The 72,089-nt window shown below is 38.8% G+C and overlaps 1 protein-coding gene, 1 long non-coding RNA gene and 2 other non-coding genes across 5 annotated transcripts; 1 reads left to right on the top strand and 3 right to left on the bottom strand.

The window, feature by feature from the left end:
- Positions 1-26,113: 26,113 nt before the first annotated feature.
- TRNAV-CAC (transfer RNA valine (anticodon CAC)) lies at positions 26,114-26,186 on the bottom strand. Its single transcript has one exon. It is a non-coding gene; the product is annotated as a tRNA-Val (tRNA).
- A 65-nt stretch (positions 26,187-26,251) lies between these two features.
- On the bottom strand, positions 26,252-26,324 carry TRNAV-CAC (transfer RNA valine (anticodon CAC)). The gene has a single exon. It is a non-coding gene; the product is annotated as a tRNA-Val (tRNA).
- Positions 26,325-36,101: 9,777 nt separating this feature from the next.
- LOC149668519 (uncharacterized) lies at positions 36,102-36,665 on the top strand. Of its 2 annotated transcripts, none has more exons than XM_089840820.1 (2): positions 36,102-36,392; positions 36,482-36,665. In XM_089840820.1, the coding sequence occupies exons 1-2, from the start codon at positions 36,102-36,104 to the stop codon at positions 36,521-36,523; spliced, it is 333 nt and encodes a 110-aa protein (XP_089696946.1). In that variant the 3' UTR covers positions 36,524-36,665. The 2 variants fall into 2 exon arrangements, with proteins under 2 accessions (XP_089696946.1, XP_089696947.1); XM_089840821.1 differs by lacking the exon at positions 36,482-36,665 and having other exon boundaries at positions 36,102-36,323; positions 36,386-36,468.
- Positions 36,666-55,113: 18,448 nt separating this feature from the next.
- Positions 55,114-57,256, bottom strand: LOC149668520 (uncharacterized). The gene is made up of 2 exons (XR_016367852.1): positions 56,285-57,256; positions 55,114-56,206 (listed from the first exon to the last, which is right to left on the bottom strand). It is a non-coding gene; the product is annotated as an uncharacterized LOC149668520 (long non-coding RNA).
- Between the last annotated feature and the right edge of the window lie 14,833 nt (positions 57,257-72,089).

Below are 72,089 nucleotides of genomic sequence, written 5' to 3' on the forward strand. Positions count from 1 at the left end.
ACTACGAGATAAACTATATCAAATTTCATCTGAACCAAAAAGAAATGATTACAAAATCGATACTGGAAACAACTTTAAAATTGCCTAATACTCCTAAGGGAAACTCAATTCATCAAAAGGCTGCAAATTGTGAAAAGAAGAAACAGAAAACCACTAAGTCTGTCTCGACAACACCCGAGAAAACAATGACCGTAAAACCTGGATCAGTCAGATTGAAACCTGCCCGGATTGCAAGTGAAAGTGATAAACACCCAGTAAAATTTACCTTAAAGAATAGAAAATGTTTTCATTATTTTCATGGCGGTATCAACTTCAGAGAGAGTAAAGGTACCCTGTAAACAAACAGGTTCATTAGTATCAAACTCTAGTCAACGAGTTACCGAATCATAAGTAAAACACTGTGATGGAAATAAAACTAGTTCAAAGAAGCATACTGCTGAGAAACCTGCAACAACTGTGGCAAACGTCATCGACGTAGCTAAGGAAGGGTAAGGAAAAAAAACAAAAAATATTTTGTATATTAGTTCCTAGCTTAAGTTCCTAAACCAAATGTTTATAATTGCTCAGAGTTATTGAATGTTCTTTCAGTTTCTTTTCCATCTTCACAACTCTCTTATTTAACCGATATCTTTGGTTACGTATGTTCTTCATCCTAATGTTCCTGCTTTTTGGCGTTAAGTCTTGGACGGGAATTTTGAACTGATTTGCTTTCTTCTTAACTTCGTTCTTGGTGTTGAGTCTAAGTCCATTCTCTGGCGTGAAATGTATCTAAAATTATTTTAAATTTCAGTTTTGTTAGAAATGAATTTCAAGATTATTTATGCAGAGCACTTACTTCTCTAATAATGAGCATTTAGGGCAACTAAACACTTTCTAATTGCTAGAGTTGGTAATGAAGATTTTATTTTGGTCATTTAAATAAAATTGGATAATGTTTCGATTGTTGTCTTTTGCAAGGGTAGTGGAGAGTTTCCAATGTTTTGCATTTCACAATATTCCTGAAAAACGCTTAGGCAATTTGAAATTTAATATCAGTCATCCTTATTATACTTGAAGAAAGTCTGATATTAAAGGTCACAAATTAAATAAGTAACTTGCATCCATCAGAACTTACATTTGTAATGCCTACACAGAAGGTGTTCGTTTCGCTGAGACAGCTTAGTGCTCGAAATACTGGAAATGGAAAAATGTCTAATTTTTCAGAATCCCAAAATGTCTCTTGAAAATTCTGCTTAAAAACTAGAACAATGGAAACAATTCCGTCTGAAGAGAACTTTATTCTCACAGGAATTTCGTATAGACCACCAATATCTTGAAGACAGTTTTTTCTGTGAACTTCCAAAATAGATACTAAGCCAAATTGGTCATGTTGCAAAACATACTCAAGATCTGAATCTATTTTAATAAAAAAGGAAAGTATATATTATGAAACCATGTTTGTTGAAAAGATCGTCAAAACATACCTTTCTTGTCATTTATTAGCAAAAGAACCTTCTGAAGAGCCTCATTAGCAATTTCAAGGTTATTTCAACGAATGATTTTGGGTCCAGCATTAAGTTCTTCCAATGAATTCGAAGCTTGCCGTTTCGTTGACTGATCCGAAGGTTTTATTAAGCCTGAACCACAAATATCTGACAGTTGAGCTATATTTCTGGTTAAGCTTTCACAAGAATCAAGGTTTAATGGTTTATGTGAAACATCAAGTCCTTGTTAACCACTGGCCTGATGCAACTTTCCAATCATGTTATGCTGTTGCAAAGCACCAATCCTCCCAATTGTTAATATTGTCCCAGTCTGAGAGTTAAGTTCATTTTCTTCCATTTGTTTTTTAGTTTCAAATTTTCCCAGCTTTGTTTGGCAAGACCTAACGGTTCGCTTGCGGATATATCAACTTGAATACCTTTACTTTTTCCGGACGATTTGAATTAAAAACTTGTTTCACTTTTTTATCAATAGTTTCCCTATATGTTAAATTGCACTGTGCAGAGGCATTCATCATTAACTAATTAAATTCACAACAAGACAGAACAGAAACTAAACTTGGCTATCTTCTCGAAAACCCGATTCCGGGTTTCCGGTTGAAAGATTTTAGTTAGCTTTATGACCGAGTGGTGGCGCGTGAAAGAAAATTTTCCTGGATAAGTTACCTCTCTCTGATTGGATCCATTCTAATTTTGGGGCGCAAAGCGTGATTTTTCAATAAAGAGACGCCTTACACTAGCAAAAGCTGGAGAAACGTATTTCCTCCTATTTACTTCTGGTATAAGTCCATTATTTCGTCTTTGGAACATAACTAGGTGGCACCACTTTCAGAGGTACTATTTGTCAATAGCGGGGGGATTTTTGTTTAAACACGGCTTCTAATTACGGTATTTAGCGCATAAAAGTTTAATTACAAGTTGGGAAAACCAAAATATTACCTCACCGTGTCGAGAAGATTATATAAACAAAATTATCCAATGAAAACACTTTTGCCCTCATCCTTTATATATATAGGAGGCAATGAATGAAATATATCACAATTCACGGGCCTTGATAGATATAGGAGGCAATGAAGGAAATATATCGCATGTACGGGCCTTGGTAGATATAGGAGGCAATGAAGGAAATATATCGCATGCACGGGCCTTGGTTGATACAGGAGGCAGTGATAATCTCTCTTTGTACGAGTGGTTTATCTTTAATATTTAAATAAATATAATTATTTTTAATTATTTTAATCTTCAATAATTAACATTAATAATAGTTAAATCGTTTAAAATAAAGTTGTACCTATTAGCATCTCAAACTTTACTAATATTGACGTTTAAAGTGAAGGGTACCCCTCTTGCCGCTTTCTTCAAATTTTGGGGTATATATATGATTAGATTCCATTATAATAGTAAGGAAAAAGCGCAATTGCGAAAACCTTTGGTGGCGATCCCAACTTAGGGAGGCTAGACGTTTCTCGTAACCCTAGCTGATCGCCGCGTATATCCTAAAACCAAACGATGATAATGGAGTAGAAGCCAATGATACAGATTGGTGTCTATGTGGAATAGACGGCAGACCAGTGGATGGTGGTGTTAGAAGCCAGTGTAAGTGCAGACTGGTGTCAATGTGGGATTGACAAAGAACAGAAGATGGTGTTGGAAGCCAGAAAAGTACCAGACTGGTGTTCGTGTGGGATGGACAAAGATCAGAAGATGGTGGTGTGAGAACTCAAGTAGAGGAGCTATTTCCGTGACTGTGAAAGCAGTTCGGAAATGGCGAACACGTTTGCTCCGATACGCAAACTGCGAACGCGGTCACGTGGGTGTAACAACAGACAGACACACACACACACACAGACAGACAGACAGACATGGCCGTTACAGAACCTCTCCTGGACTACGTCACACGGAGAGGTAAAAAGGCGAGGAATCCGAAAATAAAATGGTTTTAGAACCGTACACCCGGTTTTTTGGCCACCTTTCTCATTGTACGCTAAATCGCCTATCAACAATCGATTCCGTGTTTAAAACTACCCAGAAGTCAATATCGGGTTAATTAATGTAGGCCTAATTAAAGCCATTAAACGTGAAAAACCATATAAGCTAGGGTTGGTTAAATAGGCAAAATTAACTCTCTATTCTCTTTTCTTGCCTCGAATAGATTAACCATTGTTTTCTTTTGGAACAAGGAATAAGGATTTATTGACAAATATGTAAAAAATACAACTCCTATGAAACGGGGCGGCTCACCAGAGGGAGCACTGCCAGAATATAATAAAAAGTAAAAAATAAAAAATTGAAGCCACCCGATGTCGAGACTTCCAGATGGTATCATGCAGTTGTGATTGTTAGTCACTCATGGTCAGTTTTATTACCTTCCAAATATGTGGAAATGTCTCTAAAATTAGAATTTGAAAAGTAATATACGAGGAAAATTATGAAAGGCAGACGGTATCTAGAGGAACACGAATATTTTTGGAGCGTGAAGCTTTTTGATGCTGCAGACTTTAACTCTTAGGTATGTTTTACGGCCAAGAAGAGGAGGATTTACTAAGTTTGACAACCTTTGATGGTAATGAGTGGTTCGTGCTGCATTAGGTTAGCGTCTCTGGGAATAATTTACAGGGTTCTTACAAACCTGGAAATGTAACATTAATCTACGAGCTCACTCGCTCTACGGTAGAAGCAATGCGCTCAAAGGCCACCTTTATCTGATAGACTATTCTAAAAATGTTCGATTAATTATTTCTATGCCGGACTTTCACAACTTCGCAGATTTGTTTCGCTAAAATTTAAGTGCTCGTATTAGGCGAGGTGGTTTGATTTCGCCCAGTACAAAGTTCTGTTTCGTTTCAATGTGCGCGAGACCGTAGCGAGGTGTTCAGTATTTTTTGAAAATCAATTTAGATATTAACGAAGATTCGGTGATTGAAAGTTTAGTCCATTACGCGTTTGATTTCGTCGCCAATGGTCAAACCTTACTTTGGAGTCTCAAAGGCTTATGAAAAGCCACGGAAAATTATCCGACCTCGTGTTACTCGACTGGGGCTATCAAAGGTTTCGGTACTTGATTTTAAGAGATAAACGTTTGCAGAGTCGCGTTCCATGGACTCGTAAAATTGCGGCTGAAGGACAATTTTTGAGGGATTCTGGCCGTGTATTCATCGAGTAATATTATTTATATATTACAATTCTTGTCCCTTTTATCTCGTTAAATTAGTGGTTCTAACTGGGTGTTGTTTAAAATTTTAGAGCGCTTAAAACGTACAAATCTGAGTAGGCTACTCTTGAATGGAACAGCTCTTCCGAACAATGTCGTCGACTTGTTGTCAATCCTGGAATTACTGATGTCAAATATTTTTGACAATCTCCACGTATAAGTTCTACAGATTGAGGGGAATTTTGCCCGAGATAAATGACGGACAATGTTTGAAAAGATCCGAAAATTTTCGAGAGGTCTTCGTTAACGTTTAAAAAATTTCATTGAATGTCTGTTGGACGCGGCTGCCTCCGTGGAGAGAGCCGAGAACGCGGAAATCGCGTAATGATTGTAATATCAACTCTGCAGCAAACTCTCACGCAGTTTTTAACGCGTTGAACTAAAGCCGATATAATTTACCCGCACCCACGAAAGAAGTTATCGTTTACTCTCGAATGAGCCCTTTGCAGAAAAAATATTACCAAGCCACTCTGGACAATAGCATTAAAAAATTCTAAAAGTCTGATGTCTATCTTCAGGAATTTGAAAGACCATGCCATACAGAGATTGACTATAAAACATTCTGTGTAATTGACGATTTTGATGAAGAGGGAAAATTGGAAAGCGTGTTCGTAGAAACTATGAAAAATGAATGATTTTTTAAACTTTTTATGGTCAAAAAATCAAATTATAGGCCGAAACTTGATGCATCTAAGCAGGCAATACTCTAACTTGTTAGTTTCGTCGAACTTTTCGAACTAATTTTTCGATCACCAATTCTAATTTTGTTACATTTCGAACTTGGTTCGTTGTTTCCGAGAAATGTTATCATTACGGTCCTTTTGATCTTTTCAAATTTTTTTGGAAGGCGAACAAAAACTTATTCAGTCTAATATTCCATAACTATTAAATAATAAAAATTGTTAAGCCTAGTTTGACCCCAATTGGCTTTGTCTCTCGATCACCTGACTCGGTCATCTTAATTGTTAATTTTTTATCTTTGGTTTTTGAATCTTTTCGATCGAGCTCGTCTTGAAATCGAACTGGTATGAGCTTAGCTTAGGGAATTGACTTGAACGAAAACAACCGATTTCGAAATCATAGTTTCGTAATTTTGAATGTTTGAAATGTAGCCTATATGAAGTTTACGAATGTCTTAGAGAATTTCCTCCTTTACGAACGATACTAAAGTTTCGCGCGGGTAGGCCAAGGGGGTACAAGGCAGCTAGCGGATGACTTAGAAATTGAGGCAAACTTTCTTTTTCTCTCGGCGCGCGTGCTCTGAATTTGCTTCAAATTGTACGTCACAAACGCGCGTGCCACTCAATTCCAAGAAGACTTTAAAAGGGTTTTGCCACAGAATAATGGCAGCCCTCTGCCTTTGACTGTATTAGACTATATATGGCAATACAACATAGGTGCCTCTACCGCTGTTCATCTCACTTAGTTTCTTGTAACCTAGTTACTAACTGGCTAAGTTAACAGTACCGTCTTCTAGCTCATCCTCATGTTACTCTAGCACGCGAGATTCACGGCTATTATAGCTGTCAATCAGTCCATTGTAAGTTTTCGCGCAAAATTCTCGGAATAAATATTTTGGCGACGGGCGAGCGAGAGACCCTCAGTCCAGTCAGATTTTTCTACAGTTGTTCAGCCCCCATATTTTTTTAACAATATTCCCGATGAGGAACCGGTATTGCAGTGGTAATTTTGGGCATCCAAACCAAGACGCTCAAGGGTTACATTCATTCGAACACTATGGTATGGAAATGGTTTTCTGCTATTGTTTATTTCGGTAATGGTTGGAAATGCAATAACGTTTCTTAATCGGGAATGGAGGGTATTTGCAAACAACGAATGGGGAGATTGATTAAAGGTCGACTTCCAGAGAAAAGAGTTCTAGCGAACTGAAGACCGAGCATCGAGAGATTCGAGACTAACAATGGAGCGACCGTGCCGATTTTCGAATCCCCGCTGGTTCAAAAGATGGAAGGGTTCTGGCTGACTGAAAGCCGTGCAATGTGGTTCTAGCGAACTGGAAATACACAGTAGAGAACTTCCTTCAGAGGAAAGCAAAAATTCGGGAGGAAATAAATTTAAAAGGATTTATATTGTGCATCTTCAGTTCGCTAGAACCACATTGCACGGCTTTTAGTTAGCTAGAACACCTGCAACTTTTACCCCAGCGGGGCTTCGAAAATCGGCATGGTCGCTTCATTGTTAGTCTCATTGCTCGTTTTCAGTTCGCTGGAAGTTGGCCTTTAAATCTATGGGTGGGATGGGTAAACAGAAATGGTTTGGGAATGCCGGGCCGTCGAGAGGGTGGGGTAATTCGGTCACTTTCCCCGGGCTCGCACCTTCTAAGGGCCCGGGACGAGTATAGAGCGGTCTTGGGGGGGGGGCGATTTAGTCAATTTCCCGGGGCCCACAAACTCTCTTGACGGCCCTGGTTCCGCCGGAATGGTAACGTTTTAAACTGAAATGCACCTTTCTAGGTCTTACTAATAACAGCATTTCATCCATTGCAACGTAGAAATGAAAACAAGGTTTTGGTGAGTAGTCAAATAAATCTAAAGTTAGGAAGCCTCATGATGCTATTAAAAAAGATTGTGACGCATCCGTATCTACTCGAATACCCCTTAACTCGTGATGAGCAATAATTTATTAGTGAAAACATTGTAAACCGTAGTGGAAAATTAAGGGTTGTTTATTGCCTACTTAAAAAATTGAAGAAGAGAGGGCACAAAGTAAGGTCGAGTGACCAGTGGTGCGCGAGTCCGGTTTTTTTACGGTTTCGAGCCTAGTCCATGTATCAAAACTAATTTCATATCGAGTATCAAGTATCTATAACGAAGCCATTCAATTATCTAATACTAGCTGTTACCCGCGGCGTCGCTCGCGTGTAATTAGAACTTCCATCAAAATGTTATAAAGGAGTGAAAGCAATCGTCGTTGCCCGTCAGCCCGTCGGGACATTTTTTATTACTTTTCACGCCGACAAAATTCCATAAAGAAGGGTTTTTAATTTTCTGGCCACCATTTAAAAAGATGGCAACAAATCGAACCCAAAAGACCAATCAGCCCGTCTATAGGTTAAAGGAAACCAGTGTACTAAATATTTGCGAAATCGGTTGAAACGCGCGGATTTTGTTGCATAGAGAAGATTTTTTACATTTCTTGGCGCCATTTATTAAGATGGTGGCGGTTTGGAAAAATCTTTCTTATTACGTTCCCACAAATTTTCAGCCTTCTAGGGCAAGCGGTTTGGGCTGGCCGTTGATTATCAATCAGTCTGTCAGTCAGGACTTTGATTTATGTAGATATAGATCTTAGTAGTTCAAAAATATCGTTGGTGATTAATTAAACATTAAACTGGTTATTTTCAAAATAAATGCTAATGAGCTTATGGTCGAGTATTTAAGAAGTTAAAAAGCTACTCGAATCGATAAAAATCACTTGATTTTCTACTTCACCATCCCTTTTAGTTTACATTGTGGACATTTTATTGGCAGCTAAATGTGCGCCTGTTTTTGTTATTATCAATATTTACCAAATGAATAAATTTTCCCTATTTTGACAAATGAGCCCACCGGTCCTATAATTCCTATAAATTCCTATGTTTTTGAACCAGTCCTATATTATCCTATAATTTCATGAAAGGTCCAATAATATCCTATATTTTTGACTTAGTCGAAGTTTTCGTATAGTTTAGCATCAAATTTATCAAAATTTTGCTTTTTTTATTGAGATCACATTTGAATAGACACCGAAATTGCGGAGCTTGCTTAGGATTTTTTATATATTATATTATATTTTAATTATGTTCTTCTGAGTTTTCAAAGTAAATTCCAATTTGTTGTTTTTTATTTTTGAGATTTTTCTACATAGTTTAAGCCCCAAAATTGTATTATATATGAGCATTTTTAGTCCTATATTTTCCTATAAAGACACATTTTTTCTCCTATAAATTCTTATAATTCCGGAAAAAAATTCCTATTTTTCCTATAAGGAATTTAAATTTAAAAGTGGGCTCCCTGCAAATTGGATATGTTTTTAGCCCAAATATTACTACCTATTCTTATTATTGCTAAATAGCTTGTTTATTGCCACCTTTACCACAACATTCCTACTTGATATTTTTCCTACCCTAAAAGTCGATCCACTCTCTCTGCACGAGTTGCTTGTGTCCTTGAGCACGCAATCGAGTTGGTTATGTCTAAAAAGAAGCGCACTTTCAGATACTCCGACCACTCGTGCCATTTTCAGACTGTCAATGGAAACGAAAGGTAGTCTGCCATTTAAGCTCATTCTAGTTTGAAACAGAACTCTGTTGAAAAAGCCTTATTTGTTTCTAATTTTTAATCTTTCCTTATTTTTGAAGTAAAAAGCGTCTGCGACCTTTGACTAAATTGAGTTTTTATCTTGAAATTTAAAGTTCCACGTGAAGTGAAATACTTGGCATGTGTGGTAAGTTGGGTAATTTTTCTATAAACAATGAAGCTATCGCTAAATTTGAGTAGCAAGCAACTTAAAAATGACCCATTTTGCGTAAGCCCCATTTAAGAACTGTTCTAAGTTGTGACTAACATACTTTGAAGTAACACTCGCGTGTTAGCCTCTTGTTAGAAGCATTCTAAGCCTTGGTTAAGAACCAATGCACGAGTACTAACGCCCTAGACGCATCTTATTTTTGTTTCTAAGTGATGTCTTACATGTGTAGATTGAGTTAGAAGTTCACACTTTTGTAGTCATTTTCAGACTGTCAGTGGTAATGAAACTTTTGTTTTCTGATTCGGAATCCATTTTCGAAATACTCTGCAACGCAAGGTCCAATAACTTAATAATTTGAATAGAGAGCCCGTGACGTGGTGCCACGGACCAACTTCCAACGTTAACGCCCTCAAAACGTCGCTCGACGTCATGCCACGCACGTCGACAAAACGTCCTAGGCTTAAGATATAGTTCAACATGTCACTTTCGTAAGACTTACAATAATCCGTAAACACTTTAAATGAAATTACTAAAATCATAATCATCGTCATCACTTTTGCAAAGGTCATTTTTGTCGACATTTGATGTTGGCTCCGCACCTTTTCCGGGGTCATTTCGGAGTTCCATTTTTTTGTTGTGAAGTTTCTTTAACAAACTTTGGTTCAACAAAATCCGTAATATTATTTTCTCGTCTAATTGTTTTTGAAAGGTGTTTTTAGTAATGTTTGACATATATTTTTTGGTTTCTTCGTATTTTGGATTGTCAGGGTTTTTTTACTCTTTTAATTTTCCCTCCTGTATTTTCCGTCATTATTTTTAAATTTCTTCAATGATTGAAGCGTACACTGGGATTCCTCTTCTAAAACACATTTGAAAAGTTAAAGTTAATTTTGATATCCTTCATTATAATTCATCCACAAACAATTTCAATTTCAAACTTACTCGTTTACTAATTGATCCTTAAGTTCAATCACATGGAATTCTATAAAAATGTTGCATTACATGTGAATAACATAAAACAATATATAAGATAAAAAGATTTCCTTTAAAATAACACACTTTTTTCGCTAGCCATGATATGTTTCACGAATTTGACGAATTATCTACTCCAAAAGAGTCTTTTTGAAGTGGGGTTAGCAACAAGAGCTCTTTCCCTTTTATTATTTGAAGTAGTTTGACAATGTGAATTGTCAGTCTCGTGAAATGCTCAATGTTATTTATTATAGCATACTATAATAAATATGAAGCGTTTGAGACAGTTTCAATGTAAAAGTGAGATTATCCGAAAGTCATATTATCTCCATATTCTATGAATGAAATAATGAATTTACGATACCATAACAATGTGCAATACTTACAATGTATACCGCGCATTTAGCTTTTGTACTATCAGAAGAATCAGCTTTAAGCCAAGGTGCAAATTAAGCTTTCGATTCCCGTTCTTTTCGGAACTTTCGTACCCTTTTTTCTTAGTTACATACAGTGGCGGCGCCAGCATATAATTAGGTGTGGACTAAATGTTTTTCACAATTATGCGCCTCTAATTATTGTTAAAAAAATTAAAGTACTCTATTTTTAAATTGTTTTATTCGAAAAATGAAAGTCGTCCATTCGAAGACTTGCCAAACTCATCAGTAATGGTTGCCGTTTCTTCCATCAACTTATTGCTAAAATCTCGGTTGTTTGATAGAGTTGTTATATTCAATAGCCTTGACTGTTTCATGGTTGTGCGAAGATATGATTTTATTCTTTTCATAGAACTAAAACTTCTTTCGCTGCTGGCACTACTCACCGGAATACAAAGCACTAGTTCGAGATCCGGAAAGCAAAAGTCTCCCAGTGATAGAGGACGTTGATAGCAATTTATGATAAATTCATCTTTAGGATTCGGTGGCATTGACAACAAATTTTTGGAAACTGGTACCTGACCAGTTAAGGCATTGACCGGAATATTGAGTCAACTAAATATTTCTACAAAACCATCTTCCACGTTCACATCTAAAACAAATGGCTCTTGTAATCGGACTAAAAACCTTTGTTTCTCTTCTGAAAAGAACATATATAACTTCAAAATAATTTGACCTAATCTTTAGAGTTAAACTCATTGGTTTAGCGTGTTCGTCAACAGAGTCTCTATTTCCCGTACTACTTCATACGCTTTGGTCCCATTGAACCGAATTCCCATTCGACAGAAGGGGGATTTTTTTGGGGTCCCATTCGACCGAACGTAGCCAAAGGTGCGATTTTATTATAGTCCCATTGGGCCGAAATTCTATTGAACTGGAAGAAGACATACTGTGTGGTTTTGGATTAAATATATTTTTAATTTCACAACTTATTACTGTTAATATAAATGTGAGTTGAAAATGTATTACTGCACTTATTTTAACTACGTTTTAATTACGGCGAACCTCACCTCACCTCACCTCACCTACCCTAGCCTAACCTAACCTAACCTAACCTAACCTAACCCAACGTAACCTAACCTAAACTAACCCAACCCAACAAACCTTGTTTGGAGGTAAAAAGATTATTTATATGAGTATTAAAAGCCCGCCTCTTACCACGAACAATTTATTAGCAATAATAGAAATATTTTGGAAAAGATGTGAGATAATTAATTGGAGAATATTTTGGAAAAGGTTGCAGCTAATTAATAGGAGAATATTTTGGAAAAGGTGGCAGCTAATTAATAGGAAAATCTTTTGGAAAAGGTGGCAGCTAATTAAAAGGAGAATATTTTGGAAAATGCGGCAGCTAATTAGTAGGAGAATGTTTTGGAAAAGGTTGCAGCTAATTAATAGGAGAATATTTTGGAAAAGGTGGCAGCTAATTAATAGGAGAATGTTTTGGAAAAGGTGGTAGCTAATTAGTAGGAGAATGTTTTGGAAAAGGTTGCAGCTAATTAATAGGAGAATATTTTTAAAAAGGTGGCAGCTAATTAATAGGAAAATCTTTTGGAAAAGGTGGCAGATAATTAATAGGAAAATCTTTTGGAAAAGGTGGCAGCTAATTAATAGGAAAATCTTTTGGAAAAGGTGGCAGCTAATTAATAGGAAAATCTTTTGGAAAAGGTGGCAGCTAATTAATAGGAAAATCTTTTGGAAAAGGTGGCAGCTAATTAAAAGGAGCATATTTTGGAAAAGGTGTCAACGAATTATTGGAACCAAACCAAACCAAACCTAAAATAACCTAACCTAACCTGACCTGACCTAACCTAACCTAACCTGACCTAACCTAACCTGTCCTGACCTAGCCTGTCCTGACCTAACCTAACCTAACCTAACCTAACCTAACCTAACCCTAACCTAACCCTAACCTAACCCACCCGGAACCAAAATATTAAAATTTTAATTTAAAGACATTGATGGAACTACCATTAAGACTGTACTTCATTTTAAGCACAATTTGATTATTAATTCTATATATCTCTTGCCTTGAAAGGAATGAAAGTGAGCGTTTTAATTAGTATCTCGAAACATTTACTTTTAATATTATTAATATACCTTTCGGAGATTCGAACCAACAACCTATCGCTTCGCAGTCAAACATCGTATCCACTACACCACCGAATAGCTGACGGCTACAGTGTTTCAAGTTATATTCATGTATTTTTTAGGGGCATATTCGGACGATTGGGATTTCGGTCCATCGGGAATATAGCCATTGGGCTGGAAATCTAAAATCATTGCGGGATATTCGGTCGAATGGGATTTCGGTCCATTGGGAATTCGGTTGAAAGGAACGATACCCTTCATACTATATATCTTCTAAATTTTTTATGGTTCTCTGCGCCTTTTACTCTTATCTTTGTCACATGTGTTGTGGTATATGGATCAGGAACTGTAAAGTCAATTTTATTGGTCAAGATAACAGCATTCTTCCAAAATCTTTCGAAGGTTTCATCATTTCTCAATGTTTCTAAACTGTTGATTGTAGCGGTGCAAATTTGTACAGCTTTAATTAAATCTATTTTAGATTCTTGCAATTAAATTGATAGAATATTTTTTCAACCTAGAACTTTATTTAAAAACGCCAAAACAATTAACGTTGGAAAATATTTGAGTTGATTTATATATCCTTTGCATTCAGCCACGTCTTCCGGTTTCCCATTATCAACTATGTTCTCTGAAGCCAAGATCACAGCGTATAATCTGGTTCTGAAATATTGGATCCCTATTATTTACTAACCCATCTTGTATCACAGTTTTATGGCATTTTCAGGATATTTTTGCAACCAATTTCTTTCTGTCTAAAAAGTACGCGCTTCTTAAAACGGAATTTGATTGAAAGTTGTAAATATATATAAGTGAGAGGAAGAAAAGGGAGAGGGGGCGTCCCGACCGGAGATAAGAAAGAGGAAAGAGTTGAACTTTAATTTTCGCGGGCTTTTTGAGTGAAAAAAACAAGATAATTTTCGTGCACTTTGTACGCGTGATACATCAGATTATGCTGGATGGTAAGGTTCGGATTCGTAAAACAGAGGGGACGGTTTGCGGTCACAGTGCTTTCTAGTTTAGGCGAGGGGGTAACCACTACGTTAAATAGGTGTACATTTGGTTTCGTAATATTTGCAGTATGAAAAAAATACCGATAAGTAATGTGAAGAATATACTGAGAATATGAAGAGTATAATGATAATATTCGAAGTATTTCGCGAATCCTTACAAATATTAAGAATCTTAGTGTAATATTTTATAAAATCGAGAAGTTAACTCAACTTTCGCAGTATTTACAAGTGTCGGCGAACAATGGTATATGTTAAAAATGGTACATAGGCTGTTTTACCCACTCCCGAACTATACATTATAGCTCCTACTATATCCTTTATTTTGAAAATGTACTCTAAAAAAATCATAAAATTATTTAAATCCCCATTTTTTGAGGCTTATCTTCTGGGTCAGATTGTGAACTTCTGGTTAGCTGTAGGGCAAAATGCCTTGAGATGAATTTTGTGTGTGAATTCTACAATTGAAGATTAAATACGAGTGAATCGGTTAAGTAGAACCAGAGTTATTAAACCTTTTCTAGATTTTCTCATCTATTTTCCAATAGAAGAGTTTGGGAGACCACATAACGTTAAAGAGCGTCCAAAACTCTACAAGATCTGAAATTTTAACTTGGTTTCAATTTTGTTTTTCGGTTTCATTCTACTTTTGGGATAAAGTGACTTTACTAGGCCTACATGCCCAATGAGAGTTGAGGAAAAAGGAGGCCAAGAGGACCGCTACCAGTTTATTTCTTCCATTCAGGAAGGTGGCGAAATTAAGCCGAACGTCACAGAAGGAAAAATAATTTGAAATTGCGTTAATTAAAATGTTGGCCGTTGATAGCGTACTCTTTAGTATGGTAGAAGGTACTGGCTTACAAGATGTAATAGCAATTGGTGGGCCGTAGGTGCACGTACCGATGTCTTTGGAATAGAACATTGATTCCATTAAACTATGAAAGATTTTATGCCACAAATTGTATGTCCGGATATTAATCCAAAATATGTATGTCAACTTAATTTATAGTCTGGATTCAAAAACACTTTTTCGGTGGGGTGGAATTACTGAATTGACATGTACTTCAATTGACAATAAATGGTGCCTAAAAACAGCAATTCTTGGTTTTTTCGGTGACGAAGACAATTTTCAATAAAACGTTTGACCATGCTTCAAAATTTTCAAGTCGATGTCACCGAGGTATTTCAATGTCTTAGTTCTGTGAAGTCCTTTAAATGAATCTAAGAATTTCAAAGAAAACCTCTTACAAGAGGCTGGCTTATAGGTTAGGAAGTGTTGACATATTATATTTTCAAAATAGTTCATTTTATGGTAGTTTTATTATCCTGATGGTATTGAGGAATTGACGGTTAAAATTATGTTGAATAATATAAATTATATCAGGAGACTAGATTTTTGAAAATAGCTTTTATTGCGTAAATAATAGCTTAAATAGATGAAAACTTCAAATACCTGTAGAAGTGTTTGACTTCTATGACACCTATCCTTGAAGGGGCTGTTCGACTGTTTCACCTTGCCTACCGCCAGAGGTCTTTAGAGCCTTTTGATAAAAAAATTGTATGATCGGTGGATCAATTTTAGAAAAGGCTTAATCATGGATGAAATTCCTTCAAATTTCTGAAAAATGGGCTTACAAGTTTGTCATCAATGCTCCTGATAGAGCTGATTAAAAGAAATCGAAGAATTGTCGCTCCTTTTCTTAAATTCTGTTTTGTAGAGTTTGTAATTGCATCGAAATTTTACATCTTAAAGGTCTTTAGGTTCACAGAAATCTGAAATTACCTTGCAATTTGAACTTATATACAAGGTGGTCCAGAAAGGGTGGCTGGGCCGAAACAAGTTTTAGTCGAGTTTTACGCATGACCCGTTAAATTTCATTTAGAAGTATAAAAGATAATGACATATAAGTAGTCATCCATAGAACACTCTTTAGAGTGAAATCCCTTGAAACATTGAGTCAAAATCGACAATACAATTCACTGTACTTCGGTCCTGCAACCCTTGATACAAAAGCTATTCACCGAAATTGATTGATTTTTCAGAATGGAGACGTTATAAAGTCACTGAGGTCAATTCTCATGATGGCTAAAAGTGACATTCCTCTGCCAGAGGAAGATGCCATTGAGAAACTGAAACATCTAAGTGAGCTATGGAAGGCGCTCAGAATGACAGTAAAGCCATTGTGCGCCGAAGATCGAACTGTCTCTAAAGTCATTATCTTGCCAAAGGAATTATTCAAAAATCTTAGAAAAATTAAATATATTTGGTTTGGAACCTTTCGGACAAATCTTTCAATCTTTTCGAATCATATGAGAGAAGAAAGGTTTATGGTATCGGCTCTATTTCATCCGAGACGAAAACATTCATCTTTAAGTTTGAGAATTTTGCGAAGTCATATGGTCATATGTTAGTGTTTAATGGCAATTGGCTTATAATCATTGAAATGGTCATAGGCTACAATTTACTAGTACGGAGGGATGAATATCCAGATTTTCGCACAGTGAATGAGGATAAAGCCAAAGAATTTATCTTGATGCTCTTGATAAACATTTTTCAAGATAAAACGAATTCGGGAAACTAGTGAGAGGAAACAAGCTTCTCCCTGTTTGACGGCTTGGAAAGCCCACGAGAAATGTTCTCAATTTCATCTTCAAGAAAAATCTTCGATGTATATTTGAATGAGCGCATAGTGTTCACCAAAGAATCACAACAAAACAAAACCTTTGTCGTAGACTACTGGAGGGACAGAGAAATACCATTCCCAGGACTAGCAAAAATTGCTAGGAAATGTTTTCAAGAAATATTTCTTGGCAATAAAAAGAGCCACGTCAATCTAAATAGATCTAAACTATGTATACAAAATAAGCGACATGGTCTCACTTTTGACCCTAAAAGTTCAATTACAATAGCTTTTGCATAGTAAAGGACAAGAATGTATTTGTGTTCCTTTTACCGCAAATTGTAGCCCTCTCATTGGACGGGGACCGGAAACCTTTGTATAATCAACCTAAAAATACCAAAATTTTCTGTTTCGCACTACACTCTCTTCACTTCGACTTAACAGCCTGTCCGCCTGCCAACGGATCGCCAACACCCTCTTTGCCAGCCACCGGATCGCCAACACACCCTCTTCTCCTGCCAACGGATCGCCAACATCCTCTCCGCCAGCCACCGGATCGCCAACACCCTCTCCGCCTGCCACCGGATCGCCAACACCCTCTCCGCCTGCCACCGGATCGCCAACACCCTCTCCGCCAGCCACCGGATCGCCAACACCCTCTCCGCCAGCCATCGGATCGCCAACACCCTCTCCGCCTGCCACCTGATCGCCAACACACTCTCCGCCTGCCACCGGATCGCCAACACCCTCCCTCCTGCCACCGGATCGTCAACACCCTCTTCGCCTGCCACCGAATCGCCAACACCCTCTCCGCCTGCCACCGCATCGCCAACACCCTCTCCGCCTGCCACCGCATCGCCAGCACCCAATTTGCCTGCCACCGCATCGTCAGCGCCCATTTTTCCTGCCACCGCATCGCCAGCACCCAATTTGCCTGCCATCGCATCGCCAGCACCCATTTTACCTGCCATCGCATCGCCAGCACCCATTTTACCTGCCATCGCATCGCCAGGACCCATTTTACCTGCCACCGCATCGCCAGCACCCAATATCCCTGCCACCGCATCGCCAGCACCCATTTTGCCTGCCACCGCATCGCCAGCACCCATTTTGCCTGCCACCGCATCGACAGCACCCATTTTGCCTGCCACCGCATCGCCAGCACCCATTTTACCAGCCACCGCATCGCCAGCACCCATTTTACCAGCCACCGCATCGCCAGCACCCATTTTACCTGCCACCGCATCGCCAACATCTTCTTCGCCCGCCACCGGATCGCCAACACCCTCTTCGCCTGCCAACGGATCGCCAACATCTTCTTCGCCCGCCACCGGATCGCCAACACCCTCTTCGCCTGCCAACGGATCGCCAACACCCTCTTCTCCTGCCAACGCATCGCCAGCACCCAATTTGCCTGCCACCGCATCGCCAGCACCCATTTTGCCTGCCACCGCATCGCCAGCACCCAGTTTGCTTGCCACCGCATCGCCAGCACCCATTTTACCAGCCACCGCATCGCCAGCACCCATTTTACCTGCCACCGGATCGCCAACATCTTCTTCGCCCGCCACCGGATCGCCAACACCCTCTTCGCCAGCCACCGGATCACCAACACCCTCTTCTCCTGCCAACGGATCGCCAACATCCTCTCCGCCAGCCACCGGATCGCCAAAACCCTCTCCGCCTGCCACCGGATCGCCAACACCCTCTCCGCCTGCCACCGGATCGCCAACACCCTCTCCGCCAGCCATCGGATCGCCAACACACTCTCCGTCTGCCACCTGATCGCCAACACACTCTCCGCCTGCCACCGGATCGCCAACACACTCTCCGCCTGCCACCGGATCGCCAACACCCTCCCGCCTGCCACCGGATCGCCAACACCCTCTTCGCCTGCCACCGGATCGCCAACACCCTCTCCGTCTGCCACCCTCATCGCCTGCCTCCGCATCGCCAGCACCCAATTTGCCTGCCACCGCATCGCCAGCACCCATTTTGCCTGCCACCGCATCGCCAGCACCCAATTTGCCTGCCATCGCATCGCCAGCACCAATTTTACCTGCCACCGCATCGCCAACATCTTCTTCGCCCGCCATCGGGTCGCCAGCACCCATTTTACCTGCCACCGCATCGCCAGCACCCATTTTGCCTGCCACCGCATCGCCAGCACCCATTTTGCCTGCCACCGCATCGCCAGCTCCCATTTTTCCTGCCACCGCATCGCCAGCACCCATTTTGCTTGCCACCGCATCGCCAGCACCCATTTTACCAGCCACCGCATCGCCAGCACCCATTTTACCTGCTACCGCATCGCCAGCACCCAATTTGCCTGCCACCGCATCGCCAGCACCCATTTTACCTGCCACCGGATCGCCAGCCTCCATTTTCCCTGCCACCGGATCGCCAGCCTCCATTTTCCCTGCCACCGGATCGCCAGCCTCCATTTTCCCTGCCACCGGATCGCCAGCCTCCATTTTCCCTGCCACCGGATCGCCAGCCTCCATTTTCCCTGCCACCGGATCGCCAGCCTCCATTTTCCCTGCCACCGGATCGCCAGCCTCCATTTTCCCTGCCACCGGATCGCCAGCCTCCATTTTCCGTGAGACCGGATCGCCAGCCTCCATTTTCCCTGCCACCGCATCGCCAGCACCCATTTTGCCTGCCACCGCATCGCCAGCACCCATTTTGCTTGCCACCGCATCGCCAGCACCCATTTTACCAGCCACCGCATCGCCAGCACCCATTTTACCTGCCACCGGATCGCCAACATCTTCTTCGCCCGCCACCGGATCGCCAACACCCTCTTCGCCAGCCACCGGATCACCAACACCCTCTTCTCCTGCCAACGGATCGCCAACATCCTCTCCGCCAGCCACCGGATCGCCAAAACCCTCTCCGCCTGCCACCGGATCGCCAACACCCTCTCCGCCTGCCACCGGATCGCCAACACCCTCTCCGCCAGCCATCGGATCGCCAACACACTCTCCGTCTGCCACCTGATCGCCAACACACTCTCCGCCTGCCACCGGATCGCCAACACACTCTCCGCCTGCCACCGGATCGCCAACACCCTCCCGCCTGCCACCGGATCGCCAACACCCTCTTCGCCTGCCACCGGATCGCCAACACCCTCTCCGTCTGCCACCCTCATCGCCTGCCTCCGCATCGCCAGCACCCAATTTGCCTGCCACCGCATCGCCAGCACCCATTTTGCCTGCCACCGCATCGCCAGCACCCAATTTGCCTGCCATCGCATCGCCAGCACCAATTTTACCTGCCACCGCATCGCCAACATCTTCTTCGCCCGCCATCGGGTCGCCAGCACCCATTTTACCTGCCACCGCATCGCCAGCACCCATTTTGCCTGCCACCGCATCGCCAGCACCCATTTTGCCTGCCACCGCATCGCCAGCTCCCATTTTTCCTGCCACCGCATCGCCAGCACCCATTTTGCTTGCCACCGCATCGCCAGCACCCATTTTACCAGCCACCGCATCGCCAGCACCCATTTTACCTGCTACCGCAACGCCAGCACCCAATTTGCCTGCCACCGCATCGCCAGCACCCATTTTACCTGCCACCGGATCGCCAGCCTCCATTTTCCCTGCCACCGGATCGCCAGCCTCCATTTTCCCTGCCACCGGATCGCCAGCCTCCATTTTCCCTGCCACCGGATCGCCAGCCTCCATTTTCCCTGCCACCGGATCGCCAGCCTCCATTTTCCCTGCCACCGGATCGCCAGCCTCCATTTTCCCTGCCACCGGATCGCCAGCCTCCATTTTCCCTGCCACCGGATCGCCAGCCTCCATTTTCCCTGCCACCGGATCGCCAGCCTCCATTTTCCGTGAGACCGGATCGCCAGCCTCCATTTTCCGTGCCACCGGATCGCCAGCCTCCATTTTCCCTTCCACCGGATCGCCAGCCTCCATTTCCCCTGCCACCGGATCGCTAGCCCCCATTTTGTCTGCCATCGGATCGCCAGCACCCATTTTGCCTGTCACCGGATCGCCAGCCTCCATTTTGCCTACCACCGGATCGTCAGCACCCATTTTGCCTGCCACCGCATCGCCAGCACCCATTTTGCCTGCCACCGCATCGCCAGCACCCAATTTACCTGCCATCGCATCGCCAGCACCCATTTTACCTGCCACCGCATCGCCAACATCTTCTTCGCCCGCCATCGGGTCGCCAGCACCCATTTTACCTGCCACCGCATCGCCAGCACCCATTTTGCCTGCCACCGCATCGCCAGCACCCATTTTGCCTGCCACCACAACGCCAGCTCCCATTTTTCCTGCCACCGCATCGCCAGCACCCATTTTGCTTGCCACCGCATCGCCAGCACCCATTTTACCAGCCACCGCATCGCCAGCACCCATTTTACCTGCCACCGGATCGCCAGCCTCCATTTTCCCTGCCACCGGATCGCCAGCCTCCATTTTCCCTGCCACCGGATCGCCAGCCTCCATTTTCCCTGCCACCGGATCGCCAGCCTCCATTTTCCCTGCCACCGGATCGCCAGCCTCCATTTTCCCTGCCACCGGATCGCCAGCCTCCATTTTCCCTGCCGCCGGATCGCCAGCCTCCATTTTCCCTGCCGCCGGATCGCCAGCCTCCATTTTCCCTGCCACCGGATCGCCAGCCTCCATTTTCCCTGCCACCGGATCGCCAGCCTCCATTTTCCGTGAGACCGGATCGCCAGCCTCCATTTTCCGTGCCACCGGATCGCCAGCCTCCATTTTCCCTTCCACCGGATCGCCAGCCTCCATTTCCCCTGCCACCGGATCGCTAGCCCCCATTTTGTCTGCCATCGGATCGCCAGCACCCATTTTGCCTGTCACCGGATCGCCAGCCTCCATTTTGCCTACCACCGGATCGTCAGCACCCATTTTGCCTGCCACCGGATGGCAGCACCTATTTTCCCTGCCACCGGATCGTCAACATCTTCTTCGCCTGCCACCGGATCGCCAGCCTCCATTTTCCCTGCCACCGGATCGCCAGCCTCCATTTTCCCTGCCACCGGATCGCCAGCCTCCATTTTCCCTTCCACCGGATCGCCAGCTCCCATTTTTCCTGCCACCGCATCGCCAGCACCCATTTTGCTTGCCACCGCATCGCCAGCACCCATTTTACCAGCCACCGCATCGCCAGCACCCATTTTACCTGCCACCGGATCGCCAGCCTCCATTTTCCCTGCCACCGGATCGCCAGCCTCCATTTTCCCTGCCACCGGATCGCCAGCCTCCATTTTCCCTGCCACCGGATCGCCAGCCTCCATTTTCCCTGCCACCGGATCGCCAGCCTCCATTTTCCCTGCCACCGGATCGCCAGCCTCCATTTTCCCTGCCGCCGGATCGCCAGCCTCCATTTTCCCTGCCGCCGGATCGCCAGCCTCCATTTTCCCTGCCACCGGATCGCCAGCCTCCATTTTCCCTGTCACCGGATCGCCAGCCTCCATTTTCCGTGAGACCGGATCGCCAGCCTCCATTTTCCGTGCCACCGGATCGCCAGCCTCCATTTTCCCTTCCACCGGATCGCCAGCCTCCATTTCCCCTGCCACCGGATCGCTAGCCCCCATTTTGTCTGCCATCGGATCGCCAGCACCCATTTTGCCTGTCACCGGATCGCCAGCCTCCATTTTGCCTACCACCGGATCGTCAGCACCCATTTTGCCTGCCACCGGATGGCAGCACCTATTTTCCCTGCCACCGGATCGTCAACATCTTCTTCGCCTGCCACCGGATCGCCAGCCTCCATTTTCCCTGCCACCGGATCGCCAGCCTCCATTTTCCCTGCCACCGGATCGCCAGCCTCCATTTTCCCTTCCACCGGATCGCCAGCCTCCATTTCCCCTGCCACCGGATCGGTAGCCCCCATTTTGTCTGCCATCGGATCGCCAGCACCCATTTTGCCTGTCACCGGATCGCCACCGCATCGCCAACACCCACTTCGCCTGCCACCGGATTGCCAACCCCTTTTTGCCTGCCCCCGGATCGCCACCGCATCGCCAGCACCCATTTTGCCCGCCACCGCATCGCTAGCACCCATTTCGCCTGCCACCGGATCGCCAACACCCATTTCGCCCGCCACCGGATCGCGAACACCCATTTCGCCTGCCACCGGATCGCCAAAGATCCAGGAAATGACACCGAACGATTTTTAAATTAAATTAGTTTGAAATTTCATGGATTATTTTAAATAACGACCTCCGATCAATCGCGTAGCGCCGTGCCTATTTATTAACAATTTTTCTTCTTCGCCTGCCACCGGATCGCTAGCCCCCATTTTGTCTGCCATCGGATCGCCAGCACCCATTTTGCCTGTCACCGGATCGCCAGCCTCCATTTTGCCTACCACCGGATCGTCAGCACCCATTTTGCCTGCCACCGGATGGCAGCACCTATTTTCCCTGCCACCGGATCGTCAACATCTTCTTCGCCTGCCACCGGATCGCCAGCCTCCATTTTCCCTGCCACCGGATCGCCAGCCTCCATTTTCCCTGCCACCGGATCGCCAGCCTCCATTTTCCCTTCCACCGGATCGCCAGCCTCCATTTCCCCTGCCACCGGATCGGTAGCCCCCATTTTGTCTGCCATCGGATCGCCAGCACCCATTTTGCCTGTCACCGGATCGCCACCGCATCGCCAACACCCACTTCGCCTGCCACCGGATTGCCAACCCCTTTTTGCCTGCCCCCGGATCGCCACCGCATCGCCAGCACCCATTTTGCCCGCCACCGCATCGCTAGCACCCATTTCGCCTGCCACCGGATCGCCAACACCCATTTCGCCTGCCACCGGATCGGCAACACCCATTTCGCCTGCCACCGGATCGCCAAAGATCCAGGAAATGACACCGAACGATTTTTAAATTAAATTAGTTTGAAATTTCATGGATTATTTTAAATAACGACCTCCGATCAATCGCGTAGCGCCGTGCCTATTTATTAACAATTTTTCTTCTTCGCCTGCCACCGGATCGCCAGCCTCCATTTTGCCTGCCCCCGGATCGCCACCGCATCGCCAACACCCACTTCGCCTGCCACCGCATCGCCAACACCCACTTCGCCTGCCACCGCATCGCCAACACCGATTTCGCCTGCCACCGGATCGCCAACACTCATTTCGCCTGCCACCGCATCGCCAACATCTTCTTCGCCCGCCACCGCATCGCCAACATCTTCTTCGCCCGCCACCGCATCGCCAACATCTTCTTCGCCCGCCACCGCATCGCCAACATCTTCTTCGCCCGCCACCGCATCGCCAACATCTTCTTCGCCCGCCACCGCATCGCCAACATCTTCTTCGCCCGCCACCGCATCGCCAACATCTTCTTCGCCCGCCACCGCATCGCCAACATCTTCTTCGCCCGCCACCGCATCGCCAACATCTTCTTCGCCCGCCACCGCATCGCCAACATCTTCTTCGCCTGCCACCGCGTGGAGCACGTTCCAAACTTTGTGCTGCGCTTTAAATTTGAGGATCTAAAAATTGAGTTTTTATATCTATTGTAGCCCTTTTGTTTTGTATTTGATATATTTATTTTCGTTATTAGTGTATTTTGATATCTATTGTAGTTAAGTACTTCAAAACCATTCCCCTTTTGTTTTGAATTTGATATATTTTTTTATCAGTGTATTTTGATATCTATTGTACTGAAGTACTTCAAAACCATTCCCCTTTTGTTTTGTATTTGATATGTTTTTTTCGTTATTAGTGCATTTTCATATCTATTGTAGTTAGGTACTTCAAAACCATTCCTCTATTGTTTTGTATTTGATTTTTTTTGTTATTAGTGTTTTTTAATATCTATTGTAGTTAAGTAATTCAAACCATTCCCTTTTTTATATTTCGCAGTGAAAGTATTATTGTTGTCGTGTTCTTTTGAATTGTATTATTTGTGACGATATTCAAAGTTTATAAAGTGTTCTAAATCATGGAAGAACAGTACAGTGTGAATTGTAGGTCAGAGGTTAAAAGAGATACGAAGATACGTGTTATAAGTTCGTTTTTGTTTTTCGATCTGCAGTTGAGATTAAACTTTATTCATTAAATGTAAAATTGCAATCGATAAATAAATAAATTTCAATTGTACAATTTAAGGTGTTACGATGCAATATTTAAATGTTTAAATATCATTTGCCACCTGTAGCATTTTCGGATATTTATTGTTATTTAATTGATGGATTATCAACCTTTTCAAAGGATCAACTCAAGAATTTAAAAAAGTTAACAGGGTATAATCAGTTTGTAAGTGGCTTTCTGAGAGACGTAAGTGTCAAAACATTCAACACATTCGTACTAGTCAAAGGCACTGTAAGTACCATAGCCCCTTTTTGGTTTAGTACATGCATAATGTTCAATATAATTACGCATTCTAGATAATGCGTTCGCAAAGGCAAAACGAACCACCACTCAAACCGTGGATATTTGTTGATGGAAATAATTCAACTATTTTGTACAGCCACTGAAATTGCTTGGCAGGATCAGATGAATCATTTTCTCGTGTGGCAGCTATTTTATTAATTTATTTTATATTGATTATGCCGTAAGATTTAGAGAAAAAAACTGTAACTGGTGAAAAAGCATATTGGGCAGTGCCTATTATGAGGGATGTTTTTTATGTGCCAATTGCCGACATGAATCTTGATTCTGCCGTAGCTAGAAAAAAGTCTTAACAATGTATTATCTACCGATGAGGCTACTTTGCTGGACGCTGGTGCAAATTGCTCAAATTCAACCAAGAAAAGATAATAAAAAACAGAACCCCTTAATACATCTGGTGTGATATACAAAATCCCATGTGGAACATGTGGAAAAATGTATATTGGTGAAACAGAACGTAAATTAGTAGATTGAATTAAAGAACACAAAAGAGATTATATAAAAACGTCTTGGTTTGGACCAAGGCCGAAAAAACAAACGATATGTGTGAGGTTTATCAATTGACTGAAGTTTCAGATATTGAAATTTTTTTCTAGTTCTTTTTATCCACTCAATCCTTAATCAATATTTAATTCAATCAACTGATTTTACTGTTAATCGATCTAGTCCCTCTAAATTAATTGCAAAAATTACTTATCTACGCTTTTTCAAGAACAATTACATTTTCGAAAACATTTTCTCATGAAATTAATTGTTCTTGAAAAAGCGTAGATATGTAATTTTTTCAATTAATTTAGAGGGACTAGATCGATCAACAGTAAAATCAGTTGATTGAATTAAATATTGATTAAGGATTGAGTGGATAAAAAGAACTAGAAAAAAATTTCAATAGCTGAAACTTCAGTCAATTGATAAACCTCACACATATCGTTTGTTTTTTCGGCCTTGGTCCAAACCAAGACGTTTTTATATAATATCTGTCACTTCAGTCTTAATGTAATTAAATTTTGAATAATAATGTTTTCTTTACCGTCATACATTTGCACTCTAAAATATAATGGTGCATTCAAACACCATATATGCTGTTTTTTCCAGTGCCGTAAAAGACATCATTTAGGGTGTACTTTAACCCCATTTCTATGATCAATTCACGCCATTTACTAACATTATTTGCAAGTATTAAGGAAATATTAAGCATTTATGCACCATTTACAGTGGCTTTTAACATATTTTTTAGACAATCTATTGAACTTCTAATATTACTTAGTTTAATGGTTTTAAAAGTAGGGAAAAAGTACGCTACCTATGTCACCTTGTTAAACCAAGTGAAGTGAAATAATTGTTAAATATATATTATAACCACTACACCATAGACACGTGGTAAGTCTAAGTTTTCCAAGAGATCTAACTAATTATTATGTCCAATCAAGATTAAAACATGTATCTACCTGGGCTCGAACCTGGGACTTTCCGCGTGTGAAGCGGGCGTGATAACCACTACACCATAGATACGTGGTGATACTGAGTTTTCCAAGAGATCTAGCTAATTCTTTTACCCAATCACGATGGTCAAAACATGTATCTACCAGGGCTTGAACCTGGGACCTTCCGCGTGTGAAGCGGACGTGATAACCACTGCACTATAGATACGCGGTAGCACTGAGTTTTCCAAGAGATCTAGCTAATTCTTATGTCCAATCACGATGGTCAGTACATGTATCTACCAGGGCTCGAACCTGGGACCTACCGCGTGTGAAGCGGACGTGATAACCACCACTCTACAGATACGTAGTGACACTGAGTTTTCCAAGAGATCTAGCTAATTATTATGTCCAATCACTATTAAAGTCAGCTATTTGCGTCCATATGGTACTATTTATTATCACGATATATATATATGACGAGCAAATTGTCTTACATGTCCTTCACCTGGAAGTTGTTTTAGATGAGGGTACTACATTACAAGTTTTTTTAGCGATGTGCATATGATAAGGATACCTAAAATGTTTATTTTTAATCTATTATAGTTTTAATTAAATCAGCTATCTACTTACAAGCCGTATCGTTCTATACAATCACTATATAATACGCTTAATAGCTCCTTGTTTATAACTAACCCAAAAAATGGCATTTTCTGACCCTTTCGTTCCCCCTGATCACACTTGGTCACGCTTTCTAAGACCCCTCCCCTGAAAACCACGTCACATTTCTTTAACCCCCCCAACGGACTATTATTTGTCTTAATTTACCAATTTAATTTGATTAATTTAAAAAGAGATTCTTTCTTCTTTTCCACTTAGAAATTTTTTACTCGACTTGAAAGTCAAAGTTCATTTCCGTTTTCAGCTTTTATGAATATCGTTTGCCACTGATTGAGCTTTAGAACTACGTGCTTCTTTATAACCATCCAAAATATTTCCAAAAAGCTTAGTTAAAGAGGCACACTTAATAGTTTTCGACATTGTCACTTGAAAACCTTAAGCTAATCGAGCTTGGGATTCAGATTTTAAAAATTTACGAAAGAACCAAAACCATTTAAATCTGATGAATGATCCGATTCTTCCTTGCTAATGCTAGTGGCGAATATGCAGTGACATTGGAGAGTTTAAGCTGACACTGCATTTAGCAGTCCTTATGCGTACGTGTAGCTAGTTCTACAGAGAACGGGTCTCTTTATTTTAAATACGCTGTTTAAATTTACTACACGTACGAGTAAGTAGGTGATCATTGCATACAATTTCTACTATTTAGGCGATGATGGAATAAATATTTTGTTAAATTATTGTGGAAGTCGTTCTCACGGTGGACTTTAAAACGTTGTGTTTTTTTCTTCTATAACAAAAGGGTCAATCGACCTCTTACTGACTTCGTAATAAAATTAATTTCAAATGTGACGTCACACATCGAAGGACCCTTCCCTCCCCCCTCGTCACGGACCGTCACAACCTTACAAACCCCCTCCCCCCATAAGAGTGTGACGTAGTTTATGGACGGTCCCTTTCTAGATATTTCAGGTATCTCTGGCAATATATAAACCAGGGCAAAATAGGTTCTTGACATGTGTTCCACGTTCTGAGGTAAATTCTCAGCTACCCTTAATTACATTATCATTAATGCAAAGGGTTTGCTACTATCGATTTTGCCATTGAATAGAATTATAGTTATACTAATTTGACGTACCAAGATATTTGTGCTTTGTCCTTTTGTGAATCATTATCATTGTCCGTATTTTCTTCCATTAAGACAAGATTTTCCTGAAATAAAACAAAAATTAAAAATAACATGATTTTCTCTCAAAGGTGTTTGGCATTAAAATTAGAGCAGCTTTCTATTACACAGCTGGTCTGGAAAAGAAAATTATCTTGTAGAATAGAGAGCTTTCAGTTGGAGGAGGAGCTGAGCCTTGTGACATAATTTACGCTGCCATATTGGTGGTGGGTTTAAAGCGGGAATGAAGCTGAGACCACCCAATATGGCTACCAGAACAGTGGTAAGACTTGGAGGGTGTGAAGTACTATCCCACCTGTAAGGTCTCTATAGGCCATTTGGGAAATTACACCAGTAGGGGATGACAATTACAATACGAGAAGGGTGTGACGTGAGTTCAAACTTCAAAGTTAAAACTGTTGGCTCTCTATTATAGCCTCAAATGAGCTATATACTCTACAGTTTTAGCCTGTATGAAGTGCCAAAAATTTAATTTCCTCTTTGTTGATAATAAGATATCTTATACCATACCTGCTCAGCATTACCAACGTTCTTACTGGAAGGGCTCCCTTTGACATAAGCTTCTTCAACGGTATTCGTTCTCGATATCTTTTTTTCTGGTGTTTCTTCACCATCTGTTGAGATATTTCTTTTTTTTCAACAACAATTTGATAGAAAAATTTATCAAGACTGAAAGATTACTAAAACCCACCAATTTGGCTGCCAAAACCTTGGAAGGGTATAGAGTACGACTCTTTCAACTGAAAACTCTCTAGAAATATGTTCGTGAAGTCAGACCCTCTTATCCCTTGTCTCGATTATTCTGGTGACCATATTGGAAGTCGTCAGCTTTGGCAATACAATTTGGACTATCAATATTTACGTTAGTGATTTTAGTCTGGCTAGCGTGCCAAACTAGAACCGGCTATTTGAAAACAAGATTCGTCTATAAAGGTAAGCACCATGCTTGAGAAATTGCCTTATTCCAGCTTGTATAGTAACTTATTAAATTACTAAACAATAGTATTAAAGCTTTCACTTACGGCCCTAGTAACCAAGGTGGGTTAACCCATCGATTTGGGTCAAAAAATGTTTTGGGTCAAAAATCTTGGTTTGGGTTGATTTTTGGTAGTAACCACCTCTTTGTTTCTCAAGGTTAGGGTTACTTTTAACCCAAACCCTAACCCACCGAAATCGGTGGGTTAGGGTTAGAAATTGGTGGGTTAGGTTCAGAATCAAGCATAGATATATATACGGGTCTAGATACCCTACTGAATCGGGGAAAATACGGAGATGACAGCTAGCAGTCGACGCGATTTTCCCGGGGGAAGATACCTAGTGCGCCATCTATCGCTGAACTTTAAAGCTAAAAAATATGATAAATAACTTTTGCCAGCGGGCGTGCTGATGCTTTGCAATTGTATTTGGTAGTTATAATGTTATTATTTGTTTTCGAGGTGGTAAACAAACTTTTAATCATACTTATGAAAAGATATTGCTTTTTCAGAAGTTGATAAATTATGACAATGTGTGAAAGAACAACTGTTAACCATCTTTAATGCCTTATTTCACTAACATTTCATTAAAAAAACTACTTCTTTTACATAAAAACTATTTATTTCACTTAAGAACATAATTACACGTATAAAGGAGATCAAAACTACGTAAAGCTATTTGAAAAGTTAAGCCTAATTTGAATTTCCCGCTCTTTTCATATTCGAATTTCCCGCGCTTTCCATATTCGAATATTTCGTTTTTTTGTTTCTTGAATCTCTCAATAGATGGCGTTTGGATCTAATTCCCCCGCCGTAAAGCGTCGACTGCTAGTTCTCACCTCCGCATTTTTTAAAGGGCCTAACAGAGGGGAAGTGTATCTAGAACCGTATATATATCTATGGAATCAAGGTGAATAGTATTTAAAAATGGCGGCTGATCTTTATCAAGACTTTCTAGATTCACAATTTTTTGACGATTTGGACGAAATTCGCAGGCCAAGAAAGGTTTTTCCCAATCGTAGAAACGATTTAGAAATTTTAGATAATTATTCGTTTTTGCAACGATACCGGTTACCAAAAAACGTAGTTGAAGAACTTGTAGTTAAACTTAGGCCTAGCTTGGTTTTCAAAAGTGAACTGAACAATGCAATGAGCCCAACTCAACAGTTACTTTTAGCATTAAGATTCTACGCGACGGGTTCTTTTCAAACAACTTGTGGGACCTCAATGAAGCATCCCAGAAGACTTGCAGTAATGTAATAAAAAGAGTATGCGCCGCGTTAGCCCAATTACGCCAAGATTACATATACTTGCCGACGACAGAGGAAGAACGACGAGAGGTAAGTGAAACATATTCCACGTGAATATCAATTACCCCTATTGTTGAATTGTTCTAATTTAAATAAATAAAACATTTGCAAATAGGTTGCAGAGGATTTTTTTAATATGAGCGGCTTTCCAGCCACAGTAGGAGCAATTGACCGCACCCACGTAAAAATTCAATCCCCGGGCGGAGAAAATGCAGAGCGTTTTAGGAACAGGAAGGCTACGTTTCACTAAACGTACAGACCGTCAGCGATTCCAATCTGCATATGATGGATATAGTGGCGAGATGGCCAGGTAGTTCGCATGACAGCACAATTCTTGACAATTCAGTTCTGAGAGCCAAGTTCGAAACTGGTCGTATTCCACAAGGATATCATTTGTTGGAGGATAGTGGATACGCTTGTAGAACATATATGATGACTCCCCTACTTGAAGCGAGGACCCTCGGTGAGAAACGCTACAACAGCAGTCAAATAGCTGGTAGAAATCCAGTTGAGCGGGGTGTGGAAAAGACTATTCCCATGTTTGTCTATTGGCTTACGTGTAGATCTTCAAACCTCAATGGACATTGTAATAGCAACTGCTTTGCTTTTTAATGTTGCTTTAAGTAACGGAGAATTGCCGCAAGATGTGAATGTTAATTTGGCAAAGCCACATGCTGACAACTAACCTGCGCCTCAAGTGAGGAATTAAGCTGGATTTGCAAAACGAAGTGTGTTAATTTGGATAAAAGGAGCCTTCGGCATTGTTCCTTTGGCATTTTAACATTGATATTAATATGTATATAACTTTATATTTAAAAATGAACTATTGCAAAAACTGTTAACTGAAACTTTTAATGATAGTGTTTTTTACATTTTAACGTTGATATTAATATGTATATAACTATATATTTATATTTAAAAATGAACTATTGCAAAAAATGTTAACTGAAACTTTTAATTTTAGTGGTTTTTACGTTTCAGATGTATTACGGTTCATGTTTAAAGATGAAGGATTAGTATCGAGAATATCTCAAATCTTAGACATCATGCACACTTTAAGTTTATGCTCTACTTCAAAAGCTTCTGCTTTTCTTTTTAAAAAGTCACTTTTTACCTTAGCATGCTCTACTAAAGCCTCTGCGGCTAGAAACTTTGGGTGACAGTCATTCTCTTTCCTTTTCGGATGGGAAGGTGGCGCCATCCCACGGCGCCTACCGTTCCACGTTGCAAAAATGCCTTTAGTTCCACTGGAAGCTGAATTTTTGAAGGTAGATCCGCTACCTTGGGTTTTCATCCAAAACAACCGTTGGAATATTGGAGGATGATCCGCAAGTTTGTGTTGTTTCTGCAGTAGGAACATTCGAGGTGGATCGGTTACCTTGTGTTTTTTTCCCAGAAACAACCGTTGGAACATCACTCGATCCGTGACTAGTAGTTGCTTCATCATCAATGTCTGTAGCGTTATTAGTTGCTGTTGCATCAGGTGACTCAGGTCGTGCTCCATAAGTAGGCAATGTTGACGTTGAATTGGCAATAGGTGGTTCAATAACCTTGACAGATATTTTTCAATTATAAAACCAGCTTTATGGCATGCCATCTCTTTGTCACCAGAATTGTTAAATTAAGTATGGCTATTTTCTGTGGGGTGCCAAGAAATGGTAATCTATAATTGGGTAACTACTTCCGCCCACGCAGAAAGGAACTTTGAAGTTTGGATCCTATTCTGTAACTTTCTCATACATTATCATAAAGTGCAACGCCCTTGTGAGGTTTTCACTTTCCCAATTGTCATATGAGAGCGTACAAAAATTGCAAAAGTTTGTCCTTCTTTCCCATAAAATTTCACCTCAGGATTTTGCCCAATATCAATTTTTTACCAAACATAAAGCTAACAACTCGCGTAATAAAGCCAAAAAGCGCTTACAAAATAAGGTTCATGGACATAAATTGACACCCGTAATTTTGCCTGATTTGAGAACTTAACAGCTCTGACAGAAAGAGACACTCTATTAATAGCAAGATTTAATAAAATACCAACATCGTAAACAACTCCTCCAGATTCTATGGTTGCGGAAGTTGTGGTAGCCACAGGATTCTCGTTGTTTAAAAATTCGACTGCAACAATATTAAAATCAGTTTCTTTCACATAATATATTGTTAAAATATTTAGTCCTCTATTTACTTACAATGATATCCACTATACCTGTGATAAGCCATTCAACTGTCATGACGAGTTGAACGCCCACATCCCGGAACACTTTCAAGATCCCGACTCCCTAGATGAGCTAGAAGAACCAGGATATCCACGACTTTATGGATACGACGAAAGTGGATAATACACAACCAATCACCACGACACTTGACGCACCCATACCAGATCAACTAGAGGAGTTGAACGTATTACATTATGCAATCTTCTGTGCTAAATTTACACCAGCAGCGGTGGAAACCGATGTAGACCTTTATGTAGAAAAGTATCTTAAAGATTAATTAGCTCAGGAACGAGGGGTAAAATGGTATTTAACTGCTCGAGTGCGTTACACGCGTGAATTGGGGAATTCGGAACTGGATGTTGAATGTTTAATTTATCATAGGACTCGAATTCTCTCCATTCTAACACCCGACGTTATTCCGGGACAAATAGATTTAGGGGTTTTTAACTTTAAAACGTTTAATTAAGGAGTATGAATCGCAAGGTATTGGTTGGGTATTAGATAGAATTATGTTCATTCAAGTTAATATTATAGCATATATAGCATTACGTGGGGGGGCGTATTTCGAAACCCCTAAAACCTAGCCTCTAAAAAAGCGCTTCTTAATGTAAAAAACGCGGAGAATAACTGTTTCCTGTGGTCGATTTTAGCCCATTTACATCTTGTCAGTTATACTAATAACCCTAAACGTGTTAAGAAGTATCTTCAATTTTAAAACGAGTTAGACCTGACAGGGATTAAATTCCCCGTAGAAGTAAATGAAAGGGTGTTGGAAAAGTTCAAGCACTTAAATGATTTATCAGTTAATATCTTTGGCTATGAAAATGAGGTTTTCCCACTCTACATTAGCTCAAACAGAGTCGACGAATCACGTCAAATAGATTTGCTGCTACTAACCCAGGGGGAAAAGAAGCATTTTTGTTTCACCGTAATTTAAGCCGTCTTATGTCGTTGATAACCACACATAACGGTAGGGCCTTTTACTGCCGTTATTGACTTCATCGATTCTCCGGTAGTGCTAATGCCGAAAGCAACCACAAAGAACACGTTTAAGAATGCAGGATACATGGACCGCAAAAGATCGAAATGCCAGCAAAAGAACCCATCCTAGAGTTTAAAAACATCGCCTGGCAACAAAAAGTAAGTTCATTTTACTAGTTTTACCTAAATAACAGATTAAACACGTGTTAGGAATACGATGTAAAATTCACTGCATTAGATTAATGTTCACTATTATATTCTTCCAGGTTAAATCCGTTATCTATGCAGATATTGAGTTGATCCTATGCAAAATACCTCGATGATATCCGGACGTTAACCTCTCCTCTATCACAAAAACTTCGCAACACATAGCTTGCGGGTTCAATTACGTGATCGTGGGACAGGATGGTTCAGTATCAAAACCTGTGACGTACCGAGGGATGGATGCTGCGGAAATGTTTTTGCGAAACCTTGAGGATGATATTATCCAGGAGAAAATTAAAGCTATCGTACCCATGAACTTATCTACCTCCGAGATGGAGGAATTTTCATCCGCTCAATTATGTTATCTTTGCGGGAAGGCGTTCACCCCCGATGACTGCAAAGTTCGAGCCCACGACCACACGGACGGAGCCTACAGGCGAGCGGCTCATAGTTCCTGTAACTTGAAGTTGAAGACTTTGAAATTCGTTCCCGTGTTTATGCACAACCTCTCCCGCTACGACGCTTATCTCATTATGGACAAAATCGGGCTCTTTAAGAGAGAGCAAATTAAGTGCATCCCGACTAATTCCGAAACCTGGCTCTCGAAGTTGAAGACGCAAGCTGGATGGCGCGCTTAATCCCCCCCTTGCTTTGCTACTCAGCCTTTCTTTTCGCTTGCGCGACCACCAGCTTGGGTCCTCAACAGTGCGTTGTATCACACCTCCTCGGTGGTGAGAGCTGGTCAACCACTGCGTTTTGTGGGCTGAGTTGATACGCGCCCTTCCCAAGCCAAGGTGTGCAGGTACCGTGCTGAGGGCTGTGTGGTACCGGGGAAGTTAATCTACGGTATCTCGAACGGTCCCCTCGGGGCACCAGGCGAAACCCCGTTGTAATTAGCCTTCCACCCGGGTTGAGGACTACCGGGTGGTGACCTTTTACTTGCCTCATTACTCGTGGGATCTCTATGGATTCTCTAAAAACTAAAACTAAAAACAAACCTGGGCATGGAGCCGGTTACCGGTACCCAGCCTTCTCTCAGGGAAGGAGGCAACTCCCAACCTGCTTCTGGGCGTGATGCTGCCTCTGGCAGCAACCACTCGCAATCGGCGGAAGGCCAAAAGTCACCTCCTGCTCCTCAATCGGGTTCTACCAGGTTGAGTGAGGCTAATAGGAGGCGCAAGGCCAACCGCCGAAGAAAACAATCCCAAAAAGATGGCCAGAACTCTGCACTGGGTGCAGGAGATACGGGCCGAGATGGGACTCCTGTACCTTCGGGTGCTGGGAGTAACGTCTTGGGTACGGACTCTACGCCTGGTGCAAGAGAAGCTACCATCCTTTCTGGAAAGAGAGCTAGGGCTGAGGACCCTGATCCCTCGCCTAGCTTACAAGCTGCGGCGTCAAAGAAGACCAAGTCTTACTGCGACGTCGCTAGTATTGTCAAGATGGCCATTGTTAAAGATGGCTATCCGACCAATGCGGTCACGGAGGAGGACGTTGTTCCCATCCAGGCCGCTATACTTGACGCACTGGACGCTGAGCTTTCTTCGGGAAGCTCGCTGCCGCGTCCTCCCAATTTCCACATCATGGCTGGGGCCATGATCTATTCTTGTGGGGATTCTGCGACCGGCGATTGGCTCGTGAAGGTGCTACACCATAATGAGCGTGCCATAGGGGGAACACGGCTTTCAGTAATGAAGGCCAGTGAACTCCCGAAGCCGTTCAAGGTGTCCTTCCGGACCAAGGACCGTCGCACCACTGATCCGGCGGCTCTTCTCCGGCGATTGAAGGCCTACAACGGTAGGTTTCTGACCGACTGTTGGCGGTGCCTGAAGTCGTTCGATGAGAAGAGCACCAGACGCTGGATCTTCTTAATTGATGGCTTCTCCATGGAGGCCATCAAGGAGGCCGGCTTCGAGGGTCTTACTGGCGTGGATGTCGGGACTTTTAAAGTCCTGAATGCGCCTAAGGACCCTCTCCAGAATGCCCTTGAGGCTTCGGATGAAGAACGCAACACTGCAGCCAGCGTGAGTGGGGAGCTGGCAGCAAATATTGCTGGCATTAATTTAGAGCCATCCCTTCCAGATAGCTCAGACATAGACCTCGGGACAGAGTCCGACTTTTTGAAGGACTCTGATACCGAGAGGACCCACGCTCCTGTCACTAGGATGGAGTTAGGGGCCGAGGGTGCTGCTGGTGGAGGCGTGGGAGATACCGGTCTTGGATCGGGGCCGCCTCTCTTCCTGCGATATGAGCATCAAGGTGATCCAGATCAACCTGCATCACTGCAAAGCAGCCTCGGCAGTTTTATGCCGGAGGTTTGCCTTAGAGGGCCTGGATGTGGCCCTCATTCAGGAACCTTGGATTCATAATGGTAAAATCCTTGGTTTAAAGAATGCAGGTAATATCTCTTATGACTTTACCTCACCCAACCCCAGGGCGTGTGTTCTGACCAGGAAGGGTCTTGATATCCTTCCGCTTCCGAACTACCTCACTAGGGATACAGCTGTGATTAAGGTAATGCCCTCCTCTTTTGGAGAGGCAACTGGCCTTACCATGGCGTCCGCTTACTTTCCCCATGATGCCACGGGTTCCCCTCCACCACAGGAGGTTGTCGCTCTTGTCGACCGCTGTGAGAGGCAGGGGGACAGGCTCATTTTGGGCTGTGATGCCAATGCCCACCATGTCACGTGGGGCAGCAGTGACTGCAACAGACGTGGTGATGAACTGCTTGAATATCTGGTCGGTACGAACCTGCATATTCTCAACAGGCACAATGAGCCAACCTTCGTTACTTCTAACAGAAAGGAGGTCATTGATGTCACCCTGGCCACAGACAATATCAGTCTGTCGGTTTCCAACTGGCATGTGTCTAATGAACCGTCTCTTTTGGACCATAGGCACATCTGCTTCTCGGTTGCGGTCAAGTCAACTTCGGTTAAGACGGAACTGCGTAACCCCCGTCGGACCGACTGGTCCGGCTACAGGGAGGAACTTCGCCTCCTTCTCCATGGTAATGCTCCAAAGCTTTCCTCGGTGCTGGAATTTGATTCGGCAGTTGATCTCATGCAACAAGCCATTATCGATTCCTACCACCACAACTGTCCAGCGAAGCTTGCCAGCCGGCCAAGGCTTGTTCCTTGGTGGAATACGGAACTTGGCAAGCTTCGCAAGCTCACTCGGAAACTCTTTAATAGGGCTAAGAGGACTGGGGACTGGACTATTTATAGACAGACCCTCAATAAGTATAATAAAGCCATCCGGGAGGCCAAGAGGAACTCTGGAGGGACTTTTGCGGTAGCATCTCTGATGCTCCCGCTACTGCCAAAATCATGAAGATCCTGGCTCATGATAACACTCACCAGCTCAGCACCATCAAGGTGGCAGATGGTGAGTTTACCAAGTCAGGGACTGATACCCTTAAGCGTATGCTTAAGGTACACTTCCCGGACTCCAAGGCCTTTGACCTCACAGGCACCGGAGCTCCCCCCGTGCACTTTCGGAGAGCTCACAGGGCGGACTGGGGCATCGCCAATAAGGTAGTTACATACTCTAGACTTCAGTGGGCTGTAAACTCGTTTCAGCCCTACAAGTCTCCTGGCCCAGATGGCGTCTTTCCCGCCCTCCTCCAGGAAGGCATAGACGCCATTGGCCCTTATCTGTGCAGGATATTTAGAGCCTGCATTGCTCTGGCGCATATTCCAGATGTCTGGAAGCGCTCGAAGGTTATCTTTATTCCCAAACCTGGGAAGACGAGCTATCTTGAGGCTAAGGCATTCAGACCTATCTGTCTTACCTCTTTCTTCCTAAAGACTTTAGAGAAATTGGTGGACAGGTATCTGCGGGATGGTGTTCTTTCCCACACACCCCTGGAACCAGTCGAAGGAATTTTCCGGTTTGTTAAATTTTTGGCTAATTTAGAAGTAATTTCCAGACCCCCCCTTACGCCGATTTTAGGACGTTGAAATTTGTTCAATTTTGAGCCTAATTTTGAAAAAATTGTTGGATTGGTTCCAATTACGTCTAATTAAAAGATAGTTTTAAATTTTCAAGAAGTGACGAATTTTCCAGAAAAAAAAATAAAATACCCATAGACCTATTGCGTTTTATGATCTGAACCACCCTGTATGTAAACTTTATGCATAAATGTATTCATAAAAATGATGTATTTTAAGTTTTGGATAAACAAACCACGGAAAAAGAAATGGTAGTTCAGGACGACGAAGGAAAAGTTAATGACGCAGCAACACCCACTACTGCGATGACCGAAAAAGATAGTTCAAGCGTCACCCAAAAGGATGACCAAGAGAAGATAACAAAAAAATGCTATCACTGCCACCTCCCAGGGCATTTAGTTAGGAGATGCCCTGATCTCCGCCGACCCCGACGCCAACAAAGGCGTTCCTACCGGCAAAACAACGGCCATCCTTACCGAATGTCCAATTCGGAAAGGGATTCAAACAAAAAATTGCTTGAAAAACTTTTAAATTTTTTTTAAGGTAGTGTAAAAAAAAGGAAAAGATTCCAATGAAAGCCAATAAAGTTTTTTTTACAAGGAGAACCTCAATGGAGTAATTCTTTGAAATACAACATTGCTGATTATTATTATTATTATTTTTATTAGATTCAATTATAAATATAGGTATAGTGACATCATCCAAATAAATAAAGGTATAGTGATTTCATCCATATAAAAATATCGATTGTGATTTCATCCATATAAAAATAGGGTAGCTAGTGATGGTTTACTTCAATTTGACATTTCTCTGGAGCTAAAATTGTATAAGCATAAACAAGAACGAGTTTAGGCTTAAATACATATTTGATATAATCAACTCCTGTCTTTACCAATCTCGCTAAAATCGTTTTTCATCTGATGGAGGTTATACACCAATATGAAATTTTTACCACAAAAATAACATTTTCCCTATCATTTTAAATATTTTTGGGTTTTATAGTTTAATGTGTCATGGTGTTATTTAACTTCGAAAATTGTCATTTTAAAGTTGAAGGGGTCTAAATTTTCGGGCATAGGGATAGGCTATCCTCTATCTCGCTTTAACAAGGTGGACAAGAACACCAACTGATAATATCATTGATAGATGATTACCAAATATATACTTTTCACCAGGTGGGCCCGAGAGAGAGTGGAGAAAGCCTCCATCGACTAAGCGAACTTTCTCTAAAGGCCTTTTCTTTGATTTCAAAGGTGGGGTTAGTTCTCTATGCAAATTAGCTTTGCGCGTGCTGACAAGAGGCTAAATCCTGAACATGAATGTATCATTCGTCTCTTGTCAGCACGCGCAAATCTACGTTACATAGAAACCTAGCTTTGCGCGTGCTGACAACGGATGTTGTAACAGAGTATATACAGAATAAGTTGCCGTTCCAGGTAGGGAGTTGCCTATCCTCTTAGCGTGAAAACAGTTTCCGCACACGCATTCTTTATCCATGGTTCCTCTCTATACTTGTCAGAACTCAAGAGCTTCAATTTTATAAACTTAGTGTTTCCCTTCGCTGTAAAATTATTTTGCATTTGCAGGCCTCAACTTTAATGAACCAAATGGTAAAATCGTCACAATTTCACAAAAGGGAGCACTATTGAGACCCTAACGAAAAATTCGTAAAATGTTTTCGCTGAAGGCGCTTAACGCCCCTTCTGAGTTTGGGTACTCCGTCGATGACCTTGAGGTTTTCACCAAGGAATATACATAAATGTTAAACTTTTTCGAAGCCATAGTGTAACGTTAATAATTAAATTTTGTTAAAAAGAAGAGAGGACTTATGGCAATAAAATACAAGTACTTTATTAGGTGTAAATTGCCTAATGAAAATACACTTGAGATGAGAGCTTTCGGCTCGAGAGCCTTCATCAGTCATACTAAAATCTAAAACGCGTGACACATACGAGGTAACCTCGGTTTTTAAAAATCATATCACGCCCTCTTTTGAACAAGATGCCTGTCGTCTATGACTCCCCAATATTTTGCTTCAGCACAGCCTTGATTTAAATTTAATATCCCTGATTTTTTAATAAATATACCTTCAATAAATTTTCTTTTTCGCCAATTTTTTTCCCGATATAGAACTTCTGGATATTTAAAATCCATTACGTGACCTTTCGACTCCCAAACATGAACCGCTATGCCGTTTTCTTTATCAAAATTTTTAATGCATTGCTTATGCCCTGAGAACCTATTTTTTAACGTTTGTTGTGTTTCACCAACATACGTTTCGCCGCATGTTTCACATTTTACTTGGTAAACAACGCAGCGATTATCCAATAGGTTAATATCTCTTTTAGGCCTATTTTTAACTAAGTGATTGTTTAAATTTTGTCCACCTATATTTAATAATTTAATGTTGAATTTATTTTTTAATAATCTACCTAATTTTTCACTAATTCCCCTAATATACGGAAGCGCTAAGCATGGTTGAGAGTCTCTAGGTCTGTTGTAGTCGTTATTAACAATGTTATTTTTAAAAATCGAATCAATTAAACCATTTGGGTAATTACTATTAATTAACTGATTTTTAACGATGGCTTTATCAGTCTCAGGTTCGTCGGAGATATTTTCTATGCGGTGTTTTAAGCTTTTTACTATACCTAACTTTACAATTTGGCTGTGGCAGGAGTTATAATCTAGAAATTTTTTACAGTGAGTGGGTTTTTGAAAAAGAGTACATTTTAAACTATTGTCATTATTTAATCTTTTGGTCATTATGTCTAGAAAGGGTAGACTGCCATTATTTTCTAATTCGATAGTAAATTTAATAGAATTATCTAAACTATTCACTAAATCCAATAACACTGTAAAAAATTTCTAGATTATAACTCCTGCCACAGCCAAATTGTAAAGTTAGGTATAGTAAAAAGCTTAAAACACCGCATAGAAAATATCTCCGACGAACCTGAGACTGATAAAGCCATCGTTAAAAATCAGTTAATTAATAGTAATTACCCAAATGGTTTAATTGATTCGATTTTTAAAAATAACATTGTTAATAACGACTACAACAGACCTAGAGACTCTCAACCATGCTTAGCGCTTCCGTATATTAGGGGAATTAGTGAAAAATTAGGTAGATTATTAAAAAATAAATTCAACATTAAATTATTAAATATAGGTGGACAAAATTTAAACAATCACTTAGTTAAAAATAGGCCTAAAAGAGATATTAACCTATTGGATAATCGCTGCGTTGTTTACCAAGTAAAATGTGAAACATGCGGCGAAACGTATGTTGGTGAAACACAACAAACGTTAAAAAATAGGTTCTCAGGGCATAAGCAATGCATTAAAAATTTTGATAAAGAAAACGGCATAGCGGTTCATGTTTGGGAGTCGAAAGGTCACGTAATGGATTTTAAATATCCAGAAGTTCTATATCGGGAAAAAAATTGGCGAAAAAGAAAATTTATTGAAGGTATATTTATTAAAAAATCAGGGATATTAAATTTAAATCAAGGCTGTGCTGAAGCAAAATATTGGGCAGTCATAGACGACAGGCATCTTGTTCAAAAGAGGGCGTGATATGATTTTTAAAAACCGAGGTTACCTCGTATGTGTCACGCGTTTTAGATTTTAGTATGACTGATGAAGGCTCTCGAGCCGAAAGCTCTCATCTCAAGTGTATTTTCATTAGGCAATTTACACCTAATAAAGTACTTGTATTTTATTGCCATAAGTCCTCTCTTCTTTTTAACAAAATTTAATTATTAACGTTACACTATGGCTTCGAAAAAGTTTAACATTTATGTATATTCCTTGGTGAAAACCTCAAGGTCATCGACGGAGTACCCAAACTCAGAAGGGGCGTTAAGCGCCTTCAGCGAAAACATTTTACGAATTTTTCGTTAGGGTCTCAATAGTGCTCCCTTTTGTGAAATTGTGACGATTTTACCATTTGGTTCATTAAAGTTGAGGCCTGCAAATGCAAAATAATTTTACAGCGAAGGGAAACACTAAGTTTATAAAATTGAAGCTCTTGAGTTCTGACAAGTATAGAGAGGAACCATGGATAAAGAATGCGTGTGCGGAAACTGTTTTCACGCTAAGAGGATAGGCAACTCCCTACCTGGAACGGCAACTTATTCTGTATATACTCTGTTACAACATCGGTTGTCAGCACGCGCAAAGCTAGGTTTCTATGTAACGTAGATTTGCGCGTGCTGACAAGAGACGAATGATACATTCATGTTCAGGATTTAGCCTCTTGTCAGCACGCGCAAAGCTAATTTGCATAGAGAACTAACCCCACCTTTGAAATCAAAGAAAAGGCCTTTAGAGAAAGTTCGCTTAGTCGATGGAGGCTTTCTCCACTCTCTCTCGGGCCCACCTGGTGGAAATCAAGCATCGACTTGCGGAGAACGGTTTTTAGTTTCCACGTGAAGCTTGGAAGCTTTTTAAATTTACAGAAGGAAAAGTAAGCCGAACTTTTAAATCTAAAATTTCTTTCATTTAAAGAGAGGTAGAAATTTCTCTCTTTATAATTCTGATGTTTCATAACTCTACCCTATTTGGTTTCTTTCTCCCCCCTTTTTTCCCTGCTCTAATAAGCACCACGATCACGGCAATTCGCTCTTTACTTATTTTATTTTATTTTATTTCTTTGGCTTCAAAATATTTCAAAATTAGTTTGCGCTCTCTATGATGAAACATTTCAATTGTAGAAATTTCATAATATTCCTTTAATAAATATGAAGGAATTCAATTATGTATGGTTTTCTCCTTTAAGGGTTGATTTCAAGTTTGATATCTTCCCTGCTGTGGAATCCACCGTGTTCACTTCAACACCAAAGAAATGTATTGAATACCAGACTTACAAACTCAAAATTACGAGAAAGTCATTGATCTTAAATGATTCTTTTTTTAACAGCATCCACCGTTAAAAGATTTCAACCGGACGCCGCAACATCCATGTATATCCATTTATCTTATATTAATATTTACCGAAGCTCTCAACCATTGTCTTTACGTTAAAGGGTCAATGTTAAAAAGCCGAAAATAATAACGCTGGACGATGACGAAATGGATGATGACATGGATGAAATTCTAATAAGATCTATGGAAATGGCTGAAGCACAAATTGTAATTGTGCTTCCACTAATATTTCGTTCCAAATTTAACTAAGATATGCATTATAAAGTCACTAGAGAAGCAGGAAAAAGAGGAGACAAAACGAAAAGAAAATGTGGACGAAGAGAAAGCAGAGGAAGAGAAGGAGAAAGTAAACATGGAGGAAGACAAGGAGAAAGAAAAATCAGAGGAGGAGAAGGAGAAAGAAAAATCAGAGGAGGAGAAGGAGAAAGAAAAACCAGAGAAAACAGAGGAAGAGAAGTAATAGAAGAAAACGAAAAAAAAATATGGAAAAAACTTTTCAAACGTTATCCAAATAAAATTTTTATTTCAACATTTATGACTTACTCTGTATTCTAGCATGGTCACATTTATATTATTTTTCAAGGTTGTACCCGGTAATTGAGTTAGGATCACTGCATAGTACTAAGACGCTCTACCATTGTACCATAAAGACTTGATAGATACTAAGTTTTCTTCCTTTACTTTAGCCAAAGTGTCGGGGCGTCGGATATTTTTAGTTTGCGGGGTCGGTAAGGCCCAGCCCTTGGGCCATCTTTTTTTTGGAATTTGATTTAGGCATAGTTACACCCAAAAAATTTTTATTTCTTATTTTTATTCTCACGTTGAGATGTTAAGGGTTCTTTAATTGAATTTTAAGAGTAGGGTTTATTTTATTATTTATTACATTTAGAGCCTGTACAGGGTGTTTCTGGTAAACCTGCCATATATTAAAGGGTGCATGTGTTCTATTGTGACTAAAGAGCAAATGAAACGACAAGCGAATACGAGAAACTTTTCGTCACTTTCGCTTTTAGGGGGAATTAACGTATCCGTCTTTTACTAATTCCTACGTATTCCGAAAATCTTGGAAAAAATGTCTTAATTATGACAAACCATTTTTAAAAACCTTATGACTTTTGACGATTGGTATATATATAGGCTTACGAGACGAAAGGTCATAACCTTTTCCCTCCCACGAAGTGCGCGCGCGTTCTAATCTCCGGTCTTCGGTGCTATAGTAAACGGAGTTGTAGTAATTTGGGAGAGCTTTGGGCTGGTCATCGGTGGCGTATGTCTACCAATTTTACGTTGTACAAAGGAAATGGCTAGTCCCAAGACAATTAGAAGGGAAGGCGACATGGGATAGCGATTTTATCTACGTTTATGGCTCCAGCCAGTTGTGGGTAGACGGGTTAAAATATCAATTGAATAAGGGTAAGAGAGAGAAGAAGAAGCTAAGTACCGCTCCCATTTTTCATCGCCCCTTCTTTACAATTCACCTTGTTGGCTTGAGCAAATAAAATTGGAAGGTTTTACGCGAATAGACCTTAAGGGACAGTCCCTTTTTAGAGGCTCAAAGTTTTTCCTCTTCTTCGTGTCAACCATTTCACTGTACCACTTTTTAGGATTAAGTAGCGTTTTTTTTTTGGGAACTTAAAAAATTTGACTATTTATTCGGAAATGGCTAGTCAAAATAGGTGAATACTATAAATATTATTCCATTCCAGTTCATTAATTTGTTCTATAATAAATTTGTGTTTCTTTGCAAGTATTGTAACCGATGATGAAAAAGACGAAATTTTAAATAATTTGGAATATGATCCAAGGGACGATGAAAGATTTCTCATGGAAACTGAATGTTTTGAGGTCTATGAGGAGAGGATAATAAACGAAAACATTGATCTTGAAATGGAAAATCTAGAGGAAATGGAAAAGGAAGATGAAGAAAATGAAATGCTAGAGCATGCAATGATATTGTTTGAAGGTGCACATGGACTTTTACAGTATCCATATCCAGTTCCATGCTGGAACGAAGGAGAAAATCAGCTAGAAAATGCTATTGAAGCTGAAGCCAACATTATGGGCGGTGAGGACAGCGAGGATGAAGGGGTTGGAGGTGATATGTTTTAAAAGAAAAAATAGAGACTTAATTTTTAACATTTAATAAATTCATTGTCAGTATTGAGCCATTGATTCCACATAATAAAATTTATTTCACCTCATTATAGTTATTAAGTTTTTGATTTTATTATATACGGTTATAATTTTATCACTGTTTAGAGTAGGGTCGAATCGAGGGGCTATTAACTCTGATTTTATGCACGGTAAATCATTTAAGCATTGTAAAAGATAGCGCTATTCACTCATTAGGGTAAGGTATAGAGGGGTTATCCACTCATTAGGGTAGGGTATAGAGGGGCTATTCACTCGTGCGATGTGGCTACTATTACGAGCCCTTGGGCCGTCTTGTTTATTTATTTATTTATTTTTGTTAAAAAATTACTTATTCTTAAATTGCTTCATAATATTCTTTTAAAATGGGTATTAAAGAACACGCTAAACAACAGTTAATATACGTCGAATTTTGAATGAATCTTAGCGCAAGTTTTAGTAGGGTTCAATATGAGGCAATGAGAACCTAGAATAACAACGTTAATTAATCGCAAATTATAATCAAATTGTGTGGATCTCGTGAGATTATGATAAATTCATTAATGGTTACACACCTACTAAAATTTAATAATTAAAATAGATGCTAAAGGAAATAACCAAATTTAATCTAGCATTTATTAATAATTGATGTAATTGGTCAAAAATAGGTGGCTCTAACTTACAAGCCCCGGTAGAAAAATATTAAAATGAACAATTAAATGTGCTAAGTAATTGGATCTCGCGAAATTATCCCTTAAATGTAGTATAAATTCAACGACGTTTTTTTTTACCTTTAAATCTACGAAAAAGCCGTCGATCTACCTTGTAGATTTCGCCAAGGCCGCCAAGGCCTAAAGCCATTTCCCGCTTTAACCTAAAATTTTGCCCACGCTTGATTTTAAGTCTCGAAATACCCTTTGAACTCGTAAATCGCGACGGGCAATGCGATTACCACGTTCAAATCGCAAAAGATGAAGCTTGAGTTGAAAAATCAAAGCAGCCATACTAAATAAAAATATGAACCGCAGCCAAGGTGCCAGCAAAAAGGTACGGGGAAAAATACTAGAAAACTCCGGCGAAAGTTCCGCGAATCTAAGATTGATGGAGAGGAGAGAGGCGGTAAAATATCCGAATGCTCGAATCGGCCATCTCCTCCGCTCGCCGTATGATTAGGATAAGGTTCTTACAGAATACGTTTTATATTCATTCGGAGAAATTGACTCCGAATGAAAAGATTCGGATCGAAATTCCTTCAAAAGGACCTTAGAGAATAGGGTCCCTGTGCTTTAAAATTTATTCAATCGTCATAGATTCCATAATGGCATAAAATAATTTGAAATTGGATATACCGGTCATGCGGCTTAAATCCTTCTCAGTTTTAACTGAATTTTTAATACTAAAGGTTTAAGAAAAGAAAGTGTTTATTTGCACTGAAACATCTCTTCTGTCTTGATGTAAGGAGCCGAGGGACCTCAGTTTCGGGAGTATTCAAACCAAATTCAATATTTGCTTGTTTGTCAGTGAATCCTGGGGCATCTTCTATTTCTCTTTCTAAACTCGACTGGCTATAATTTGAAGGCTCTGCATAGAGATGTGAAATTACCGTAATTTTTAAAAACGGTAATTTACCGGGTAAATTGCCGATTGAAATTTTGGGAAAACAAAAATTACCGTTCAGTTGGTAATTTTTGGTAATTTATATTTTCGTGTGCTTACAATGCATTACTTAAAACAAAGTTTAATTGTGAGCACTATCTGACTGCTTTACACGTATTTGCGGCTTTTGCTACCATTACCAAGACCGCAGCCGTGGCCTTTCTAATCTGATTTCTAATTAAAGATTTATTGAAAGACTAATTTCTAGCCCATCTTTGTAAGTACAGATTAGCGAATAGCGCCTGGTGAGTAATTTTGGAAGTAACCACAGAAATGATTGATCATTTAAGTGTAAAGTGAACATTTAATGCGTAATAAAAATGTTTGGTAATTTACCACGGTAATTTACCGCCGTAATTTACCGGTAAATTACCATTGTAAGATTAAAGTAAGATATAAAACGGTAACTTACCGGTAATATACGGACGGTAAATTACCGACTCACATCTCTAGTTCTGCATCACTTTTAAAGTTTCTTTGTCTATTATCAGCTCTTTTCTTCCTGTCATTAACTTTTCCGCTGGTATCTTCGGAAATAATTTTGTCGTGGGTCAATAATATAGGCAAACGGTAATATCCTATTGGATAGAATCCCGTTGGATCGAATTCAAATTTCTAAAATTGTAGCCAAATTTAAAACAATTTATAGCCCAAAGAGCGATTTTCTACTGAATGGGAATATTTAAATGGAAGAGCTTTCGACTGAATGGGATGGGTTTACACATATAAAATCATAGCGTATTCCTTGAGTTGCCGGGCTCCAGTAGCGCAATGGATAAAGTGATTTGGATGATCGAAGAAGTTAAGCAGCATCGAGCGCCGTCAGTACTTGGGAGGGAGATCTCTTAATGGTAAGGTTAGATTACGTTAGGTATGGTTAGGTTAGGGTTAGACAATTTCCAAAGATGGAAGTTATTTTCTGAAATTTATTGAAGAATGTTATTGGTGAACACATATTATTTGCTGCAGTATCAAGAAGTTTAATAAGAAAATCAATTTTATTTTTAGGTTAGGTTAGGTTAGGTTTGGTCAGGTTAGGTTAGGTGAGGTTAGGTTAGGTTAGGTTAGGTTTGGTTAGGTTAGGTTTGGTTAGGTCAGGTTAGGTTAGGTTTGGTCAGGTCAGGTTAGGTTAGGTTAGTTTAGGTTAGGTTTGGTTAGGTTAGGTTTGGTTAGGTTTGGTTAGGTTAGGTTAGGTTTGGTTAGGTTTGGTTAGGTTAGGTTAGGTTAGGTTAGGTTAGGTTAGGTTAGGTTAGGTTAGGTTAGGTCAGGTTAGGTCAGGTTAGGTTAGGTTAGGTTTGGTTAGGTTAGGTTAGGTTTGGTTTGGTTAGGTTAGGTTTGGTTAGGTTAGGTTTGGTAAGGTTAGGTTTGGTTTGGTTAGGTTAGGTTAGGTTTGGTTTGGTTAGGTTAGGTTAGGTTTGGTTAGGTTTGGTTAGGTTTGGTTAGGTTTGGTAAGGTTAGGTTAGGTTTGGTAAGGTTAGGTTCGGTTAGGTTAGGTTCGGTTAGGTTAGTAATATTTTATAAATCATTTAACAATGTTACGCCTTTTCCAAAATATTGAAATTTAGCTTCATTGACTTCTCAAATAATATGCCTTTTCCAAAACATTACTGTTATGTTAGGTTAGGTTTGGTTTGGTTTGGTTAGGTTAGGTTAGGTTAGTAATATTTTATAATTCATTTAACAATGTTACGCCTTTTCCAAAATATTGATGTTTAGCTTCATTGACTTCTCAAATAATATGCCTTTTCCAAAACATTACTTCTATGTTAGGTTAGGTTTGGTTAGGTTAGGTTTGGTAAGGTTAGGTTTGGTTTGGTTAGGTTAGGTTAGGTTTGGTTTGGTTAGGTTAGGTTAGGTTTGGTTAGGTTTGGTTAGGTTTGGTAAGGTTAGGTTAGGTTTGGTAAGGTTAGGTTCGGTTAGGTTAGGTTAGGTTAGGTTAGTAATATTTTATAAATCATTTAACAATGTTACGCCTTTTCCAAAATATTGAAATTTAGCTTCATTGACTTCTCAAATAATATGCCTTTTCCAAAACATTACTGTTATGTTAGGTTAGGTTTGGTTTGGTTTGGTTAGGTTAGGTTAGGTTAGTAATATTTTATAATTCATTTAACAATGTTACGCCTTTTCCAAAATATTGATGTTTAGCTTCATTGACTTCTCAAATAATATGCCTTTTCCAAAACATTACTTCTATGTTAGGTTAGGTTTGGTTAAATTAGGTTAGTAATAATTTATAAATCATTTAACAATGTTACGCCATTTCCAAAATATTGAAATTTAGCTTCATTGACTTCTCCAAAAATATGCCTTTTCCAAAACATTACTGTTATATTAGGTTACGTTTGGTTTAGTATTTTCTGCAATAACAAGAAGTTTAATAGGAAAATCAATAGAAAAATAGGATTGAAAGGAAAATTCATGATTGGAAAACCGCCCAAATTGCGGTATTCGGTCTAATGGGATTCGGTCGAACGAGACATTCGATCCAATGGGATTCTACCCAATGGTAGACAATCTAGGCAAACATTGTGAAGGGTAAGTTCCAAGTTTTAGTTTTTTTCCCTGTCGGTATATCTGAAATACAATTACATTAAATACTGGTCTTAAATTCTTAATACTTAAAAAAGAACATACTAGGAAAAAAAGTAATCCTTCTTCTTGAAATGTAAACTGCATACAACCATGTGATTTGAAATATCTTTTCCAATCTTTAGGATACGTTGCCATTCTTTACGCAACTTGATTTCCTTTGGAAAACTATGCATACATAACCCACTGATATTTAGTTTTAATCTAGAATTACATTGTGGGACACTGCAATACTTTTTGCAAGGCGCCATGTTATGATCCTCCTATGATAAATTAAGCCTCGCCACTCGCCCGGAAGCCTGAGGAAATCTTACTCCGGTAGAACAGTTACCAAAATTACCGCTAGGTGGCGCGTCACTATTTCGCGATAGCCAATAGGATCTCATTGGCGATAGCCAATAGCTTAAGGTCATTTTAGGCCTAATTTTCAAACTTGAAGTCTCTTCAACTGTTCAACTGAAAGTAAGTTCTTAAATATAATAATTAAATATGTCATAATTTGCTATTTTTTAAGCTTTGGCGTAAAATTAGAATTTGCAACACTTAATTTTGTTGCCAAGTTTAAAAATATACGGAAAATAATGATATTTTTATGTTGTTTATAATAAATAATTTATCGTTTATCGATTTAGGCTTATAAAATGGATAACGTAGTGAACCACTTTAACAAAGGATGCATCGTTAATTTTTAAGGTGGAGGAGGACGTGGAGGAAGAGGGGGACGTGGAGGAGGGCGGGGTGGTGGAGGAGGAAGGGGAGGAGGTGGGCGTAGAGGCGGAAGTACTGGTGGGAAAAAAGGATCTGTTACATATGCAAAAAACCGGGGCATATTGCCAAAAATTTCCGAAATAAGGAAGGTAGGACAAGAAAATAATTTTATAAATTTACCTGGGTCTTTTAATGAACAAAAACATCCTTATAAGTTATAATTTAAAACTATTTATAGAAAACGTTGCCATAAATTTTCCAATTCAAATTGCCTGAATGTATTTTACTATTTTTCGACATTTTGGTATATTATTTCCTTGCGTTTCTAGGCACTACACTTATCTTTTACTATTTCTTGTCTTTCCCTACAATTACATTTGTTATTTTTATTGGTTTAAGTATAAGCATTTGTGATATTAATAAACACTTGCGTTTAAGCAAAAATAAATTTTCTTCTGGTTTCCCAGAATTTTGCTGACTTGTGGCAACACTGATAGGGCTATGGAATAGTGTTCTTTTGTCAAGCTTATATATAGCAGAACAGTAGGACAATATTCGTAGTTAATGTCAATTAATTTTATATCCATCGAATATTAGACGAAAAAAGGAAGAAAGAGAAGAAAAAGAAAAAAATTGAGGATAGTAAAAAAATTGATGAAGAAGAAAAAAAATGGAGGAAGACGAAGAAAAAAACTAAAAAACCAAAAAAATTAAAGTGTAAGTCACTGATAATTTTTTTCCTTGAATGAAAAAATAATGTTGAGATTATGTTTCATGTAGGTTCTGGAAAAGCCGATTTTTTAAACTGTAAACATTATAATTTATTTTTATTTTTTTATAAATTGTATAAACGGTATAATTTCTTTTTTAAAGTGTATAAACATAATTTTTTTTATGATTTAAAATAATTTTTTCCAGCGGGTTTTTTTTTGGTTCTATGTTTGAAATAAACAAAATTTAATTTGAAAGCGAACCTTTAATTCTTCCCGCCTTTAATTGAATGTTATTGCAATGATAAAAGCTGGCTCAGTTTACATCAGTACTTTGAAACTGAGCGTTAACTTCCGAAGAATCCGTAGAATCCGTAATATATATATGTATGTATATCATCAATGACGTCGACCGATGGCAAAGAAGTATATTTCTCATAAGTGAGAATGAGAAACAGAATGGTCATCTTTGTTGTCTAAGAGACAGCCTGGCAGCCCAGTATTTGTTTAACTCTAATGCATTTAAACCTCCAATATTAATACTTCTAAAGTCTCTGTGACATTAATTAATTCTGAAGATTCTTGAATGAATTAAAGTCTAAACATTTTATAAGGCGTATTTTAAACAAAATATTTTTTTAAATTTAAAGAAGCTAGGCGAATTTGGGGCTTTATTCAAATCTCAGACAGTCAGACAACACATTTTCTGGTTACCCTGATACTGTTATCCAGACTTTTCCTCTAATATTTATTTTTTACCCTGACCTTTAAAAAGGTCCATTTTCACCTTCCCAGACTTTTTAGGACCATTTTCAATTTCCCAGACTTTTCAGACCCATTTTCAATTTCCCAGACTTTTCAGACCCATTTTCAATTTCCCTGACTTTTCAGACCCATTTTCAATTTCCCAGACTTTTCAGGCCCATTTTCAATTTCCCAGACTTTTCCCTGACTTTTTAGACCCATTTTCAATTTCACAGACTTTTCCCAGACTTTTCAGGCCCATTTTCAATTTCCCAGACTTTCCCCTGAATTTTTAGGCCCATTTTCAATTTCCCAGACTTTTCCCTGACTTTTTAGGCCCATTTTCAATTTCCCAGACTTTTCCCTGACTTTTTAGGCCTAATTTCAATCAAAAAAGTTATTAAATGAATAAATCTATATTGTTATAATTATGTTGAAATGAAAGCTATTAAATCCATCTCTTTGTTATTTGGCTCCGTTAATTTCTGAAACTTAGCAAAAACTAGTATATTACATATTTAACCAAAATTTATGTTAATTATCTAAACAAAAAAACGTTATGAAATAAAGAGCTTGAGAATGGATCCCCTTAAAACCTGAACCAAGACTTGTAAGTGTTATAGTTTGAAACAATTTTTGAAAATGAACACTTTCGTTTCTACCTACGATAATTTCAGAATCAAGGCTTAGTTGCAGAACCACTGTAACACTGAACAGTGTGTTACACATTAAACATAAACCAAAATAAATATAATTTTAACTATACATCGTGTTATAAACGCCTTTAAAAAAACGCGCCCTCAAAATACAAAAGTATGTCGAAAATTAAGAAAACATGTTAGAGAACCAATGAACAGCAATCTTTTGCACGTTTAATACAAAATTTAAATTTAAATAATGCAAATATAAAATGTTATTAAATGAAAGACTATATACAGTTCTGTTTGTCATTATTTCCCTTGAAAAGTTGTCGCTAGCGTTCAGCCAACGGAGGGTTCATCATCAAGGTGTAAAATTTACCACTACAGCTGATTGATGTGTCCTAGCTTTCACAGATAATAATGTAGTAATTAATTGATCTACCAGTAAAATTAATAATTAATTTGAATATACCAACAGTATTCGTAATGTCTGGCTTTTATCTCAACCGAAGTTAATGTTGCCTATAGGGACTCCTATAACATCAACGTAACGGCAACGCTACCTTCACCGAGGCTTAACGAAATTAGCTTAGCGAAATTCGTTAATAATAAAATTTTTCTGTTGGCTTTTAAATTTAAAATTAATTTTACTAAATTTCATTGACGTTTTTTGTTGTGAAAACAATAAAAATCAGACCTAATTAGCCTCCAGTTTAATTACAAATCCAATATTTTAATTTTAACCGACAGCTCAAACGCCATGTTTTTCTTGCTTAATATCCCTCTAACGGCGTGAATCACGACAAAAACGCCCTAAGTCCAATATAAAATTATAAAAAACGTCTTGGTTTGGACCAAGGCCGAAAAAACCAACGATATGTGTGAGGTTTATCAATTGGCTGAAGTTCAGATATTGCATTTTTTTTTGTTATTTTTATCCATTTAATCCTTAATCAATATTAAATTCAATCAACTGATTTTACTGTTAATCGATCTATTCCCTCTAAATTAATAGAAAAAATTACATATCTACGCTTTTTCAAGAACAATTACATTTTCCGAAAACATTTTATCATGAAATTAATTATTTTGAAAGGAGTACGTGTTGAGGGATCAATATTGAATATTTGAAATACTGTGTCTAAAAAGACCAAGCGAACTTTGACATAATTCGAAAGGAAAATGTAAATATTTAGTGGATGCCAAACCAGGGTTGTTGCGCGAATTTATACATTTAATTTCGTATATTCGAAATGCTACATTTCTAATGTCGCGACTATGAAAGAAAGGTTGCACTGCAATTGCCCTCTTCGTACTTTAGACTTTCTTGGGGGGGGGGGGTTAAGTTAAGTGTGACCTTCTTCGTTTAACTGGTATTGAATGGAAATGAATATAACAAGCCATTGGTACTGAAACGTATTTCTTTTTATGTAATCTTTACCTTTACCTTTGGTTATATTTATACCGATATCATATTTTTCCAGTGCTACAGATAGCTACCTACTAACAAAAACCACACAGGATAAACGATGTTGCTATGTCTTAAGTATACGGCATTCGTTTATTAACTAGTCTGAACAAAATAAATTTAAATTATCATATTTTTTTTAACATCAGTCTTCTTAGCAACTTACCGATTTAAGTTTTTTTTTTTGATGCAAACTTGAAAACTTGTCAAGCCAGCAACAATTAAAACTATGTCCGTCAAGGTGCTTACACGAAATCCCTTAAAAATAATTAATTTCATGATAAAATGTTTTCGGAAAATGTAATTGTTCTTGAAAAAAGCGTAGATATGTAATTTTTTCAATTAAGTTAGAGGGAATAGATCGATTAACAGTAAAATCAGTTGTTTGAATTTAATATTGATTAAGGATTAAATGGATAAAAATAACTAAAAAAATTGCAATATCTGAACTTCAGCCAATTGATAAACCTCACACATATCGTTTGTTTTTCGGCCTTGGTCCAAACCAAGACGTTTTTTTATAATATCTGTTACTTCAGTCTTAATGTAATTAAATTTTGAATAATTATGTTTGCTTTACCGTCATACATTTGGGGTTGATCTATTTATAATTGCTTAAAGAAGTACTTAAGTATCGTTAATTACATTTAACTTATATCCAATAGCATTGATTTCGATAAGCATATAATGTTGCACTTTATTTATGAAAGAAGCTTAAAAACGACGGTATTTGAAATATGGAAGAAAAATATTTGTTTCGTACACTGTATACTTGTACAGTGGTGTCGAGATCAGACCAACAGCTTCCTTTATGTAAAACCCCCAATACTGCCAACGGGTGATGTCATACTATACAGGGTGTAAATAAATGTTTAGAATTCATGTTTTATTGTATGCAAGTGACAACGAGTGACTAGGTACAAAAAGAATACTGGAGAATGCAACAAAATATTTTAAAGCACTGTCCTACGATTAGTCTTAGAACGTGGGCCTCAAACTACAACCTCTTAACTGTTTGGTAAACACCTCAACGTAAATATTCGACGTTTCTACCATTGTGGTTTAGGCACTCTTCCAGACGACTGTCCATGTCTTGCAATACATTTGCAAGCAGTAAACTCATGACGCATGGTAAGACTAATGGTATTGCCGTGTTACGAAATCCGCGTCCGTTAAGGGTTGATGTAGGGGGGTATGGTAATGCCGGTAATGATGCCCTTGTAAACTGGCACAAACAGTAGAATGGCTTAGTGCAACTTCTTGTTCCACCGCTCTACTATTAGCATGAATTGGCTTCAAAACGTGCTACGATGTCAAAATCTCTATCCTCATTACAGACTATACAGTCTCTTCTACGTTCACGATCTTGCACTACCGAAATCACGAAGGTGCTCGCCAATGTCGGTAAAGGTGCTTCGCACCGGATGTTGTCGGTGTCGAAATTGTTCGGCATAAAACACTGCCTTTAGTTGAACGTTACTGCGACCTTCACCCAAAATAAACATCCTGTCCAATTTGTCCTGGTTGGAACAGGTTGGCATTTTGCTAGGAAACGAGACTAACTACTGTAATTCTACTACTTAGCTCCTACACTGAAGACCCTGTATATCAAACGGGACCGGAAGACCTCAAAGTTGAGTTTTCAAAGATTGCCAGATTGAGCTGGTCATGGGATTTAAAGTGATGAAGGTCGCTTTAACGTTTAACAAGTGACACCGCAGGTATGTTTTTGGTGCTCCAATGTCCTCACCCGATAGGTCCAAACAATTACCATCCTGGTTTTCGGCTCAGCGTTGCGGTATTGCCGGTTCCATTAGAAATACAAGGTCTGTAGGGTTACAATTGTAACAATACTCCTGTTAAAAAGGCACACATACTGTACCCCAAAAAAAACTTAAATTTCGCGCCTTTTCAATAGCTCTCTTTTCAATATGGGAAAAATGATTTTAAATGACAATTTTTTAAGTGTAAGAATTAAACAGGAAAATGGAGGCTGAGTGAAAGATAAGTGTAGTTTTAATTATAATTTGTTAGTTTAATTATAAGGTATCCATGAATTTACCAAAAACATTCGTGTTTTGGGTTAATTTCACATTAATTATACTTGATTAAGTTTAATTTAACGGTTTATCTAGTGTGGATTTAGTTTATAATACAAGTTTCAATGAAATATTAACTTTAATTGCAATTACTCTAAAATATGTATGCGCTTTTGATGTATTTTAATGATGAATTAAATTAATTCGAAAGTGAAATAGGAAACATCTGTGGCTGTGCGAAAAACTTGCGTTGTTTTAATCTTAATTTGAGCGCAGTTCGGGAGAGTCGATTAAGCTTAAAATTGTAATTTATTGGAATTTTTTTCCCTAATTGGAACGTTTTGTGCAGTTTAACATTTTTGCCACAGTCATTATTTTACCCTAAACTTTTGAATTTCGCGCCAATTAATGTACTTTAAACGTAGTTGAAATTAACTGAAGTGTGAAATAGAAAACATTAGGATTTACCAACGGCTTGGGTAGTTTTAATCTTAATTAAACAGTTTATTTAAAAGTTATTTGAGCTTTTAATCCAAAAAATTAATACTTTTGGTTTAATTTCACGTTAATTATATTTAATTGATTTAAAATTAACGTAGGATTGTGTTTCCGCAGTGTACTTTTAGGTTAACAATGACTTTCAATATATACTTAACCTTAATTGCAATTTTTAGTGGGTTTTGAATCTTATTTTACCTTAAACTTTCGAATTTCGCGCCTATTAATGTACTTTAAAGATAATTTAAATTAACTAAGTATGAGATAGAAAACATGGGGCTATACTAACAGCTTGTGCAGTTTTAATCTTAATTAAGTATTTTATTTCAAAGTTACTCGAGTTCTCATCCAAATATGTATATTTCATGTTTAAATTCACGTTAGTTATACTTAATTAAGTGGAAATTAATGAAGGATTGAGGTTTGGCAGTGTTGATTTGGCTTATAAAATGAGTTTCAAATCACCTTAATTGTGGAGTTTTTCATTCTTGCCAACACAATGTGTTAAATTTTTATCATACCACGTGCTAAATTTGCGGTAACATAAAGATCATCTATAACATATGTTAATGAATGATGTGGTTCTATAGTTTAGCAACTTTGGCTTCAATAACAGTAATTAAATTAAATACCTAAACAATTCATAGCAATTTAGACAAATAAACAAACGGCAATGTGAAATGTGGAGTTAGCGAACAACGTAACCCTCCGTTACTGACGTGGTTACGTTGGAAAAATCTGCGCTGATGTAAACATGGAAATTATTTGACTAGTTAAATTACATAACGACACTGTGCTCCTGGATTAATCAGCACCACTGTTACTTATATTTATGAATTAACAAAATCCACTGTTGGTAACAAATAGTTAAACTGCGCTAACGTTAACACCACGACTCTGCCAGTCTGCCGTAGGGAAAACATATTAAACTTTTTGTCATCTTACCAGTAGTATTTTGAAGTTTTCGATCTTTTCACAGGGTGAAAATCACTATCTTTATTTCAACACGTTAATAATTTGAATAGGTATGCCATTTTTTACATCAAATTGGAAGCCCACACACACGTTAAATACAGCATAAAAAACCTAGGGTTAACCCGGTTAGGCTATGTTTCTAGCATAAAATTGAGCAGACTATATAGAGGATTCCAAAACAAATGAGAGCTGGAAATCAGCCTTTTTAATAATCTTTAAAGAGGAAAGACACTATATGACTGCAGGCTGGGAAATAAGGATATTTTTTAAACTAGTCCTTTGGACCAGTGACCCCCTAGTGTCTGAAATCATTTACTGGTCTCCGGACTGGTCCCAGCCTTTGCTCTCCAATAGATTTGCAATTAATAAACTGGTCCCGAGGACCAGTAACCCCCACTTCTTGAATTAAAAAACTAGTCCAAGCAATTAATAAACTGGTTTTGGACCAGAGGAAGTGTGCTATTTCCCAGCCTGTATATGAGACTATAATTACATAGAGTAACTAAGATAGGGTAATGGCAGCCCTCTGCCTTCGACTGTATTAAGCTCTATGGGGAAATAACATGGAGTGCCTTTAGCCTATACAACTTAACCCTTGGCCGTAAAGAACGTCGAAAAACATACTTCAAAAGATATAAAAACCTCTATTAACTGTAATTATTTACCTGAATTAATTTTTTAGCCGAAAATTCGACCTGACATCAAAGTATTTGTTCTTAAGAGTGTTATAGATAATTTGCAAATCCAATCAAAGGTGTTCAAGCTCGGACAAAATACCAAAGTAATTAATTCTAGTTGCCTTACTGTCGTCTGCTATGAAATTAGGAATTTTCCACATAAAAGCAAACGTTTGAAATCTATCAACGTAACTTGTTAGCACCCACAAACCTAGGCCCTTCTAGTTTTCAACGAGAACGAAATGAAGAAATAGGTTTAAGCGCGCTATAAGGTTAGGCTGACTTCTGACCCAAAAGTAATTTTTGACGTACTATCTTAATTAGTTAAATTACAAAAATTAGAATTCATTAATTAAGAATCGAAACAGGTAAGTTTCTCATTTAAGAAATGCTTGTTAATTTAGAAGTATTCCGAAAACTAACTTCGGTATAGTTTTTCCGTATGGCCGGCTTCAATTGCCTTAAAAAACCGAAAATTTTTTAATGCTTTTTCTATGGGACGCTAACCCTAAAAACTGTGAATTTTCATTTAACATTATGGAAGGGTGTCAAGTCATATCTACAAGGGCCTACCGGCCCTGTAGAATTGAGTACTAAAATGCGTGTCTCTAACAGTGGTAAAACGCCCTAGTTCCAATACCCAAAACAACGTAAGTCAAAGTATGTGTTAATAATGATAAAAATCAATACTTAAACTTAATTTATCTTAATGAAACTAAGGGAACATCTATGGACTGTTATCTTTCATTTAAGATGGTTCCCAAACGTAACGAATGAATAGTTTTCTTTATACACAATCGCAATTAACGTCATTTTTCAAAAAAATCCCATGTTATCTCTATGGAAGAATATAGTATTTTTCACCAAATGTTGGATTCATTTTATGGATTCTAAAACCATCCTTAACAACTTTATTCTTTATAGAATTAACTATTAGTTGGATCTCTTTGACATTTTAACCACAAAATTAGGGCCCGAATTTTAGTTCACTGGCAAAATTTCAAAGCTGCGAACACAATACGAAAAAAGTTACGGTCAATCAAAGAACCCTCCTTTAGCATTAGAGGCAGTATCAATTCTTATCTAAGAGAGCGACCGTTCTCCTAGAATTTGTTAAAATTGCCAAAGGTAGTGGAACTAGCAACTAAGGAATATGCCCAAAAATTGCTTATTCATTCTCGGAAGATATTTACAAAGGAAACGTTGAGTGCATGCTCCGTGATGAACGGTTAGCACCTGCACCAGCGTTCGTCAAATATCTTCAGGACAACTGGTTGTCTATAAAGGAAATGTGGGTGATGTGCTACCGAAGACAACACTTTTATTTAGGAGATACAACAAATAACCGCCTGGAATCGCTTAATCAGAAAATTAAAATCGTATGCCGTAGAAACGCACCCCTAGACGAGTTCTACACCGATCTTAAACTCCTGTATCATATTATTGAAAATCAGCATGATTTCGAAAAATTCAAAGCTAAAACCAAGACAAAATTTCAAAAAATAGACACGAACGACAAAGACGTCCACCACGCCAGTAAAGTAGTTGCTGAATTGTGTGTACCGAAGATGGTAGATAGAATAACGAAAAACTTATTAAAATGTGTCACTATTGCCGATTGCTACCCTATTGACAATTGAAAAAACTTCATCGTTAAAAGCAAAGCCACGCTGATGCTGTCTCTGACGGAAATACTTGTTCGTGTTCAAGTTTCACGATGCTACAAATACCATGTATTCATATATTTTGCGTGCGAAAACAACAAAACAAAGAGCTGTTTAGTCAAGAAATGGTTACTCCTCGCCTTTGCAAAAAGAGATGGGTAGACGGAATTACATCGAAAGCAGCTATTCTAAGTCAAGAAGTTTTCTTAAAAAAACAAGCAAAATACAGCGCCGGAATCATGTGGATGTCAACAAAGATATGCGATGTGACTTCAACGTCAAGTGAAGATATATTTTCGAAAAGAAAAAATATCATTAACTTATTGGCCCAAGCATGGGCGGATCAAAAGGATGTTAAATTACAGATAGATGGGAAAGTATACGATGGAGCGAGAGATAACGCAGAAGACATGGAGGAAACAGACCAAAGTGATGAGAACATTAAGAACAGCGACGAGCACAGCAACAGTGATAAAAATAGTGATGAGGTCCAGAAGAACGACAACAACAGATACAACATAAGTAATGAGGAACAAAACAGTGATATTAATAGCGACGTGGAAAAGAATATCGACAACAGCAGCAATGAGGCAAGTGTTTCCAATATTTTTAGGCCTTTTAAATTTTTTTCTTTATAAATATCATTTTAATTTCTCTAATATGAATACGTTGAATGAGTTTGGTCTGTAAATATTTTCTATGGCTTTTTATGATTAAAGGCCAAGTCTCATTTAAAATGTACTTTGGCCCTTCCATATGAAATTTTGCCTAAATACCTATAAGGTCATTTTCCTACATTTCACGATGAAATTTTCTATAATTCCTTTAAAGGATTTCAAAATTATCCGTCGTCACCCTGAGGGAGTCAATAATACCACTGAATTCATCTGTGAATTCGTAAATTTTGAAGTGAATTCACCGAATTCATCAGTGAATTTGTTAATTTTGAAGTGAATTCAACGAATTCCTCTGTGACATTCCAATTTTCATATGTTTTAAGTGAATTATTGGTAAATAATTTAGCGATAGACCAGTCACTTTACCAGTCCCTGTATACCGATTACGGGTAAAAACATTAGAAATTAAATGTCTGTACAGTTGTACACGGCTTTATTTTTGACCGTACTGAAAGTATTACACGTAAAACTGAAATCCCTGCCCTTTGCAGTGGGACTTCTAAAGCGACTAGTCACTCGATACGTTATTTAAAAATACTTTTACTATAAGGTCTGGTTAACAACACAAACATATTTTTATGAAGAAGGGCTCCCGATAGAACTTGTTTGTGACCTTTTTAGGTTGCGATCGTTTGAAAACTCTAATCTAGAGTGGTAACCATGGTAACAGGATGGATGTTCTTTTTGTTTTTGCTTCATGTTCAATATATACTTTCCAATAAATAACTTGAATCCCCCTTTAGATTCCTCCTTCCTTCCTTCCTAAAGGTGGGTACGTAGAAATTCTGCGCGCGTCGGTTGGCGCGCGCCAGTTCAATTTGAAATTTTAGTGAAGAAGACTTACGCTACTCTCACCAAGACGGTTCAGCGCTGCGTCGGCTCTAAACGTCAACGTTAACAGTCGTAACAAATAACAAATCAGAGGCGCGGGAATATTGCAAAGACCAAATTTTCTGGTTCCACTATCTCGGAGAGCTCTCATACGTCATTCGCTTCATTTCTCGTAGAGGCTCCGCTAGAAGTAGAAAGTTGAGAGAGCTGGATCAAAAAAGCGGTGGAATTGCGGTGGGGCACGGTGGAAGAGCGGTGGAGCGGCGGTGAAAATATTATCCATGTTAAAATCCCTTAGACATTTAACATGGTTGAGAGTTCTAGATCAAAAAGCGGCGAAAAACACGTTTAGCAAGGGTGAGAGAACTAGACCAAAAAGCGGTGGTAATTTATCTATTGTAATATAAAATTATCGAAAATTATTGGTATATAAGCTTCCACTATCGGAAAACTAACATAAGTTACATATTCGAGTAAAAAGGAATCTCAATGATGTGAGTAAATAATACGTTATTTTTAATTCAAATAAATTTAAGCTATACTAATTAAACGATATATTATTTGAAATAGTTATGATGAAGATATTCCCAGCGTCATTGTTGGTGACTTCAACATTAACCTTCTTGAGACATCATCTCTTGAAACCATTTCTTCTCTGGTAATGGGTTTCAACTTTTACAAGGTCTTAACTTGAAGCAATCAACTGATGGTGGTACTCAACTGGATTTAGCATTTGAGAAATTTTCCACCATTTTCAGCGCTAGTTATCGAGAATGTTACTATTCTTATCATAAAGGAATATGTTTACATTTTAAATAACCTAGAATCTAAGACATCATCTGACTTCTCAAACCAATTTTTCAAATTTTCAATGATCAGCATTGTTCCGGATGAAACTAGAAGATCAACAGTTGTCTGGATGAAACTACAGGTCAACAGTTGTCTGGATGAAACTACAGGTCAACAGTTGTATGGATGAAACTACAGGTCAACAGTTGTCTGGATGAAACTACAGGTCAATGGTAGGCTTGGGAACCTAGTTAAAGAAACCCATATTAGGCTTGGGATCCTAGTTAAAGAAACCCATATTAGGCTTGGGATCCTAGTTAAAGAAACCCAAATTAGGCTTGGCGCCCTAGAGAAAGATGCTCTCACTCGCAATAAAACATGATCTAATGTTATAATCATATTTTTTTAAGTAATTAACAGAATTCCAGATGAATCTACAAGTGCAACTTGAAACTTCAAGATCTGCAGTAACAAGATGAAACTTCAAGATCTACATTAACAAGATGAAACTTCAACTACAAGGTCAATGGTGGGTTTGGGAACCTAGAGTAAGAAACCCAAATAAGGCTTGGGATCCTCGAGAAAGACACCCATATTAGGTTTAGGATCCTAAAAAATTAAGCCCACATATATGCTACAAGATGAACGGTAGCCCAAATCGAAGTACTTGATCTACAATGTCCAGATTGAGCTACCTACAACTGTCAAGATCAACAGTGGGCTTTGGATCCCAGAAAAAGATACCCCTATTAGGCTTGGGAACCTAGAGTAAGAGACCCATATAAGGCTTGGGATCCTTGAGAAAGACACCCATATTAGGTTTAGGATCCTACAAAATGAAGTCCACATATATGCTACAAGTTGAACGGTACTATGGTAGCCCATATAGAACTACTTGATCTACAATGTCCAGATTGAGCTACCTACAACTGTCAAGATCAACAGTGGGCTTGAGAACCCAGAAAAAGAAACCCCTATTAGGCTTGGGATCCTTGAGAGAGACACCCATATAAGGCTTGGGATCCTTGACAAAGACACCCCTATTAGGCTTGGGATCCTTGAGAGAGACACCCATATAAGGCTTGGGATCCTTGACAAAGACACCCATATAAGGCTTGGGACCCTTGGCAAAGACACCCTAATAAGGCTTGGGATCCTTGGCAAAGACACCCATATAAGGCTTGGGATCCTTGAGAAAGTCACCCATTTACGTTTCAGATAATAGGAAAAAGAGGCCCCCCCATATAAGCTGCAACAACAACATTAATCCAGATAAAACTAAGAAATCAGCACTGTTCGAGATTGAAGTAAGTAAAACTACCAGGTCAAAAATACATTATACTTGTAATAGAGCCAACACTGCAAATTCATTTTTTCTCAATAAGGGAATCAAGGCCCCCCAACGAGGGAACCATTTCCAAACTGTACAACTACTAATTTTTCAATTTAATTTTAATTAGTAAGAAAGTAGTCTAACAATTTTGATAAAGAAACCTACTAATGTATGATTCTTACTCATTAGACAGGCTATTTGGTTTCTCTGGAATCAAATTTCAGACGACATGACTGGGGGCTAATTCTAGGCAATGGTTGTATATTGGTATAATAGTACAAACATTGAATAATTTGAGCCATCAGTCATATATTATGATACAAATGTTACTTTTTCATTAAGGAAAAGTCAAGAATTTGTTCATCGGACAGAAATTTGTTACTAATTTCATTAAACTGTAAACCAAAATCATACTAGATTGATTTTCTCATAATCGGAATATTTTTTTATATTTAAATTAACAAAACCGTTTAAATAAAAATAGCCGGCAAGAATAATTTTAGTACCCAAACACTACTATTATCCCACAAATATTAGGTTTGCAACAAGAATATCAACAAAATTGTTCCAATTCATAGGACAGAAGTTTGCTATTTACTTGTTTCATTAATTTATAACCCAAAATCATGCTAGATTATTTTTATTCATAATTGGAATGATATTTGATGTTTAAAAGAAGAAAAAAACCGGTAAAGTATATAGGCCGGGGTCACCTTACAATAAATTTAGCTAGCCCAGGCAAAACGTTAATATGGCCGGGGCCATCTTGTTAAAGCTTTATCCCATTGTTTCGACAATTTAACGTCGCGTGGAAATTTACACCCATACACGCTGCAGTATTTAACCATTGTTTAATTACGTTTAAAAAAACAGCAAAACTGACAAAAAGTTAAAAACTAGCCTAATTATCGTTGAGCAGATAGTTGAGTTGTTGATTTTATTTTATAATTATCTTTGAGCAATTCAATTTAATTAACTTTAATTTAACCATGAGTATGTTGATTGCGTTTGTCATTAATGGTATCGCCGGGATTAAGTTGCATTTAAACACCTGATTAAACTATCTAATCATCGATCATCCGTTAAGCCTTGGACCTTGCAATATAGGCAGAGAGACAACAAAAACAAACTAGTATTTATGACATCTCATGTTGCCCTCTATTGAATCTCTCAACAACTATCGTTAAATTTATTACTTAAATAATATAATTTTTTTAAATATAATAATCATATTAGCTAATTATAATTATTTAACTTTAAATGAGTATGTTTCATTGATTTAAATCACATTGCTAAAAATTATTGGCGGGCGCTAGGCAGTCATTCTCTCTACTCTCTCCTCTCCCACTTACAAAATCCAGCTGCAGCTGGTTGGCGCGCGTCGGGAAGGGGAGGGTGGGTGGGGGAACCACATACTTCTACCTCTCTCTACTCTACAGTCTAACTTAACTCGGGTTTTGTACGAATTTCAAGTTGAAAATTCGCGGGAAATTTAAAATTCGAAATGTTCATTTATGACAAAATTCATCAGGTCACAACATTTCCAGCCAGCCGACCAGCAGAGGTCAGAACAATCGTTTTCCAGCTCTAAAGAGCGGCAAAACGAAAAACCATTTAAGAAATGAAAGCTATTCGAAATTCATATTATAAAAAACCATTTAAGAAATGAAAGCTATTCGAAATTCATATTTTAAAAAACCATTTAAGAAATGAAAGCTATTCGAAATTCATATTATAAAAAACCATTTAAGAAATGAAAGCTATTCGAAATTCATATTATAAAAAACCATTTAAGAAATGAAAGCTATTCGAAATTCATATTATAAAAAACCATTTAAGAAATGAAAGCTATTCGAAATTCATATTATAAAAAACCATTTAAGAAATGAAAGCTATTTGAAATTCATATTATAAAAAACCATTTAAGAAATGAAAGCTATTGGCCGAGTAGCTTATCACGTGCGGAATAAACCTCCAATCCCAAAAATTGAAGTCTCGTGTGTTTTAGGGAGGGGGTGAAATTTTTTTAAGGGGACCCAGCCTTCCGTGGCAAAATTTAGTTGGGGCGGAAAAAATTAGTTAGGAGAGAAAAACTTTGTTCAACTGCGGTTTACTCTACAGTAAATACGTTCGACTTCGTCTTGGGTTGTTAACTTATGAACCCTCGAGATGAGACGTTTTTCAGCGAGAACCTGACACACAATACCCTCATTCGTAGGCTGGAGAAATATCTCCTAGATGTTGATTATCTCCTTGTGGTGCAATCATCCAAAGTATACACTAGTTACTAGTAGAAACACTAAATAGAGACACAGCAACTTAAGCCTTTGTCGAAGCTAACATCAAAAAAAACAATTTTAAATAATTGAAAAGCTATAATAGTTGAAGTATTTTACCTCGAACACTTAGTTAAAGAAAAATTAGACCGGCCAGTGACGTATCTGATAGTAAATCGTTATATTAATTCAAACATATCTAGAAAAGATTTTGGGGTGGTGAAATTTTAGAGGGAATTAATTTTATTGGTGGAGAACTTTTTCTAGTATCACAGAGGACCAAAACACGAAAGAATTCATCTTCACCGTGTTCCAACCAATAGAGACAACTAAACGATATGGTAGGGGTCACTAGCCATTTTCAAAAAGTAACACCTTTGTTGGCGGAAACATACGTGTGAAATCGAGAGCCATACTTATTTTTGTTACGTTACATATGGTAGTTTTTAATCATATACTGAACAACTGTACACAGAAGCAATTACAAGTACATTTAGTTATTTTAAAAAGGTACAACATTAATATCTTACAACTACGTCTTGACACGTTAAACCAGGAGTTCATAATAACCCGTATACACCGCTTAACTCCCAAAGAAATAGTTACCCCATTTTTTAGCGCCCACGCGCATTAACTTACACACTTCCGGTGTAGCACTATTTTTATCTTGTGATTTTGGGAGCTAAAATGGCTCACGTCTGCCTCTGTCGGAACGGTGTAAATTAAGCCTTGGCTAAGAAGTTGGCTTTTAGTCGGGATTTCTAGTTTTCTACAAAACATTTAAAAGGTCGTCAATGATGTTTTGTTGTGATATGTGTGGGTGAGAATTCCGTGGTTAAATTAAAACGGTTTGGACAAATTTATTCCCAGTATCTTTAATATATTAATTCCATCGTGTTTCTACGTCCACCATATCGCCATTTTTCTTTTCGACGGAGATCCCAGCCAACGGAAGTTTTGGAACGAAAACCAAGGAGCATAGATACCACTACGATATACTGTAAGGTTGTATGTCCATAAACAGGCTAATCTTTCTAAGCGCAACGACAGAATCTTGTTGTTCGCGATTTTTACCATTAGCTCTATGGCCAGTTTCATACTTCCCCTCCCCGAAGGGGGGCTATTATGAACTCCTGGTTAAAGTTATACATGTGTAGTTTTGATTTAAAACGGATTGAAAGATTTCAATCCAATGTTAATAGTATTGAAACGTGTTAAACTTCTTATCGAACAAGTTACGCAATTGGTCTCGCCGTGTAAAATATTGGTACAGACAGGCTATTCTAAGTTCTGTTTGGTGTTTGGGATAAGTGGGTTACTTTAAGTTTTAATTTAAACCGAGCGAAGGTTGAGAAAACTATGTTTGTTTTGAACAATTGAATGGTTTCAAGTGAAATGTTTTATTTTTTGCAAGCTTGAACTTTTATTTTTTATCAAAATTATTTTAAGGGTGTTTAGTTTATATTTAATTCTTTTGAAGCTTTTTTAATTTTTAATTTTTAATTTAAAGGGCGTTTTAATTGAAATGGATTTTATACTATTTTCTTAACACTCCGAATAAAACGAAAGGAATCCTGGGTGAGCTTCGACGTTTATTTGTCGACTCTGACAGAACTTTATATCACACTGCATTACGAGAATTCGAAAACTTGATTAAAGCTGGTTTACACCCTCCAAAGGCTCATGAAACCGTTAAATCAACTCCCCACAGTTTTTGTGGAAAATTCCTTGAAAAAAACTTGTATGTACGAAAGAATTTTCGTGACTTGTTCAGAGACACAATGCCGATAAAGCACTGCTAATATTCAAAAGTCACTGTAACATGGATACTCGACCATCCTTAATTTGTGCATTTTTCATTTGCTTTTTTAAGTCTTTGCCTACTACGACAGTATTTTATACTTAACCCAAAAAGGATCTGCTAATTTTGCGACTTTGTCTAAGACAATAATGAGTTCAAAACTATTTACAACATTACAATATTGCTGTAATTGAAACACAGTAAGTTAATTAAGCTAGTGGTTACCATATAAAATGAATATAAATGTGGGGGAAAATTAGAGTGAATTATAATTCTATCTTCATGTTTCCCAAAGTATGCGAAGTTAAGACACATTTTTAGCTAAAATATGAATGCATGACACATCTTTCCACCTTAATTTTAGAGGGCTATAATTTGAATCATTTCTTAATTTTTGGTTTTGTTGATGCAATATAAATATTTTGGTGAAAATATAAATGTTATAGCCTTGTTTTAAAATAGCACTCACTAGACGAGACGTCTAGAGGCTGTGAGTCAATGAGTACTTTTTATGCAATAATGACATAATGAACTACAATGTGGAATGTTTAGAGTAATATATTTTCTTAATTTTTTGGCCCAATATTTAAAGGTTGATCTATCAGTATCCAAGAACGTGTCTTTGTCTCTGAGAAACACGGTTTTAAATCTTCTACGTCACAAGAAAGCAAAATTTTAAATTGTGACAAGTATTTTACCCATCAAATTATAATCAATATTTTTTTTGGTGGATTTCAGAATTTATTTGATAGTTCATGCTATTGTTACTTAGTTGAAGATCTCCTTTCCACGTGTTAGTTGTTGAAAGCCTGTCGTAACTGGACGAGCATTACCAAAAAGCAAATCATCATTGAAAAGATGTACACGAGAAGTATGGCGCCTACATCACCAAGCGATGTCTTCGAAAAGGCCAAGCTTTGCTTCGTCTTCAGGTATTTTGAGCAGCCCCCTCTGCTCAACAGAAACTCTGCTCTGATTCGATGTCCACTCTCACAATAGTTCAATATTCTGTCGCGTATAGAAAATGTCAGCAAATGATTTTACCATGTAACATGGTCTCTTACCTAAGATTGATCAAGTCTTTCAATGCACTCGAAGACGCCTTGGACACTGGGTAAGCGACGGCCAACGACAAGAAAGAATCTCTACCGTAATACAAGTCTTTTCCCGCTCTGTAATAGTGACGGCACACGTATTCAAAAATACCATCGCTGCCAAAGAAGACGGCGTTCCCTTGATTGAAGACGTCGTATTCGTCTCCCTTCCTTCGATTCATTTTTTGGACTCTTCTTTCGTATTCTAGCAAAACGTCTTTACGGTATGCCTATTTAGAATGAAAATTACATATTTCAATTGTTTAGTAAATGAGCAAAGTCTGGGAAGATTCCAAGGACTCGCTTAGTAATTGGTTATGGAAATTAATACGCGGGGGAAGAAAATAGTTTTAACTTTGGTGGTGACGGAAGAGGTCAAGTCACCTCCGGCGGACACGGGGCAACCGTCTCTAAGAAGTTTTACTTACACGTGTGCCCCACCTTCGAGGGCAGTATATAAGGCCCTGCTGGTCTTTTCAGTAAATCACGAAGAAAGAAATTTCTGCTATGTCATAACCGATAAATAATATTCAAATCGATCAACGGATATCAGTGCGAGTGTTAGTATTGCTACGGCTTATATTTTGCATCTCGACAGTAAAAGGGAAGTGTTAAAAACGTGTCAAAAGGATGTAATTTAAGAAAACACTTTTTTTACACCGTAAAAACACCCAAAAGAGAGTTTTATTACCTTAAGTTTTTGTGGCCAATTTAAAGTGTAAATTCGGTGTAAAATAAAACATAAAACACCGTTTTGAAATTAAAAATGGAAAATTATAGTACTGCGGGTTTCTTAAAAACGGTCTTTCATTTTCATTAATGTTTTAATAATAAAGTCAATGCAAACACTTAAAACGTTTTGAAAAACTTAATTGTTAAACATTTTTTTAAAGATGATATTCATGAAAGAATATATTTTTATCCTTTAAGTAAAATTAACACCATTAAGAGTGTCACTTAACACCATTAAGAGTGTCTCTTAACACCATTAAGAGTGTCTCTTAACACCATTAAGAGTTTCGCTTAACACCATTAAGAGTTTCGCTTAACACCTTTAAGAGTGTCGCTTAACACCATTAAGAGTGTCGCTTAACACCATTAAGAGTGTCGCTTAACACCATTAAGAGTGTCGCTTAACACGTTTAAGCGTGTCGCTTAACACCTTTAAGAGTGTCGCTTAACACCTTTAAGAGGACTTAGGCCTGTGCGAGTACTCGAATGAAGGCGAGTACTCGACTCGAGACTCGAAAATCAAAATTTTAGGACTTGAAAATTATTTCGAGTCCTTAAAAATCTTCGCTATTGGACTCGAGGGGGACTCGAACAGAGACTTGACGCCTTATCAAGTCCAAAAATATTTACTTTGTGACCCTGAATTTTAAGTAGAGCGTCGAAACTTGTGGGGTTTAATCAATTTAAAGTTTAGAATAGACAGGTGATGGTTCAAAAATTTGACTTCAGCTAAAGGAGTTAAGCAAACCAGAACCAAAATTAAAATTATTGTTACTGCGCGTCATTTTCGTCGTGAGATTTATACTTTATGAGTAAAATTTGTCCTTATTAGAATTTATTATAATTCCTGTATTGTTAAATATGTAAAATTAAACTAAGTAAATTAAATTAAAGTTAGTATTAATAGAATTAATTTAATAGGACTCGAGTAGGACTTTATATAATTTATCAGGACTCGACACTGGACTTGAAACCTAGTTCTTAAGCTGACTTAAGGACTAGAGAACTCGATGCCAATTTGAAGACTCGACTCGAGATTCAATAAGAGCTTTTTTAAGGACTCGAGACTCGACTCGAACCCCAAAAAACTGGACTCGCACAGGCCTACTCAGAACCCATTGTCAAAAATGATAAAAGTCCATTCTGGGGGCTCTTCACGTCATTCGAGATAAAAATATCACGGCGAAGCCCTGTGCGGGTAAAGGTCGGATCACACTAAATTTTTTCATACCGTAATTTTTTACCCCTACCGGAGTACGGACATTCCTAGTACGTGAAAGTGCGCGAAAGAAAAAAAGAGAAATATTATATATCTTCACCGGACTCCAAAAACCGAAAGAAACAATCTAGGATTAACTTTTGAATAGAAACTTTAACTGAAAATTGTTTGCAATTGAGAATTGTTAATTTTATTGTTTCGAAATTGATGAATAATTAAGAAATAATCCCCTTAATAACCCCTTACAAAAAGTTTTTTTTAAAGAAAATTTAATTTTAATGCATGCGCTAAATTTACATTTGGTCCTAACTTAAATATTTTCAAGTAAATGGCAGAAGGAGGTATCCCCCTAAAAGAAAATAAGACCCCGGAAACCCCCGTCATTCATAGTCAAGGTTATAAATTCCAGAGAAATTTAAGATGTAAGTAACACTAATGAAATTAATATCCCCTACCAGAATAAGTTCAAACATAAAATAAGTCCAAAGTTTTCTTTTTCTATCTTAATAAACATTGATTGTATTAAACTGATCTTATTTTACTCTTTTGACATACAAAACGCGGATACGTTTTTGGTCCAAAACTTTTATGAGCCACCCCGTTTATATTTATAACTTACTCGCCACTACTGACTGCAATGATTCCCTTAATGAGTATATTCGAGGTTGGACCAAGAGTGTGAAGTAACAAAGGTTGGATCTTTATGATTTTCCCCTACCAGAGATCTAAACTTTATTACCTTCGAACGAAAAGGCTTATAATAAACAAAGAATTTTATCCAAAATCCTTTGCTCTGAGCTGTACTTCCTTCAACTAAACCCATACAGGAGAAAACCTAAAAGACAGCCTCTACGCTACATTAACAAGCTATGGAACTGACTACTACAAAGTGCTTTGACTGAGAACGCTCTAAATATGAAAGCTAATATTGCAAAAACTGCCTTCACTAGTATACCGTGTTTTTCACATGCTTTGCAACTAGTGATTGAATATTCACTGAACGAGCTTAAAAAGCGAAGTATCGCAGGCGCCGAGACTATTCTTCAGAACTGTAGAACAAAATCGGTCATTCGCATCCCTATGCAATGGTTTTTGCAGCCAAACTTAAGTCACGTTTTCCAAACTACAGGAATACACTGATGTTTCAAATAGTAATGCTAGTTGACCCGAGATTTAAAAATGTTCTGTTCGACACGCATGAAAGTCGGTTTGCTCAGTTTTGCTCAGATCACAAGTCGAAATTTACGCTCAAAGACGATATGAAAAAGAACGAGAAAATTCAGTTGAAGAGGAACCACAGCCAAGCACATCCGCTGAGAATACTGTTAAAGGTTGTTGCTTATGGGATGAGTTAAAGGAAAAATCTGCTTCCCCCGTACAAGCTAAATATATTTCAAACGATGAAACAAATGTATATCTTAAAGAGTGTGTATTAGACAGACTTTCTAAAGTCTATGATTGCTGGCAAAAAATTAAATCAGATTCCCATTACTAGCCAGTGTACCAAAAATATTCTTGGCGCCACCAGCGTCTTAGTAGCGAAAGAATGTTCCTTTTAGGGTGGAACATCTTAACCACTAGTCGTGAAAGGTTAACTGACCATTTTGAACAACTACTTTTTCTACACCAAAATCTTAAGAGATGTGGTATTGTAAAGGAGAAAACTTAGCACAATTTAACCAAAGAGTAAAGAGACTAAAGACCTAAAAATTAGAAGGTTAGTGTTCGTAACTTACGCATATATATTCCTTAGCCTCATACACTTAGATTCATTAAATTTAATGGATGATTTCCCTTTTATAGGTACAAACTTCAAAGATCAACACAGTATGGACTAAAAGTCTAAAACCTTATGAAGACATTGAAGTACCATGTCTTATTTCAAAAGTTAAAAGGTTAAAAGAACTTAAGTAAAACAACTTAAAGAACTTTGTCAAATCACAGGCTGTGGAACGCGACATGCACTCAACCCATCCTGTAGAACTCGAAACGGATTCTACCCATCCTGTGGAACCCGACACTGATTTAACCAATCCAGGCGAAAATAGGCTCAAGAAAATGAAGGGGAGTAACTTACGTCAAGCAATAAACAAAATGGTTCGCAATAAAAACTGATGTCACAGGCAAAGGAATATTGTCGAGCTACAGAGCTAGGGCGCGTGAGGTCGAAAGACAGACAGAAACTCAAAAACCTATAAGACACCCTTTATCTGTCATCCCGCCGTTATAAAAGGGGCTCGCGCCCATATCTTAGGCTTTTTTCCTCTCCCGCGTTCAACGAGAAGGGACTAAGGTAGTATTATCGAGCCTTTCGAGTTGAGATGAGCCTTTCGAGTTGAGATGAAAGGTCGCCGGCTGAGATATCTAGC

The sequence above is a fragment of the Phalangium opilio genome, unplaced genomic scaffold, assembly GCF_054372755.1.
Source record: "Phalangium opilio isolate 3A_F unplaced genomic scaffold, DU_Popi_V2 ptg000055l_1, whole genome shotgun sequence".
Taxonomy (NCBI): Eukaryota; Metazoa; Arthropoda; class Arachnida; order Opiliones; family Phalangiidae; genus Phalangium; species Phalangium opilio.

What these genes read in the sequence shown, in the direction of transcription:
- LOC149668519 (XM_089840820.1), top strand. Translation starts at nt 36,102, where the DNA reads ATGCCCTCCTCTTTTGGAGAGGCAACTGGCCTTACCATGGCGTCCGCT. An exon ending in TTACTTCTAACAGAAAGGAG is followed by an intron (nt 36,393 to 36,481) that starts GTCATTGATGTC and finishes TTTGGACCATAG; the next exon opens with GCACATCTGCTTCTCGGTTG.